Source organism: Silurus meridionalis, chromosome 27, assembly GCF_014805685.1.
Source record: "Silurus meridionalis isolate SWU-2019-XX chromosome 27, ASM1480568v1, whole genome shotgun sequence".
In the NCBI taxonomy this organism is placed as follows: Eukaryota; Metazoa; Chordata; class Actinopteri; order Siluriformes; family Siluridae; genus Silurus; species Silurus meridionalis.
The window spans coordinates 15,385,519-15,443,935 of record NC_060910.1 but is presented as its reverse complement, the minus strand read 5'-3'; the positions used below and the strand labels follow the sequence as shown (position 1 = coordinate 15,443,935).

At 39.5% G+C, this 58,417-nt stretch overlaps 4 protein-coding genes across 7 annotated transcripts; 1 reads left to right on the top strand and 3 right to left on the bottom strand.

The window, feature by feature from the left end:
• Positions 1–11,513: 11,513 nt before the first annotated feature.
• Positions 11,514–29,895, bottom strand: LOC124380580 (MLX interacting protein). Of its 2 annotated transcripts, XM_046841700.1 has the most exons (18): positions 29,453–29,895; positions 28,829–29,373; positions 25,664–25,770; positions 25,502–25,587; positions 24,384–24,473; positions 23,845–23,886; positions 22,419–22,662; positions 22,252–22,341; positions 20,767–20,867; positions 17,852–18,326; positions 17,015–17,109; positions 16,814–16,925; positions 16,600–16,715; positions 15,931–16,038; positions 14,720–14,847; positions 14,200–14,323; positions 13,180–13,309; positions 11,514–12,663 (listed from the first exon to the last, which is right to left on the bottom strand). In XM_046841700.1, the coding sequence occupies exons 2-18, from the start codon at positions 29,173–29,175 to the stop codon at positions 12,542–12,544; spliced, it is 2,517 nt and encodes an 838-aa protein (XP_046697656.1). In that variant the 5' UTR covers positions 29,176–29,373; positions 29,453–29,895; the 3' UTR covers positions 11,514–12,541. The 2 variants fall into 2 exon arrangements, with proteins under 2 accessions (XP_046697656.1, XP_046697655.1); XM_046841699.1 differs by lacking the exon at positions 29,453–29,895 and having other exon boundaries at positions 28,829–29,446.
• An 8,220-nt stretch (positions 29,896–38,115) lies between these two features.
• unga (uracil DNA glycosylase a) lies at positions 38,116–46,127 on the bottom strand. Of its 2 annotated transcripts, XM_046842448.1 has the most exons (7): positions 45,939–46,127; positions 44,753–44,935; positions 44,569–44,664; positions 43,135–43,232; positions 42,085–42,173; positions 39,096–39,274; positions 38,116–38,596 (listed from the first exon to the last, which is right to left on the bottom strand). In XM_046842448.1, the coding sequence occupies exons 1-7, from the start codon at positions 46,029–46,031 to the stop codon at positions 38,456–38,458; spliced, it is 879 nt and encodes a 292-aa protein (XP_046698404.1). In that variant the 5' UTR covers positions 46,032–46,127; the 3' UTR covers positions 38,116–38,455. The 2 variants fall into 2 exon arrangements, with proteins under 2 accessions (XP_046698404.1, XP_046698403.1); XM_046842447.1 differs by lacking the exon at positions 45,939–46,127 and having other exon boundaries at positions 44,753–45,123.
• A 620-nt stretch (positions 46,128–46,747) lies between these two features.
• On the top strand, positions 46,748–50,080 carry alkbh2 (alkB homolog 2, alpha-ketoglutarate dependent dioxygenase). Its single transcript, XM_046842002.1, has 4 exons — positions 46,748–46,838; positions 46,916–47,161; positions 48,624–48,822; positions 48,899–50,080. Exons 2-4 carry the CDS (start codon positions 46,924–46,926, stop codon positions 49,218–49,220), a joined length of 759 nt encoding a protein of 252 aa, XP_046697958.1. The 5' UTR covers positions 46,748–46,838; positions 46,916–46,923; the 3' UTR covers positions 49,221–50,080.
• Positions 49,911–57,521, bottom strand: bcl7a (BAF chromatin remodeling complex subunit BCL7A). 2 transcript variants are annotated; one of them, XM_046842003.1, is made up of 6 exons: positions 57,097–57,521; positions 55,192–55,273; positions 53,277–53,373; positions 52,070–52,243; positions 51,467–51,564; positions 49,911–51,383 (listed from the first exon to the last, which is right to left on the bottom strand). In XM_046842003.1, exons 1-6 carry the CDS (start codon positions 57,300–57,302, stop codon positions 51,318–51,320), a joined length of 723 nt encoding a protein of 240 aa, XP_046697959.1. In that variant the 5' UTR covers positions 57,303–57,521; the 3' UTR covers positions 49,911–51,317. The 2 variants fall into 2 exon arrangements, with proteins under 2 accessions (XP_046697959.1, XP_046697960.1); XM_046842004.1 differs by having other exon boundaries at positions 57,086–57,315.
• Between the last annotated feature and the right edge of the window lie 896 nt (positions 57,522–58,417).

Below are 58,417 nucleotides of genomic sequence, written 5' to 3'. Positions count from 1 at the left end.
AACGCATAGACATCACCAGACGCTGCGTTTCATCCCTGGTGATGCTCTGCCAGGCCTCGACTGCAACTGTCTTTAGTTCCTGCTTGTTCTTGGGGCATTTTCCCTTCAGGTTTGTTTTCAGCAAGTGAAAAGCATGCGCAATCGGATTCAGGTCAGGTGATTGACTTGTACATTGCATAACATTCCACTTTTTCCTTTAAAAAACTCTGGTTGCTTTTGCAATATGCTTTGGGTCATTGTCCATCTGCACTGTGAAGCGCCTAATGAGTTCTGAAGCATTTGGCTGAATATGAGCAGATAATATTGCCCGAAACACTTCAGAATTCATTCTGCTGCTTTTGTCAGAGAGGTGAGAGGCTCACCAATGGTTTACATCTTGTGGTGAACCCTCTGTATTCACGCTGGTAAAGTCTTCTCTTGATTGTTGACTTTGACACACAAACACCTACCTCCTGGAGAGTGTTCTTTATCTGGCCAACTGTGTGAAGGGTGTATTCTTCACCAGGGAAAGAATTCTTCGGTCATCCACCACAGTTGTTTTCCGTGGTCTCCCGGGTCTTTTGGTGTTGCTGAGCTCACCGGTGCGTTCCTTCTTTTTAAGAATGGTCCAAACAGTTGTTTTGGCTACGCCTAATGTTTTTGCTATCTCTCTGATGGGTTTGTTTTGTTTTTTTTTAGCCTAGTGATGGCTTGCTTGACTGTTAGTGACAGCTCTTTGGATCTCATCTTGGAGAGTTGACAGCAACAGATTCCATATGCAAATAGTACACTTGAAATGAACTCTGGACCTTTTATCTGCTCATTGTAATTGGTTTAATGAGGGAATAACACACACCTGGCCATGGAACAGCTGAGAAGCCAATTGGCGCATTGCTTTTGGTCTCTTAACAAGTGAGAGGCACATATGCAAACTGTTGTAATTCCTACACCATTCACCTGATTTGGATGTAAATGCCAAATTAAAGCTGACAGTCTGCAGTTAAAGCACAACTTGTTCGTTTCATTTCAAATCCATTGTGGTGGTGTATAAAAACCAAAAATGTTAGAATTGTGTCGATGTCCCAATTTTTATGACTGTATACAGCTCTATATACAGCTATTAATATATATATATATATATATATATATATATATATATATATATATATATATATATATATATATATATATATATATGTTGAGAGAGAGAGAGGTGTAAAGAATACCTGAAAATCATACTTGAGTAAACGTATAGACACCTTCCTGCAAAACTTTACTGCAAGATCAACACAACAGCTTTTCAACATGCCAGAATGAAACAAAGATCGAACAAGTTGGTCAAAACAAAAGACAAAGTAGTAAAGCAATCTTTCAAAAAGGTTAGTTTACTTTAGTCATATTTCACAGTATCACAAAATAGAAGAACCATTAGCATTCAATGGACCAATAAAATGGCGATGGTGAACTCTGCATTCTGCAAAATGAATATCGGTCATAGTAGTAACAGTCATTGTCAATTTAAATATAGTGGAGTAAAAAGGACATCTATTTAATCATAAATGTAGTTGAGTAGAGTAAATAATAACCTTTGATACTTACTACTGGTAACAGGAACCATAATGAAGAGATAATCAGTGTTATTCACTTCACCTGTCACTGGTCATAATGTTTTGCCTTGATTGGTGTATATATAATATACAATTAGCCTCATTTACAAAAGACATTACAAAGACAATGATGTTACAACACCTTGCACTGCTTTCAGCTATTCACATCTTATGAAGATTACAATTCTCTGTTGGGAAATCCATTCTGCTGTGCCAAGTTTTAGCAATGCAGCACAGCAATTTCCCTCGAAGTGCCATCAACCTTTAAGCAGACTAATAATGCAGTCCCAGTTTTTATTAATTACAGAATCAAACTGCTTTCTTTTCACAGAATTCTGATTTAGTGCCTTGAGAGCAATGTGGTTGTTTGCTCTGAGAACATTTGCTAAATTGGCCTTTGCTGCAAACCATACATTGATATTGGCCTGATTATCCACCAGGTTATGAACTACAATATTCCTACTTGTCAGTATAATTATCAAAACATCTGACCTGTTCAAGCTTAATGGTGGGTTGTTTATATCTGTAACTGGGCACCCAGTGCATGTTGGTCTCTTTAAACCTTAGAACAAATCAGCACATAGCTCCAAGAAAATGTCGTTTGGAAAATAGCCAGGCATACAGAAAATGGCATTGTGCTAAAGGGCATGCATGATTCATTGTCAATCATGTAGTTATCAGTTGTTACGGAGCTGCGTAATCTGATATTAAGTTTAACACTTAAGATGGTTCGCATCCAGCTAGAAGTAAACCTTCTGATAACATCTCTAGATCATGTCTTTCATTGAATCCAGTCTTTCATTTAAAGCTTTTGTAGATAATTCTACCAGGATAACATTCTTTTAGAAATATTGCTAAGATAAAAAGAAAATTGGTGTTACCTGATGCAGAAGAACTACTTCCTGCTTTTGTTTTTTTTTAGGTTAGACTAGTTTAATGCTTTATTGTCTTGATGTACTAATAAGTGCATAAACAAGCTTCAGTTTAAGTCCAGAATGTAATAGTAAGAATTCCTGCTAGAACCAGAAGATCTAATGACATCACTTCTGTATTATCCATGCTACACTTGTTTCTAATAAAACATTGTATTGATTATTAAATACTACTACTCCCCTGGTGGTCTAGTGGTTAAGATGCAGTGCTCTCACTGCTGCGACCCGGGTTCGATCCCTGGTCAGGGAACCATCCCCAGCCACTCTCAGCGCCGGTCCCAAGCCCGGATATATTGGGGAGGGTTGCGTTAGGAAGGGCATCCAGCGTAAAAACATGTGCCAAATCAAAACGTGCTTAGGATCCGCTGTGGCGACCCCTAACGGGAGAAGCTGAAAGAAAGTTTATTAAATAATACTACTATTGATATACATTATTGAATGGTCTTGTGTTGTAGCTGAGCAAGCGTTTGGCCCATTATAGCCGCCCACACCTACTACTACATATAGGTGCAGGCTATTTTTTGGTACCGCAAACAGTGAAGGCTACAACAGGGCTTTCTCTTAACAGTTTTTCTTTCCCCACAGTTATAAAACAACCTTTCAGTCAGTGTTCTGGATACTTAGTGTTCAAGTCCAGGTTAAAACCATTTGTCAGACAAGCCTTCTTTGAGTATGCTTTCCTTAGGTAAAGGAACAGATCTGGAAGGTCCAAGGTTATAGAGTGCTTAGGCATCAGGGATGTTGGGATGTTGTCGTCCCACACTCTCATGCATTCACTTAGGAGTTTGTGAGCTCAAAACCCAATATCGAGTAAAACCAAGCTGCCACTGCCTGAGCAAGTCCCTTAACCCAACTGCTCAGCTGTATAAATGGTTAATTGTCACTCTGGATAATGCCTGGAGTCATTTGCGGCACTCTGTGCACAAGATACATAACCCTTAATCATCTCGCTTTTTTGAGGTACACAGACTCTTGTTTCCTTCTGTTTCTTTTTGACCTGCTTGATCCATCCTGAAGCATGGGAGTTCTCATCATCTGGAAAGCACTCACTGTGGTTTAATATGAACAGCTGAAAGACACAGATTACTGTAGATGATTTCACTCAGGAGCTATTACTAATATGAACAGTTTTGCACTCAAATGCAACCTTAACAATCATGGGACTACAATGAATGAATTCCATTTTCAGACTGGTTCCGATCAAGGTTTCCTCCTCATGTCATCTTTTTCCTTCACCACAGCTGCTTAAAGTCTTGCTCAGTGTTGGCCTGTTCACTTGACATTCCAAAAACTCTTGATCATCTCCAGTGTTTCTATCTTTTGTATATTTTTTTTAATTCTTGTTTAAAACACCATGAATCACCAAGCCTCCTGTCTGTTTCTAACTGAAACACTGTTAAAGGATCACAAATTTTTTACTGCCAAACTAAAGAATTAAGCATTTCCTGAAACTGCTGCCATTGCTGCCTCATGACATATTACACAATTATCTTTCTATATAATTCAAGGGCTTTATTTCCCTAAATAATTGAAAATCTTGTTTTAAATAGTAATGAACGTTACAAATCACGTGAATTATCAAAACATATTCATCATTAAGGTCATAGAAAGTTAAATTAATTAAGTGTGTGAATGATTAATCCAGGTCTCAGCAACCTAAAAAAAATATATAAGCTCAATAAATAAATCCATAAATACTATTAAATTGAATCTAATGACACCTAGAAACAAAAACGTGTTCTGTGAGTTGTATTAAAAAGTGGTTTTAGGAAAAGAAAAAGAAAAAAATTCAAAGCTCAATAAACAGCAAAATTGCTATTGTAAAAGTTTAATTAATGAGGCTAATTTCTGAATGCTTGGGTTATGGATGGAAAACATTTGTGCAAGACTGTGAAAACTTGCCATTTAGGGGTAGCTCAATGTTAAAAATGTTGAACTTTTGATTATATGTTTGCAAGTTCGAATCCCACTACTACCATATATATGAGATGATATCAAAAACTTTCCAGCTCTGTTTACAAGTAAGTACTTTATTAATTCTTCATTTACACACTATTCAAAACAGTGCCAACGCAAAACACCGCTAACAGCATTCCTGTCACTTCTGGAATGTGTCCTGGGAGTTTCAAAGGACCTTCTTCGATTCGCGCTGGATCTCCACAACGGTGTCAAAACAGCTACCTTTACGCTGGATCTTCATCATCTGGAAGAGGACAAGTCCCGACAAAGCAGGAGCCAAATCTGGTGAGTATGGTGGGTGCGGAAGTGAGATTGTTCCCGGGAGAGACTTGTGTGTGAGGAGAGCTCCGAGTGTGCACACATGGCCAGAATAGCACCAGTTGCACAGCTCCGGATGTACACAGGACGACGTCTTTTGGCACCCTGACTTGTAAAGGTCGGTGCTCCCTGTGACTTTGTGTGCACCCCATCACAAGCTCAGGAATGGAACCAGGATGAATTCCTTTCTTCCAAGTATCCCAATATAGATCTTTTTTTTTTTTAAAGACCATTGAAGTACATTTCACTGTTTTTTTTCTTTCCCAAGCAGGCAAAATGAAAGAACAAATGGTGATAATGGAGAGTCACAACAGTGCATTTGTTTCATATTTGCACATTTCTTAATGATTTGCTTTTCAGACTATTAGACTCTATTGGGATTTAGATATATGTGACTAACATTATTACTGAGTTCTCATAGTTATTAGTTACAATTATGTAATTGTAGTAGGTTTTATCAGTTTTTAAAGTTTAAAAGAGGTTATTTGCAGCCATTTGACTTGTACCATCCATGTAATGCTGAGCCAGCTTTCCCTGAGTACACATTGGAGGAGTATCTGAACTGCGATATGTTGTGAAATATTACTTCAACATTTTTTTTCCCCAACATCATGGAAGCAAATGAGTGTAAATCCTAAGCATTCGTTTCACACCGGTGAAATGGTCATGGTGAAATTCGTCCAGAAAAAACAGCCATTAAAAGTAAGTACATTGTAAGTTCATTTTTATTTAATGCGAAAAAGAAGACTGGTCTTCTTGAAATCACTTGCCTTTTTGGTAAAACCTACCTACAGCTATATTTAGCACTTTAGCTATAATCCCTCACTCATTTGTGCATATAAAAACGATAAATGTAATTTCCCCCTAAAAAATTGGTGTTTGCTGGCAGATAATGATTAGCACTGTATTGCATAACATTAACACTTTTGCTTGAGACATCAATCTCGGTGTGAAGCATTAATACAAATGGGGAAAGTTTTACTTTGGATGACAAGATCTGTGCCATGAATCAGCAAGTAAAAAGGTCTATTCTTATTCTTGCTATGACCAATGCACCATCTGAAATTGTACTGCAAAATCCTCTGAGAAATTGTCCAAAATGGATAAAAGTACTGGGACAACTGACATTTCCAGCCATGTGTGGTTGCTCCCATACAAAGTTGGAAGCATACAATTGTATAGGACGTCTTTGGACACAAAGCCAGCTTCTTGAAGATATGCTTTACGTCAGTTGGAGTGAAAGATCTCCTGCTATAGATCTCTGACCTCAATCCTATTGAACACCTTTGGGATGAATTGGAACGTTGGTTAAACCCCAGAATATTAGGCGAATATATTACATGAAAGTAAAAGCACTGAGAACCATCGCCTCTCTGAATGCCATTTATTTGAGCAGAGATGCTCAAACTAGGACCCGTGATGCCAAAGTATGAAAATAATTTTTTTTTTAAATGCCATTGATACAGATTTTTATTTCCAATTTCCAACATTTACTTAAATGCAGCATTTACTTTTGCCCATCAAATAAATGATTTTTCATTTAAGTTTGAAGGAATTTGACCTAGAATCCTTCCTATTATAACCACAAATGGGGACAAAATGTGGAATGTGATGCTCAAAATACACATGCAGTTCCTAGGTTTAGGTGTCCACAAACTTTTTATACATATAGGGGAAGTCCACATATTTTTTAATTCTGAGAAATAAATAAGAATGTAATATTGTAACATGTATGGATTCGACAAAGACAGTACAGCAGAAAAGTTGAAATCTAGAGGTTTCCCTCTCGGGGTTCCGGTTTTTCATCGACTTTCCAAACTGGCACTCAGAGATCACTGGGCCACAATATTAAGAGGAAATCTGAACCCTTATCGCCTATTTTTCACATATTTTTCATTTCAAAATTCCACACTTTTCCAGACTCAAGTACGCAGATTCCCCTAAAGATTTTTAAGACCATATTTAACATCTGAATTTATGATTTTAAATTCCAACTATAACACGGTCTGGGGAGGGGGTGCTGTACTGTCTTTGTAACTGCTGCCTCACAATGTAACAACCAATCACAGCTGTGCAAATCAGTCTAGCGGCGATCTTTTGGCATCGCTGAGGGTCTGCTGTTAACTCTACGAACAAACACTGTTAAGCCATGTCCATACTAGGAAGCTTTCGCCTTTTTTTAATCTCTCTCTGTTTCGGCCCCTTGTTTCACACCGAGGAGGCGTTTTCAGTCAATGAAAGGCGTAGCCTATTAAAACACTCTCGAAAATATTTTTTGACCTGCGTAATTTTTAAAGCTTTCATAAAGCGTTTATTTACTTTCCGTCATCGAATTTTTAGTCATGGCCGCAATGTTTCAAAGAGCCGGAAAGTAAATAAACAGCCAGGGGAAAACTAGGCAGGTCAAAGCGCCTTGGTGTTGCTCAATGTTTTTCAAGAGTTTCAGTGTGGATGAGCAACTTTTAGGTAACGATTGAAAATGAAATCGTGGATGCGATTTTCAAATCGATCCCGATTAGTGCGGCCATAGCCTATGGTCTTAAAATAGTTTTTTACAAATTATTTATTTTATATTTTAGAAAACCGAATATAAATATTTTTTAATACATAGTAGTAGTAGTAGTATTGATTTAGTGCTAATATTAGCAGTGATTTCGTGGTGGTACAAGTAGTATTAGTATTGATTTTATTTTAATGGTAATATTGGTATGGGTTTAGTAGGTTCCCTGGTGGTCTAGTGGTTAGGATGAGGTGCTCTCACCGCTGCGGCCCGGGTTCAATCCCCGGTCAGGGAACCAACCCCAGCCACTCTTAGTGCCCGTCCAAAGCCCGGATAAATGAGGAGGGTTGCGTTAGGAAGGGCATCCAGCGTAAAAACATGTGCCAAATTAAACATGCGGATGATCTGCTGTGGCGACCCCTGATGGGAGAAGCCGAAAGAAAGTTTTACTAATCAAGACTTGGAAATCGCTCAAATAAATTCCATCCTTTTTGCGTAGGAACACTGTAAGCTTGACCGGGACATCAGGGGTCTCAAAGATGAACAGACTGACAGGATGAAGTGGACTAATAAAATTGAATTGATCCAATTCTTGCAATATTATAGAACATAAAAGACAACTAAAGATCATGATGACGTGTTTTTGTCTCAACAGTGATTTGACCAATTTCATTTACCCCGTTCCCACTTCGCTTTAGTTTCCTGTTGCCTGGAGTGGAACCTGATTGTGGTCTCCTACTGTCCCAATACTTTTGTCAAAATAGTGTGGAAGAATTTCTGCGACTTAATATGGCTGTCGAATTGGATTGGGTATTTTTCCGGACATTTCCTTTCATAAGTACAACTGTTTATACGATCTACTGATTTAGTGCACATGCACCTCGTGTTATTTTCAGCAGTTTTTCAGAGAAATGATGACATTCTTTTGAACGGAGTATCGTCTGAACATTATTTAAACAATTTATTCAAACCCTTTTTTTGGCTCTAATGATTGCTTGACTGTTTAGAGGACTTAAGATCTCCGCCAGATTCTCGTAACACTACCCTTGTGAGTTTCCAATGAAGCATTTTCCGTAGTAGCCCATCACAATTATGACCTTTATTATTGTTTTGTTGCTTTTTTTTTTTAGGACGCCCCACTTTCTTTTGCAACGTGGCTCATAGGTGCGAAATCTTAAACGCAAAATCCCCGATCACACTGTAGATATCATCAAACGATGAGCAACCCAAACAGCTTATATACACGGGGCGATCCTGCCGATCGCAACTGAGCGAATTCAATCGCAGCTTAACGCAATGGCAGACAGAAAGAACCTCCGAGCTACAGGTAAGCCGAGCGTACTCAAGGTTTGATAGAGTTTTGTTTTTGTACTCGTCTTGGCTGTTTGACAGACAGAAAGAAGAAGCAGATTGTGCGAGATAGTTAGCATGTCTGAACTCCTATTTTATGACACGGCTTTAAAGTAAAGCGGATTGGCGCATAATAAATCTGTAGCTTTGGATTGATCACAGTTTGAACTGTAATTATTAGAAACAGTTTGCTACAATGGTTTGGTGCTACAGAGGCCCCAACAGCATGAACTCAAAGATAGGATTGGAATAAATGGACATTTGGTGTTCCTCTCAAGGTTTCTTTATCGTACCATATTAGGTTTTTGTTCTCTCATGGCTCACTGATTAGGAAAGAATGCATAGAGTAATTTATGAATTTATAATGATTGATTTATTTCAGTAATTTTTGACAATTTTCACATCAATGTGCTAGACAAATAAAATTGTACTTAAATAATGGCACAAATCTGGCAAGACTATAGTTCAGTAGCAAATTTGTTTTTAGACCGATATACAGATGGTTCCAGAGTTATAATAGTTCGATTTTTTGATCTTATGATGACGTAAGTTAATGAGTAAATTCTGCAGAACAGGCACAGAAAGCAGCGTACGACGTAGAGGCTGGGATGAGCGTATCACTCGCCCTGTGAGATGCCCCATTCTCGCTAGCGGTCAATGAAGTAAAGTTGTCTCAGTGTGTAGGTTTTATCCTGTTTTAAACAGTTTCAAACAACAATTTTAGCGATAAAAGAACGCCCAAGTATGTCTCCTGCTGCTAGTAAAAAAAAAAAGAAGAGGAAAGCCATCAGTTTGTAGCAGAAAATGAACATTATAAATTAGCATGAAGCAGGAAAGGCCGTCACAGTCACAGCACCGTCTTCGACTTACGATATTTTTGACTTAAGATGGGGTCCCCGTAACGCATCTTCATCGTAAGTAGAGTGTGTATAATGTTGAGCCATTTTTTGGAATAAAAAGTAGTTCCATATTTGCAAAAATGACAAACATTTGTACAGTTTTAACCATATGAAGTGATACATTGCCTTCTAAAAGAAGATAACTGATTCAATCAAGTTTACACCTAGAAGGATAAACGGAGTAATATATTAATTTAATATATATTCGTAATCGTTTTAAGATTTCTAGCGCTTTTAATATTGATCACGTCCCAAATCAGCTTTTCAAAAATAAATCATTCTTTTTTTTCCCCCCTTTCACAGCTTTATTCACACTACTTCTCATAACTGAAGCCATGTACACCGAACCTATGAAGGCAGCAAAACGTGATATGAAAACCATGGTTAAGAATGTGCTCAAAGACCTGGTGAGGAACAATTTTATATATTATATATTCATATGGGTAGATGAATGCTGAGGCGGTAGGAAAAGAGGAAGGTGGTTTATGGATGTTTACAAAATTCAATTCGAATTCCTATAAATAATTTTTCCCCCCCAAAACATTAACGAATGTTTTTTTCAACAGAGTAACTCTTCAACTTGTAAATCTACAGCGCTCTACAGCATCAGGTGTCTCGCCCAACTGAAGAACGACACCTCCGAATGCGACCTCGTCTCCATCTACAACACGTACTTAACCGAGGCGACCGCCCTGGACATTCAGCCGCTAGTGACAGAGCAACTTCAATCCATCAACCAGTACCTCCAGGACTTTCACAGCGACCTCTGCAAGCCCGAGTCTGACACGAAGATCTGCGAGGCGGCCTTTAAGGAAAGCGACGGCGATTACGAGAACTTCTGTAAAGTCATGTGGCTTTTGGAGCATTTCCGCCAGTGGCTGTCCAGATAGGACTGCTAGTTAACAGCTAATGAAGAATTTATCATAGTTATTTATATTATTTATTTATTTTTACACTGGATTTAAATTGGCAATTTAAGTAGGGTAATGTCTTTTAAAAACAAAAGTAAAAAGGTGTATATTTTGTATTCATTTGTATTAAACGTACAGTCTAATCCTAGACCTCTCGAATTCTTTGAATTTCAATTGACTGCATTTATCAAAAAAAAATTTTTTTTGATATTATTGATATACAGATGGTCCCCGAGTTACAATGGTTCGGCTTTACGTTTTTTTTCCCGCTGATCTTACAACGAAGTTGTTGTACTTCACTATTATTTTAATAATTATACATTGATAGAGCTGCCTAGTACATATTTTGGGAATATTATATATCCATACACACACTCTAAGAACAAAAGTGGACACCTGACCATAAGATTCGTATGTGCTGTTTGAACATCCCATTCCACATTAAGTCCCTGTTTGCTCTTCCTCATTAGATGTTAGTGGTCAAGCTTATTTCTATTGCGCTTTTCACAACAGACATTGTCTCAAAGCTGCTTTACAGAATTTAACAGTTAAGGTGAACGATGTGTATTTATCTCTGATGAGCAGCCATGGCGACTGTGGCAAGAAAAAACTACTTTAGATGTTATGAGGAAGAAACCTTGAGAGGAACCAGACTCAAAAGGGGAACCCATCCTCATTTAGGTGATATCATGTGAGTAAAGTCAGGTACTGATGTAGGTGAGGTGAGGAGGCCTTGGGAAATGTAGTCAGCGTTCATTCATTCATTCATTCAAAAGGTGTTCAAAGCTCTATAGCAGACCACACAAGATCTTTCACACGCTTCCGCTTCCAATGGAAAGAACATCTTCGTGGTGCTTTGGCATCGTCATGCTGGAACAGGGTTGGGTGTCCAAGTTCAAGCGAAGGAAAAACTTCCTTCCTATACAATTTTGTGAGTTTGGGGATACTTTTCTCAGTAAAAATCAGTTTTCAGTGCATACGGTGTATGAAGGAGTGCGTTGATCTAAGCTGAATTTACAGGCGTCTCAACCTTCAAAATCACTGACAAACATCGCATGGGTGTTTTTTTCTTTTAATTCTTTTCAAACTAACTCCAAAAAGTATATTGGGAAGAACCTGTGAAGCACATACTAGATAAATTCCAGGCTCGCACACATCTCAAACACATCCACCCCCTCCTTAATATTCATGGATACACCTGAGAAGCAAAATGCATGACACAGGGCTGTACCACAAACTGTGTTCGTTATCAGAAATCTGGTGAATTCCAGCACACTCAGCACAATTCAGCATTCGAGCTGCAAACAAACTATTAAAACGTAGGTAATATAATACAATCCAGCAAATGTTTCTTTACTGAACTGGCAAATCGAAGGTATTTTACATAACCTGGGTTCTAAAATACAGAATAAGACCCAGAAGTTATCGCGAAATCTCATAGCTGGAAGACCGAATGTCTAGAGACGAGAAAAAACAACAAAACAAAAACAACAACACACCTCTTAATAGTGTGTACAAAGTCACTTAAAAGCTTGAAATGAAAAATCCTGTACATGTGTAGTGCAAGAAACACTTGAATACCAGCAAGAAGGAGACGGAGAGTTTAGATTGAAAGATGTCTAGATGGCTGCTGTCTGAGCCCTCAGACGCTTAACCGTCACACACTGCTTGTATTAAATCAAATGTAAAAATGTCTTGATAAAAATAAATAAAATAAAGAGGAAAAAAAAAAAGAAAAAAAAAAAATGATAACATCAGTTTTTCGTTTTTAAACAGAAACGCCAAACAAGTGTGCTGAAGATTCTGGGTTTCTCTTTTTTTTTCCCCCTTTTGAACATAATGACAAGTTTAATTCTGTAAAATAAAATGTCTATAAATGTCCATAGCAGCCCTTTTAACACTGTTACAAACCAAAACTCAGTAAGGCAAGAAAGAACAGTCCTTTAGCGCTTTTTTTTTTTTTTTTTAAATATCACTTCAAGCACAAGGCACATGACGCCATCGTGGCCTCCTTTTCAGCATTATGAGTACTACAGAAATCTCCAGATATGATAAAAAGGCAGAGATTTGAAAGCCAGACGAAGGGCTAGGACTTGGCCGAGGGGTGTGTGGAGTTGATGACGGCCTGCCTAGCTTCTTGTGGGAGGAGAGCTGGGTCGGTTAAGATGGACGTGGTGGTGCTTAGGTGTCTCAGTGTCCCTAAAACCACTGTTTAGTCAGAAAAGGGGAAAGAAAGACAGAAGAGAGATCAAGATTGTAGCAAACACGAGTACCGGCAATTGACAATTACTAATTTATTCCCCATGTTACATTGCTTTCTTATCATTTGCATCGTTATCACATACTCAGTAGAGTGATGACTGAACGGTTTACTGGCCCACGTACAATTTCCGCTGTGTCCTGTGCAACTTGTTGCTCATCATCTTATCAAAATACCATCACTACGATTTCTAAAACAAGATTTTTTATTCGTAATTAAAAGTTCTTCTAGACATACTGTTCATAATAATGATGTGATAAGGGTTTTTTTTTATTGCTGGAATTATATATATAAAAAAGAAAATTCATAGCGGTAGTTTTTCCGGGTTGCTGCTAAAAAATTCTAAAGGTGAATCACTGACTCGGCTTGTTTTGACACAGCGGTCCTGCGGGCTGCACGGAGTGTGCTATATTATATTATATTAATTGCAATTTTTCTTTTTTTATTAAATCATCATAACTCACTGGGTCTGAGCACAGGAAGTGCACAATCTCGGTCCAGCCATTGCATGGTGGTCTCACACAGCTTGCTCTGGTTGGTGGTGGACACGCTCCCGTTGAAGGACTCGAACAGAGGTTTAATGATGATGCTAAACTGAAGGAGTGCTGTTAAAGGAAATACTTAAATAAATAAACATGACCTTAAAAACACACACAAATACGGTGGTTAGCGACTGACCTTAAATGAGCAATAAAAAAAAAAATATCGCTTAACTTGCATTTTACGTGGTACAATCCAAGAAAGATTCTTCAGTAACAGAAAGCCGATTGGCTGTCGCATATTGGTCTCATTTGTATTTGAAATACAGCGAATTACAGTTGGACCAGCGAAAGAAAGAACGACACCACCGCGAAAAACTAGCAAACAAATCTAAAGTGCTAAAGGGCACATTTCAGCATTAGAGGGAGTGTTACAGGGACATCGGAAAGACCTGTTTAAAAAATGTTAAGACACAACAAATTTGGAACTTTTTAAGGCCTTAGATTTGAGACTTTTTAAGAATCCGCAGAAACTCTGTTTCCTGGAATACTCTGCGTTTCAGTTGATTCCACAAGATGGCGCATTTCAAACGGACCTTTGCATTAGCCGAATCGTAGTATTCTTCATGCTTGCCTACATTAATAACAACCAGGCTAAAGAAGGCTATTTTTTCACCAAATTCGCCTGATTCTTCTGTAGATTCAGAGTTAAAGACGTAGGAGGGAGAAAAAAAAAAAAGAAAAACTCGGTCATGTGATTAGGGGTGTACGATCACTCTAATTGAGTGATTAAATGTAAGAATTTCGCTTTATAAAAAGGCAAAAAAAAAAAAACATGCCCATAAAATATATAGAACATGAGGAATATCGAAAGGTTTGCGAGTCACCAGTCCACAGGAGTCCTTAATGTACCAGCACAGAAATATCAAAAATAAAAATACGATATGAAAAATCACGCAAAAACCTACGCCATGACCATAAACCGATTCAAACCAAAAAGGATACAATCCAAAACTTCCAGTTCTGCAGAGTTCTGATCTTTACATACTCGTCGAACTTCTCCTTCATGTGGTCGGATCGTTGGCGTGTAAAAGGGACTCCCGTGGCGGGAAGCTGCTCCTGGCATGAGCTGTCAAAAATTGAAGAAAGATGTGAATAATCTGGCAAAAAATTATGTATTTAATTATGAATATATTGATATATCATTTATATATATATGTACATTAAACAATACAAAATAATTCCCTTCTGTTTTTATTTATTTTTTGACATATAATTAATTTTATAAATATAACAACATTTTTTGCAGCTTAAAAATTAAACAATAAAACATTTTTTATGTTAAATTAAATTCTCTCATTTTCCCCCTTTTCTCTTATATATATAGTTTGGGCATGAATGAGAAGAAGTGGACTTTCAGCCAGGCGTCTCGAACAAAGCCTTCATACACGTGCGTTGTAACTCTGGTCAACTTGTTTATTTCGATGAGAAATGATCATAGCGATATACATCTCGAAACACGTACTTTATCGACACGTTGAGCTCCTCGATTTCCTCCCGCAGTCTCCTCGTCTCGTCCTGCAGTTGGTGGCGCTCCTGCTGCAGCTTTCCGATGTACTCCACCGTCTTCTGAAGGGTCGTAGCGTTACTGATCTGATTCACCGGAAATACAGAGGGGGACGAGTCAGCTGGATGTTCCGATACCTTTCTATCAAAGCTGGTATCTTTTTTTAACAGTCCTAACCCCTGCAACAATCCACAAGACCTGCTGTTTTGGAGGCCACTCAATTCTTACGCTTGCCCATTTTTTCCTGCCTCTAACACGTCAACTTCAAGACCTGACTGTTCCCTTGTGCGATATTTAATAGCCATTTTTTACGTGAACATCCCATTCCACATTTGTTCTTGATTTACTCTTCTGGGAAGATGTACCACAAAATTTTGTAGAGATCTGTGCTCGAAGGGTGTTTGTAAAATCAGATACTGATGTAGGTGAGGTGTGGAGGCCTTGGGGTCACATCAGCGTTCCAATAGCAGAAGATCTTCCACTCTGGGTTTGGGTCTCCAAATTCGGATGAAGGGAGATTTTCCACATCCAAAGACATCCTATACAATTATGTGCCTCCAATTCTGAGGTAAAAATTTGGGGAAGAACCACATACGACTGGAAAAGCCACCCGTACAAATGCTTTTGTTCATATAGTGTATGTCAAATTGTGGTCTGCATCCTGGTGGACATCTAAGGTATGACTACTTGTGAAGGATTTCAAAGTCAAAGTATTTCTGCAAAATGCAGTAAGGGCGACAAAAACTTAATAGTTTAGCCACTGAATGGCGCAGATGATGTGCCATATGCAACAATGACTTATGTATCTGTAAGCAGAGACATAAGAATGATCTGCCTTTCACAATATTCACCAGTCCAAGTGCTATTACATTTCAAATTTGACCTCATTTAGGACAGTGCTGTTAACCAGACTAATTCTTTACCACATGTGAATATCACAAGGGCGATATTTACCTGAGGATTGTTTTTTTTTTTTTTTAAACGGTATAAAGTAGTTTGACTGAAATGAAAAAACTGAGCAGTATCAGAATATCGGTACTAGTCAATCATAAAAAATAAAATGAATAAATAAATAAATAAAATCATGATATCGATATGAAAACATTATCGTGTCTATGCATTTAAAAAAAATAACTTCATGCAATAAAAGAGAAATGTAATGTTTTTACATTAGACTGCGATTTGAGAGAAGGAACGAGGCTGCACAGGGTCTTGAAGCCGATGTTGATGTTGGATCGGCGTTTCTGCTCGGCCGATTTGTGTTTCACGCGGCGAGTCTGATTTGAGAGGGAGAAAAAAAACAGAACAGACAAAACAGGAAATCAGCGAAAAAACAAGGGAAACGATTTCATCGTGGATTTTAACCTGGATTGGAAGGCTACAGAATACAGGCATCAGTGATTAGACCAAGGCGATTGGTCCTCTACTAAACTCTGAACTCTGAACTCTAGCGATTCCTCCAAAGTGAGCTAAACATTTTGTAGTAGATGAACCAAAGTACAGATTTATAAATTCGAACCATAACATTGTTACATTACAATCTTCTGATGTATGTCGGTGTCAGAATCTCTGATCTTTTCCATATGTTTTGTGAACGTAGCCTTTATTTTGGAAAAAAAATATATATATTTTTTCAATTCTTCTTAGAAAACCCAAGAGTATGGAAACACATTTTTTAATACTCGGTGCTCTTTTTTCCATACTAATCCAGACCTGGAAATCACTGGAAATCTAAATCCATACTTTTCCAAAATCTGTAGGAAACCTAAAAACTACAGATAAAATTACTTTGGACAATATTTAGACATTTACTCAAAATATAGAGTCTGAAAAGGTACCTGATTGGACTCGTTCTTGGCCAGAACTGAGGTACAGCTGCTGAGTGGAGACTGTGGGCTTGGCACCTGCTCTGCCCCTAAAGGTGAACTTTGACCTGGAATTCGGCTGTCTAATGCTGGAAAATAGCGTGAGCAACAAATGTGATCAAAATAAAGCATAGAACTGGGATAGGTTCTGCACCTTTTGGCCTCCCAAAAATATCAGAACTCTTACCTGTGCATGTTGCTGGAACTGAGTTCTTATTGCAAGACAAGTTTGTTTCCTCCTTGGGCACAATGTGCTGAGAAGAATTCTGGCTCGGGGGAAGAATGTGGAAGCCGGACCCCTGTGAACACAACGTTCCGTGTTTAAAAAGTACCACAAAACCTACAACCTTTTAATCACGAAATGATAATAATGAAAGAATCGTCTCACGCGTGGAATATTGGCCGAGGTGATGACCATGCCAGCGGTAGAGGCCACGTCGCTTTTAAGAGGGGACGGCGTGACGAGAACGGTGCCGGCAGGCCCTGGCGAGAAATCTCAAATGTTACAAATATGGAAGTCTCCACCAAATAGGTTGGATTTAGCCGATAACCAATTTATTCGTTTTTGAAATAGATACCGCATAAAAATAATCCCACCTTCTGCATGTTTCTGGTGTATTGCAGACCTGGCAGCCTACTTATCAAATGCCTGACAACTTACACATAAGTGTCTATCACAGACAGACCCACAGATATTTCAGGGTTTTTTTTCCCCCCAGTATTTTCTCTACTCTAGAACACGCTCTCAAGCCAAATACAAAGAAAGGTACTGATCACAAGGAAACAATGTTGGTTAAGTCGTGATCACGAGAAAACAAGAAAAAAAAAATATAATGTGTGGCCTCTTAGGACGTCTGTATAAATTAATAAATAATGGACACTTCAGATAAGCAGCACATGGTGTCAGTGATTTGTCTCTAGTGGCCGCTATGCTACTGCATAAAGCAACCAGGAAAAACTATGGGTATGGATATTTAATAGCCGATAGTTCCAGCAATCAACTGGAACTGATCTCTTTATGAGAGAGTTCTGCATGATTTGAGCATTGACTCCTGTTTATTGGTTATCAGGTGCATTGGGAAAGAAAATTGAGCACATAACTTCAATATAAGACCAAGATAAAGTGGGAAATATTTATACACACATATACATACACACACACACACACACACACACACCTACACACACTGTATATTGAGGACATAATGTGGAGAAGAAAACTCACCTGTGAGTATGAGATGAGGTGATGGAACTGGAGTAGCAGGGACTATGGGAACGTGGCGGCTCTTTTTAACAGAGCCAGCAGGCGGGAGGGGTCGTGGCAAGGCGAAGCTTTGTGGCTGGGGGGGCAAAGAGACACAGGAGAGGGCCTGATCTTGACGAGGAGGCCTGGGTGATATGACGAAGGTTGACCTGTGGGTGGCAGTGGTGTTGGGTGTCACTGCGGAAGGACCAGTATGCATGCCCGGGCATGGAGACGAGCTTCTAGGGACAGCGGCAACAGCCTGGCATTGCAGCGAGTGAGAGGGTGGTGGGGGCAGCGGCGCCGGGGGCGGCATGATGGGGGTCGAGTTGGTCGAGGGTGGCATTTGTTCTGTAAAAAGTGGCATGTAGCCCTGTTCGTATGCATGACTGGGAGGACTCTGGGCCAGTGAGATGGATAGATCTGTAGGCAAGTTCATTGTAGGTAACAATGAAGTCTGCGAAAAAAAAGATTGAGAGATAACACCGTAAACACGGCTTTTCTCCATGTATTATACATTGGCGTCTTTCACACTGGCCGTGTCAAATCAACCTGCAGTGTCAGAGTATTATATTAATGTGACATGTAATACAACCCCAAATTCAAAAAACAAAACTAAAAATTTAAATGTATAAAGCAATGTATAAAGCAATGATTTGCAAATCTCATAAACCCTTAAACCCTTTTTTTCACAATAGAACATAGAAAACATTTCAAATGTTTAAACAGAGGACCATTTTTGGAGACAAAATAAGGTCATATTGAATTTAATGGCCACAATGCATCTCATAAAAGTTGGGATAGGCCAACAAAGTCTGGAAAAATAAAGAGTTATTAAAATAAAACCATTTTGCAACTAATGAGGTTAACTGACCGCAGGTCAGTAGGATGATTGAGTATAAATATCTCAAAGAGGCAAAGTCTTTCAGGAGTAAAGATGGGCAGAGCTTCGGCAATCTGTGAAGGACTGTCTACAAATTGTGGAACAATTTCAGAATAATGTTCTACAATATAAATTTGCAAAACAGTTAAATATCTAATTACATAATATACCATCAAAAGTTTGCACATTTGGAAAGGCTCCATCAATGCTAAACGATATTGACAGGTTTAGACCAATGCCTTCATCCAGAAGACGCCTTTTTCAGGGATATTTTTGCATATTTGAGAAGAGTCCAGGTGCTAAACTGGCCTGCCTGCAATTTGAAAACATTTGGCATGTCATGAAACAAAAAATACAACAAAGAACACCCAGAACTGTTGAGCAGCTAGAAATCTGGACCAGACACATATGGGACAACATTTCTCTCCCAAAACTTCAGCAACTTGTCTCGTCAGTTCCCAGATGTATATGTATGGAAGACATGATGCTACACAGTGGTAAACATGGCCCTGTAGCCATCAAATTCAAATGGATCCCCCCCCTTAATGGTATATATTTTCAGTTTAAACATTTTTGTTCTATTGAATAGAATATGGATTTATAAGATTTGCAAATCATTGCACTTTGTTTTTATTTACACTTTACACTGTTCTTACTGTTTTGAAATTGGGGTTGTATAAGATACAATCAATGAGTGCACACTTGTACGAGTTGTTTTCACATTTAAGGGAATCATGGCATGGGTCCAGTGGTACATTTCCTGTTCTTGCACACATATTTACCAATTTTTATTTCAAACTGTGCTTTTTTCTTTTGACTAAACTGCCAGCATGATAGACCCTGAGGTGTGTCAAATTTCTCTGAACAATGCATGCATTTATAATGTAAATCAATAAGGATTTTTGTGCTGTTATAGATGGATACTGCACTATAAATGGGTCACATTCATCCTAAATAATAATAATAATAACTGAAAATGGTTAGACTGCTACTTACACTATATGGACGAAAGTATTGACATTTCCAGCTATATGTGCAAACTTTTCCCACAAAGCTGTAGGCACACAATTGTATAGGACTTCTTTGGATGTGGAATTAGAACTAGGAGCCCCAAACCTTCTCACAAAGCCAGCTCTGAGGAGATTAAAGGAATTGGAATAGAACATCTCCTGCTATAGAGCTCTGACCTCAACCCTATTTAACACCTGGGTTGAATTTTTCAGACTGACTGCACCCCAGGCCTCCTCACGTCACCCTACATCAGTACCTGACCCGAATTTGATAACTAGAGGTTGACGAGAGCGGCCTCTAGGGGTGAATCACTGACACCACGTGCTGTTTGTTTTGTCTTTTTATTAATTTCAGATCTAAATGTTTTTATTTATTTGGAGTGTTACTTTGTGTTTTAGCTTGAATGCCTGTCTTTAATTTTCATCAACATTTATTCTTTTAAATTATATATTCATATTTATTTTATTTAGCACATTTTAATAATTCAGTAGTTTTTTTTACTTTTCTTGAACTATTTTGTTTGTTTGTTTGGTTCATTACCGGTTATCGGCAAGTACGATCCAACCAAGCTATCGCCATCTGTAAAATCCGCTGTTCGTCGACCTTTATTAATAACCAACCCCTTGTGGCTGAATGATCACAAATCTCTACAAGTACACTCCAAAATCTAGAACATCTTCCCAGAAGAGTGAAGATTATTCGAACAGGAAAAGGGGACTAAATGTGAAATTGGATGTACAATAAGCACTTGATCGTCTGTAAACTTCTGTCCATATAGTGTATTTTTAGCTGTCAGACCACGCCCGTGTAATTATATAAAATGCCCTAATAGTTCTACACCTGCATAGTTTCAGTCGCATGCATCGTTTAAAGTGGGAATGCCGTGAGCTTTTCTGTGTCAATGTATCCCAAGAGCCTGACACGCCACCTCGAATTGTACACATTAGCACTGAAGCTAGTTTTGTGTAAGTGTGTGGATCTTGGAGCAGCGCTGGGCTGGTACCTGGGTTTGGGTGCTGCTACTGCTGCTGGATAAGGGAGTGGTGGTTGGGGCAGTGGGTGAGGTTGTGGGGTAGAAGGGCTGACGCAGGGTGTGAAACAGATCTGGTTAAAAAGGAGAAAACAAGCAAGGAATCTGTGAGATAGCTGAGGAGCGAATGCACCTATAATTATAAACTGCACCGGCCGGACTCCTGTGCGATTTTAATTAAGGCGTCTGTCGTCGCCCGGGAGGTGAGCTATGAAGTTATTTCAACTTGGCGGTTAAGTTAAGAGGGCAGGAAAGGCGAGTCCTATATTTGGAAACGAACCTGAAGTTCATGGAGTAAAATCAGGAACTGAATATGGCCCAAATGGAGAATTTCACCAAAAGGGAATAAAGGGTGAACGAAAGCGGTAACGTCGCACTTTAAGCTCCCTGGAAATCTTGCTGAAGTTCAGGTCAAATCGATCGTCACCTATAGACCTGAGCCTTGTGCTACCAAACACCAACATCCAGAACTAGATCAATCTGACATCGATCATGGAATCAGATCACTCCATTTGAGCACACCGACACACTGATCATATATCACAGGGGTCCCCAAACTACGGCCCGCCCCCACATTTGTGAGTATTTTTTAAATATATGATTTACTCAAATCATATCTGTATTTAGTTATAAAATAAAAAAAATAAAAATAAAAAAAAAGGTTGGCTTTCAAAGTCAAATTGACCTTATTAATTGACATATAATTAAGTTATTTTCACCCACCAACCATATGCATAAGTAAGTAAATGTTTGTTTTCAATAGCAATGAATATCCCAAAAAAATTATAAAAAGTGTCATTATGATGGGCGATATACGGTAGCTCCTGAAACGTAGCGCTCATTTGTCTGAACGGTGCAGAAGAGTCAAATGAAAGACTTTTTCAAACATTTTTAAGACTAATAACAATGAAATTTAAGACCTTAAGAAACTAACAAACAAAAACCCATTCTTAAGTGCTTCTTAATGAGCTTTAGAGGCAGCGTTACAGTATTATGAGGCATAAATACATTTAAAAATCATAAAATCTCCGCAATAATACTGGTAGTCACACTGGCCCATGTCATTTTCAGTTACAGGCCTTCCATTAAAGAAAAATGTTTGGGGACCCCTGGTATATCATATACCGTTGTGAGTCAAGTGTGGGGGGAAAATAAAAGAAATATGTGCACGCACACAAAAAAAAAAGGCAACAGATCACACTTAAATGGCAAATGATAAAACACAAGGATTGCTGGATTTGGCTTAAAAAAAATGCTGACTAAGGCAAAAAAGACAATCTTCCCAAATTCTCACACACGTCTTAGAATTTGTTTTTTCCTGTCCCTAGTATAGGAAAATCCCTATACTTCCACAGAACTCACTGTTACCAGTTCTTTAGATTTTGGGACAGACAATGCAATCATCCACCAACCCACACATCTGAGCGAGCGACCGCGTTAAATGTGATACGATTTAACCTTGAAGAGGCTCGAACGTGTCCATGAAGTCCAAGTTGGGCTGCAGCGGGATGAGACCAGGCTGGATCATGTCTGCGTTGCCTGCGTGTGCTGCGAAAAGATAACGGGAACCAATTACAACCCGTGCAAAGGATCATGTGGGCTTCGATTTCGGACGGCGCTCTTACCGATCTCTCTGGGATTGGGCCAAGCGACCGGCTGGTGAGAGGAAAGCGTCGAGAAGAGCGTGTCGGAGAACTCGGACATGAGCATGTCCATGTCGAAGATGGGGTCCATCTCCATCGGTGCGGGAGAGTCTCGGCTCCTGCGGGAGCCGCGAGTGCCCCCGAACGCCTCTTCATCCTGGCAGAAGGGCAGACGGAGGATGTCGGGGTGCACTTCGCCGAAGAGCGAAAACTGCTCCTCTGCCCCCTTTTTCGAAAAAGGTGAAAATGCAACAGCGCAGGCCGGGTTAGTGGACGAACGAGGTTAGTGCAGGCGCAAATACATTATTCTGGACATGAAGAGTTTCTGAAATATAGACATATGCCGGGCGCAAAAGTCTGAGATCACATGGAAAATCTGGGAATAATTTTTTTTTCTTTTTACTTTATTTGGAAACCTGGAAGGAAATGAAGGTAGACATGGAGGATAGGTATTTATAGGTATTTCAAGTATTTGTTCTGATCAGAACAAACACTGATAGATTTCCATCAGAAATGAATCACATGGTTTCACACAAAATCGGGACGTGGCAAAATACGAAGGGGAAAGAAAAAAAAAACCTCAGAAACTCTTCACTCCGGTTGATGCAATATATCATTTAAAATCGTTTGTAATGAAGAAGTCTTGTATCCAATTAGAAATTTCTCAACCTCTGCATTCTGAAATAAAATCCTCAAAATGCGGGGATTTAATTCAAAAGCAGGCGTGTTTATAACCGAAGCAAAACTGTCATGCTTACGTCTTTAATTCCAAAGAAGGCAATTACGCTTTCTTTTTTTTTTTGCATTTTGAAGAACCGGATTAACATTTTTTAATGCAACTTGCTTTTCTTCCAGGAATTTTCAGCCTGTAAAAATAACGATAGTCAGACGCTACTTTGCTGAGTGTGTTGATGTGCTTGTACCTTAAGGAAGACAATGCACAGCTGAGATTCGTCTTTTCCGATAAGTTTCAAGTAAGAAGACATTTTGACTGTTACCAAGCGAATGAAATCAGTATCAACAAAATTGCGATGCAGTGTCTAAAACCTCTTAATATTCGTTTCTGGTTTATTGAACTGTTGTATTAAATCGATATCGCGTTTGTGATCGTGCTGATTTTTTGAAGGACAAAAACGCCACTTCTCGTGCGATATCGAATAAAATATATGAAATCATATAAATGTACACATTAGTGCACACCCTAGTAGATGCTATTAGTCCCACAGCAATGTCATGTACATTACACCATCACACCAGGCAAGACATTACTGTGTGTACAAAAGTAAAAAAAGGACACACGTCACGTAGAATATTAACGTGGGGCTATTAGTGTACTCGGCGTTAAGAGCGAACCGGGCATCTTAATAATGCAACAGTTTCATCGGAAATGCAAAAAATCAATAGTTACCTTGAGTAGGCTGGAAAGATCGTCATCTTTGTGCTGATTTAACTGGAAAAAATAACATTTTCATTATTTCGGATTCCCGGAATTGACAAAGACAATATACCATATTGTCTGGCAATGCAAAATATCATATATAAGATATAATTATATAATATATTTATACACTATATGGACATGTTTGTGGGCACGTGACCACGTGCTTCTTTTTGAACATCCAATTCCATATTTAGTTCCCCATTTCCTGTCCATTCAGCTAAAAGGGTGTTGTAAAAATGTAGGGGAAAGTGAGGAGGCCTGGGGTGCAGTCAGCGTTCCAAATCATCCCAATAGAGTCGAGGTCTATAGCAGGCCACTCAAGATGATCTTCCATAGAAAGCATAGTACAAGTAAAAGGGAAAGTTTTAGCTACTGCTTTTAAAAGACTTCAATATAACTTTGTGGTTCCTCGGGAAGACGTGTCTCAACACGTTTGTCCATATAGTGTAAAATGGAGCTCGTTTAGGGTTGAACAAGTCCTCGGCCGGGTTAAACAGGAGACCTACCCGCTTCTTGAAGTACGTCCTCCATTTATGGTACTCGCGAAGAACAATTTCGATTCGCCTCTTCCAGTATTTTCCTTCTGTCGCTATTGCCTTGGAAGAGAGAATAATGACAGATAAATTGATCAAATTCATTTCCGATGTGTGAATTTGATTCAACGCAATGCGTTTTAAAGGAATACAAATATGACGCCGTGTAATACAATATGGTGCGCTTTTATTTCTTTGGTTCGGACAGACGGCAAAATCATCGATTTAATTAAGTGCCTTCCGACTTCTAACGCATGGTGGTCCTTTCGGAATCGGAAAAAATTAATAAAAAAAAATGATTGAATGAAATCAGGTGTTTTTTTTCCTGTTCTGTCTCCAGGAAGACGCAGCTCTACCTCTGCCATGTTAATCTGTGTTCTATGTGATTTTCGGGATGCGCCTCGGTCTCCTAAGTCTGAACAACTGAGGTTGAGGTGCATGAATAAAATTCAATCCTCTTCTTAGATTAAGCATTACAGTATACAAGTGTAGAAACCTGAAGACGAAGAGTACAAATTGTTCAGCACGAGCAGAAAGTCTCGTCTTCCTGACTACAGCATCAGCAACACTCGGAGGTTACTAAACCGTTTAGGGGAAGTGCTCATTTTTCACAATTCACAGCAGAACAAGGTGAGCTACGTGCAGAAAGCTAGACTTCGATATTCTTTATTGATCCCGTGAGGAAAATGATTGCGTTACAGCAGCAGCAGGTTACACTCTCTGCACCACTGCTGTCACGTGAGCGTCACAACACTACTGAGACCCAGGCGTGTCCTAGAATACAGATTAACATGGCAGAGGTAGAGCTGCGTCTTCCTGGAGGCCTGTTTGTGAAAGGACCATGCGTTAAAAGTCACTTAAAGTACAATTATGATTTTGCTGTGTGTCTGAACCAAAGAAAAAAAAAAACTAACTATAAGTACTGTAATGAATATCGCATCGGTAGCTGCTTTATTTGGATCTTTAAATGTTGCGTATCGTTGGCTATGCGTCGAGATACGAATCACACGTACACAATACAATATACACAACTGTGATTGCGATTGAGGGCAACATGAGTGCAGCGCACCGAACATCATCCTCTACCTCACCTCTGCAGGTCGATGGACTCCTGAATCCATGGTCCCATCCAAAGGCGTAACAAAATGGCAGACTGGGTTCTCTCTTTTCTCCACATCTGCGCAATAAGAAGCATTGATCAGACGGATGAGGATGCAAAACTAAAAAAAAAGGTGTGGGTGTGCGGTCCTTACACTGAATGTACCAAGCCCTCCAGATGGCATTGTTCAGGCGAATTTTGTCCCTCCAGAGAAGTTTTAGCCCTTTGAAGTTTTTCCATTTTGGGGACACCAATCTCCCACTGATGATGGAAAAAAAAAAAACGACAAAATGCAACACATTCGTTATATATAAATGCTTGTCATTGCAGATGAAACGTGACCCATTTTAATCCAAGCACAATTTGTCCTACTGTCCCCCTTCACGACCTTTAACCCGATTCTGAAGCACTCAGAATTTCACTACGTCTTTTTGGTACATCCCAGATAAAAGCCGGTATTTATCAGTTCTCAACACTTGTCCGTCGGCATGTGGTTTTTTTCCCGCCCTGAACTCTTCCTTCGGTCTCATTTCCTCGGCATATGTCTCCCGTCACGTGATGAACTCTCGTGTGCGGACGTTTCCTTTACAGCACTACGAGCCAATGTTCCATTGTCGTAAACTGCCTCCAGCACAATGTCATAATCAAATATTTTTCCCCACACACACACACACACACACACACACACACACACACACACACACACACACAGTTAAGAATTATTTTGAAATGAACACAGTTACGTCGCTGTACAGAAAGACTTAATAGTTGTCACATGTACATCACCAGACAGTAAAATTCTATCTTTGCATATCTCAGATTGTTAGGAAGCTGAGATCAGACCACAGGGTCAGACATTATACAGCACCTCTGGAGCACAGAAGGTTAAGGGCCTCGCTCAAGGGCCCAACTGTAGCAGCTTGAGTGTGCTGGGGCTTGAACCCCCAACCAATCAATACCCCAGAGTCTTAACCACTGCTCTACCACTTCCCCATAACTAATAATGTTTTGATGGCTTTGTGCTTGGCTGCATGCCCATCATTCTCATGATGAACAGCCCATGTGATGTCCACAAGTAATACTTCCTTCTCCTCCAAAAAAAAAAAAAAAAACCGGTCGGAGGATTGTTTTTTTTCTTCCTTTTACAGCAGTTATCATTCCATGCAATTTTCCTTTATTGCAAAAACCTGTTCGGCTGTTGGAGCACATTCCACACTTGCGATGTGATAAGCAAATTTTAGCATTTTTTTGTAACGTCGCTTGTAAGTTGTGGGATTATTTTGGGATTGCTATTTCAACCTCTGACCTTTTTCTACTCCAACAACAACCGGTTTGACATGATGCAACTCACAATGTTGTTGTTGTTGTTTAACCTCGATAGCTAGTTTTTATTGCAGTTTGAATTTTGTAATTTGCCAGGAACAAAGTAGTGGAAATGTATAAATAGGAAAAATATAAATGGGGGAAAATTGACAGCATTAAATTCCTGCATTGCATCTCAACTAGGAGACAATTAATTCATTTGAATGCTTTATTCGAGGTCCGGCTGGATAGTGATTAACATCTGCAGGGTTGAGGGTTTAAGACCTGACCTCAGGTCCGAGAGCCAGGAGTTGGCAAGTTTTTGTGTGAAATTAAACCCAGTTTTGTTTGTACAGTGCATTTAACAATGGACATTGTCCTAAACATCTATACAGAGATAAACAGGTTATAAAATATGAATTTTTGTAAGACTGCAGTCTCAAGTCCTAAGCTGTTGACAGTTTATATTCATTAAAGTTCAGATCCATCCCTAGTTCTTGAGTTGCTCAGAAACTTCATGGATCTTTAGGGTGTTTCATTTTGTTGAACCATCCCTCAGATACACAGAGTGGTCTCCAAATCTCCAAAAAATCCAGAAAGAAAGAAGGGACATGATCGATCGATACCTCAGGAGCATGTTTAGCTCTTTTTTACTAGGTGACGTCTCTCCAAAAGCTTGATCTTGAAGGCAAGTTGTTTATTTTCAGGCTTGTTTTGTTTCCCTCACAGACTATCTTGCTTTTTCTTCTTGAAATCTGGCCACATTGGCCCATACTCCTCAAAGTTCAGGGATGCTTTTCAGCTCACCACTGCTGTACAGAGTGATTACTAGTGCTGTACTATATACTAGGAGCTTGAACTAGTCTGAATATTTTCCCACACCCCTCTCAGCACCCGAATTGTGAATAAAAACTGAACAGAAATCCAAACAATACACTCCTAACACAAATATAACCAAGTATCTACCATGAATAGAACCAACATCTAATCAGATGCTGGGACACAATAAAACACTTCAGGCGTCCAGAAAATCATTCTTTCTGGAGCTTGGGGACGAGCAAATGGCGTAGAAAATGTCAATTTATTTTATTTTTGTAGGTATGGAGGAAAATAGTTGTACATCTGATCCTTGTTTATGTTTATCACTCGGTGGCTAAGCGTTAGCATGGAGCTAGCGTGCGTCACTCGAGCTGAAGAAACGCTTAGCCGAGTTAGCCGAGCTAGCTTCCCCCTGGAGTTTATAACTAATAATAATAGACGTGTAAATTGAATAAATTTGGTTATAAACGTTGAGTTTTAAGAGTTCATGAAGTAGAAGCGTGCGGTTAAAGGTGTGTACGTGTGGGGGTGAAATTTAATACGGGGTTAGGAAGAACCTGAACCCCGGGAGACTCGCACTCTCTACCGGGGCTCTCTCCGACTCTCTACCGGGGCTCTCTCCGACTCTCTACCGGGGCTCTCTCCGACTCTCTACCGGGGCTCTCTCCGACTCTCTACCGGGGCTCTCTCCGACTCTCTACCGGGGCTCTCTCCGACTCTCTACCGGGGCTCTCTCCGACTCTACCGGGGCTCTCCGACTCTCTACCGGGGCTCTCTCCGACTCTCTACCGGGGCTCTCTCCGACTCTCTACCGGGGCTCTCTCCGACTCTCTACCGGGGCTCTCTACGACTCTCTACCGGGGCTCTCCCCGACTCTCTACCGGGGCTCTCCCCGACTCTCTACCGGGGCTCTCCCCGACTCTCAACCGGGGCTCTCCTCGACTCTCAACCGGGGCTCTCCTCGACTCTCAACCGGGGCTCTCCTCGACACTCTCACACACCCCCGGGACACTCTCACACACCCCCGGGATACTCTCACACACCCCCGGGACACTCTCACACACCCCCGGGACACTCTCACACACGTTATATTATAATAGTGATGGTGCTGTATGGTGTATGGTTAATGGTGTATGGTGGTGCTGTATGGTGTATGGTTTGTGGTGTATGGTTTATGGTGGTGCTGTATGGGCCTCGCCTGTACGCCAGGGTCATGCACTCGAAGAGTTTGGTGAGAGACGCGTCGATGGAGAGATGACACGCGCTCGCCTTGCCGAAGTGGTAGGTTTGGCACGTCTGCTTGTTAACCGTGTCGAAATCGTAGCCTTTCTTCGGCGGATGCTCGACGTGCGGCGTGGAGACCATGAAGTGTCCGCTGTGGATGATCTGCGGCTCGCGGCCGTCCGACTTGCGCAGGGCGAACTCGAGGTGCGGCTCCTCGGCGTCGGAGTCATCGTCGTGCCGCTGCTGCTGTTCCCTCCGCCGCAGCTCCTCCTGGCCGCGCTTCGTGCTCGGAGCGACTCGCCTCTGTGCCCGGGTGGCCATTACACACTCCGTTTCTTCTTTCTCCACTTCTTCTTCCTTCTCTCTTTGTTCAGCAACTCTTCCCCCGATCTCTCTGTCCGACCCCGAGACAGCTCATACTATCGCCTTTCCGATTCCTCGGAAGTGATCGACGCGATCACCGGTGATCATCCTGTTCTTTAGTTCCACAAAATACACCCGATCTTCACTTTTTCAGACCTACAGGGAAAACACGCACACTCTTTATACTCACTGTATAAACACGCACACTTTATACGCACTATAAACACACACACACTTTTGCTGGGTTTGCAGGTTGCCAGATTGGGAAGGATCCCAACAATCCAAACAAACTTGTTCCTGCTTGTGTAGATTTTTTTCTTCTCGTTATTATTCGTTTCTTCTTCTCCATCCTAATGAGCTCCACTGTTCTGGGAAGGTTTTTTCACTAGATTCATACAATATATTCCTTACATTTCTTTGTTTTTTGAGTTTTCACCAGGATTAAAAATAAAAACTAACGTGTTAAAAATGACTGTGTTAATTCATTTTAACAGCACTAATTTTTATTAACGTGCGCATTTCCGTTTGACAATTCTTATTAAGGATATACATAAATGAATATAAAATAGGCGAAAATAAATCCTTCAACGCAACATGCATTTATTCACGGCGTCCTTTCTGTACTCGGATATAAAAAACAAAAAACCCTCTAATCACTAAACATTTGTTACTGATGCACCAAGTCTCAACCATGCACCGAAATCCACCATGACGCACACATCCGGCAATCAAAACCGTCCGTGTGGAAACAAAGCAAAAGTTTCTTTGGTGTCATGATGATTTATGTAATTTAAAACACCATAATTACTTTAAAACATTTACAAGCATATTTAGTTTTCATGCTTTGTGTTGAGTATAGTTTCACTAATAATAAAGATACATTTGAATAAAGCATCCATATTAGTTCATGCCTATGTTGATAAGAGTATTAAAATCTTGAACAGTATTAATATATTCAACACAGATCAAAAGTTTTAGTTAACTCAACAATCATGCGATTAACCGTAGTTAAATATTTAAATTGATTGACAGCCCTAATAAAAACACATAATTCATTGTTGGAACAATAAAGCCTTGAAAATTCAAGTGTTGTGTTAAACCGTAGAAAATCTGGGAATTTTGGGGATCGGTGTGGATGCTCCTAGATTTTTTCAGATTTTTGTGGATTAATGTGTGGAGCAACACCTTCTGACCAATCAGGTTTGAGAATTCAACGATATACCATAGAAGATCTGGGGTTTGGGGAACATGTGGATTAGGGATTGAAGATTCACAGATTTGCATCGGTACATTGGCATAAATGTTGCATCGATTTAGAAAGTGTGCATCGGATGCAAGTTGGATTTTTTTTTGCGATGCATCATTTATATATTTTCATATTTGCACGGTTTATTTGTATAAAAAACGATTCATTTATGTATAATTATTAGTAAATGTTCCATACTTTTATTATTTAGTAATAAAAAAACAATCATTTTTGACCAATATTTGGTATGTAGATCAATTTCTCCCCGTTAAACCGTTTCTCGAGCGCGTTCTCTCGGCACCACTGCTGCTACGTGAATGTGACACATTACAAGGCATGTCCTGAGAGTCACATAGTATACAGATTAACATGGCAGAGGTAGAGCTATGTCTTCCTGGAGATAGAAAAGGAAAAGTTAATGTATATTAGTTTATTGGATGGAAATTGTTAAGCTAAAGCACAAAGACATTCTGTACCAATGTGTCAAACTTAGTGGCAGCTAAAGTTTGAGGAAAAACTATTACCAGGATGAGAATTGGTAGAGTGTCCAGCGACATATAGACATCTACTCAATACCTTCTGACCAATCAGATTGGAGAACAGTGCTCTGGCACAGAAATGAGTCCTCATCCTTAGGTAAAAAAAACTTTCTTTCAGCTTCTCCCGTTAGAGGTCGCCACAGCGGATCCTCCGCTTGTTTGATTTGGCCCATGTTTTTACGCTGGATGCCCTTTCTAATGCAACACTCCCCATTTATCTGGGCTTGGGGGCGGCACTAAGAGTGGCTGGGGTTGGTTACCCGACCCGGGATCGAACCTGGGCCGCAGCAGTGAGAGCGCCGCATCCTAACCACTAGACCACCAGGGAACTAATCCTTAGCCTTAGGTAAAATGGAGAAAATGGAGTTAATAAAAGTATTAGAGGAAATAAAAGTATGTATAAGTTTGTACAGCCAGTGGCGACTGTGGCAAGCAAAAAACTCCCAGAGACGTTTCAATGACGAAACCTTGAAAGGAACCAGACTCAAAAGTGAGCCTATCCTCATCTGGGTGGCATCGAATGTCCATTCATTACAGTTAATAATTGTTAAGGTGTGCAGTGATAGGAAATTAAATGTAGCATGTGGTCTTGAGCCATTGTAGTGGACTGTTGATATGGTGAAGCAGGAAGTGGATAGGATTAGTAAGGAGGAAGTGAGAGCAGTGATTAAGAGGACGAAGAGTGGAAAGTCGGTTGGACCAGATGACATACCGGTAGAAGCATGGAGATGTTTAGGAGAGATGGCAGTGGAGTTTTTAACCAAATTGTTCAACAAGATTCAGAAAGGTGAGAGGATGCCTGAGGAATGGAGAAGGAGTGTGCTGGTACCGATCTTTAAGAATAAGGGAGATATGCAGACCTGCAGTAACTACAGGGGAATTAAGTTGATCAGTCACACCATGAAGTTATGGGAAAGAGTAGTGGAAGCCAGGCTGAGAGAAGAGGTGACCATCTGTAAGCAACAGTATGGTTTCATGCCGAGGAAGAGCACCACAGATGCATTATTTGCTTTGAAAATGTTGAGGAAAAGTATAGAGAAGGTTAGAAGAAGTTGCATTGTGTGTTTGTGGATTTAGAGAAAGCGTACGACAGAGTGCCAAGAGATGAATTGTGGTATTGTATGAATAAGTCAGGTGTGGTAGAGAAGTATGTGAGGGTGGTGCAGGACATGTATGAGTGCAGTGTGACAGCAGTGAAGTGTGCAGTAGGAAAGTCAGACTGGTTCAAGGTGGAGGCTGGACTGCATCAAGGATCAGCTTTAAGCCCTTTCCTGTTGATGTACAAGGTATTTTATATTGTGATTTGTGGTAAGAGTAGGGAGCAGGTTGAGAAGAGCCTGGAGAGGTGGAGAGGTGGATACATGTGTGTGAATGAGAGGGAGGGCAGAGGGTGCGGTTGCAGGGAGAAGAGGTGGAAAAGGTGGAGGAGTTCAGGAACCTGGGATCCACAGTGGAAAGTAATGGAGAGTGTGTTAGAGAAGTGAAGAAAAGAGTGCAGGCAGGGTGGAGTAGGTGGACAAGAGTGATAGCAGGAGTGATTTGTGATAGAAGGTCTGTCACATCTGTGAGAGTTAAAGGGAAAGTTTATAGGACTGTGGTAAGACCTGCGATGTTGTATGGTTTAGAGACAGTGGCATTGAGTAAAAGACAGAAGGTGGAGCTGGAGGTAGCAAAGCTGAAGAAGTTGAGATTTTCATTGGGAGTGATGACGATGGACACGATCAGAATCAAGTTTATTAGAGGAGCAGCGCATGTAGGACATTTTGAGGAAAATATGAGAGAGGTAGGATTGAGATGGTTTGAACATGTGCAGAGGAGGGACATGGGGTATATCGGTGAAAGAATGCTGAGGATGGAGCCGCCAGGAGGGAGGAAAAGAGGAAGGCCAAGGAGGAGGTTTATGGATGTGGTGAGGGAAGACATGCAGGTAATTGGGTTGAAAGAGGCAGATGTAGAGGACAGGGGGGTATGGAGACGGATGAGCCGCTGTGGCGACCCCTAATGGGAGAAGCCAAAAGAAGAAGGAGATTATTAAACTTGAAAACATACACAACAATGCCAGGGGGATAAAAAGACACTAGAGTCACTGTGGCTGCTTACTCCGCACCAGAAAATTGATTTGTAGAGCACCGAAAATTCAGATTTTGTTTAACGCACGTGTGAAATCCACACACATAAACACACACCTACTTGTATACACATCTGTGTTACCCAACTGGGGCCTAACTTGAAATTACCCAATTTGGCAACCCGCTACATATGCAAACCCTCTCCTGATTGGTTCAAGTTGGACCACACCAAACTTCTGTCACAGCTACACTGTATACTAAAGGATAGTGAGGACTCTGAAGTATATTTTTCTCACCTCAGTAAGTCATATGGAGCAAATAACAATTAGACAAAAGTCTCTGATCACTATATTTTAGAATAAATGTATATTCATAGATAGGCAGCAATGTTCTGTGTTAATGCTTCATACCAATGTGATTCAACTCTACACTTAACAGAAAAACTTCTAAGGCAAAAAAAAGATTTTATACCACAGCACCAAAATTCTCTGATATAATGGTGTTAATATAATGGTCTCAAGGTGTTAACTTAAACAAATTTCATGTATACAGTGCCTGGGAAAAAATATGGATATACCTCCATAAAATCCACTTCACAGGTTTTCGTCTATATTTGGGGAACATTCTAACTCATTATTTAGATATAGATCAAATACTGAACCAGCAACTTCACCATTCCATACTTCAAAACCATGAAATTCTATTTGGACTGCGATTTATTGGAACCAACATCACCATATAACAAGACAATGAGCCGGAGTGACGCTTATCTAAAAAAACAAACTGAATGTTATCTATCATGGAACGGCCCAATCACTACATCAAAACAGTCATGGATGTTAATGAAGTAAATGCAATTTGTGACAGTACCTAATTAGCATTTTCACCTATCTGAACTTTACTGAAGTATTTCCATTTGGGGAGACTTTTCAAGGTCAAATATCTGACCTTTTACTCAATTCTATTTTGGGAAATCAGTCCTTCTTTTTAATAATGAGTGTATAAAAACCTAACTGGTCAAATCAAGTCACCAATCAGTGTAAAGAGTGCCGTCTGTTTTGAACTTATTTTGATTGGCGCTTGATGGTGTCTACTTATCACCAAAATACAGTTCATACAGAGTTGATAAAGGAAGAGTCTTGTGACCAAAATTATAATGGGAACATTATAGCCATAATAAATTATAGTACTTTGGATACCGAATTACATTTAAAGGCAAATACCTTTCCACAAGTGAAAGTGTATCTCTGCTTTAACTGTATCGCAAGGCCGGGAAAAAAATCTCCAACGAGTAAAGAACAACTTTTCCAAGAGGCATGACAAAGTATTTTGTCAAACAGTGTTTAAAGCTGTTATTCATGCCAAAAAGGATTTTTCAATTAGATTCAATTGAACATTTACATAAGATAAGATATACCTTTATTCTACATGTACATTTATATATTGTCAATCTTTATACCGTGAGATGACCCAGTTGGAACATGCACATGTCTCTATATATAAACCATTAAAGACTACGTGTTTCCACACTTTTGACACATTGTGTTTGTCGAAGTAGTCTTCAGTACCACAGGCGTCTTTTCTGGGGTTTTTGCATTCTTTTGTCTAATTAACTTCACAGGAGAAATAACTTCGCACCGTTTAGATTCCTACTGTAATTTAAGTGGTAATAGGAATGAACCTCGAGAACATTCAGCATTATGTAACTATCGATTAGAAATTGTAATAACTGGAAAATTTACTGTGGTATAAGACGGTAGGCTGCGTCACATTATCCTGTCATTGATTGACATGGTCAGTGTCACGGTTGATTACTTACAAGTGAATTGTTTTAGTGCTGTGCTGTGCTGCTTGGACAAGTGACAAATGGTAATCATTTAAGTCAAGTGGCTTCAATGTCATTTCAGCCACATAAATTATAGTGCACGGCCGTATATTTCAGGATGCTACGGCTATAGAAAACATCAATATTACAGAGGAACGCAGTATAACGGAGAACGGCGTCACAGACTGGAATCTCAAACAGTGTGAATGAAGAGCATAAAGCAAGAAACCCAATGAACACAATTCAACAAGCCTCCTTTCACTGCAGCCACACCCCACATGCATTATCTCCAATGGAAGCATCGATATTTACATCATAAAATTACCCCATGCATTACGGTTTTCTTGGGGATTTGAAATTCAGGCAAAATGTACGTTTTTGTGAAAATTCTACAAAACGCAAAAGTGTCAATGGTCCATGAAAGCCAAATGTTTTTAACTGTTTTCCCCGATCTTTCCTCACGATGTCCAGCTTTTCTTGAAAAGTCCGTCTTGTAAATGTCCTTGTAAGCGTATATGCGACCAAATCAATTTCTCCTGTCAGCCGTTGCAGAATAAATTAAATTCACACCAATATATTTGAGCTTGTGCAGTTTGCGACAGCTGAGGGATGCGCTCTGACCAGCTTATCAAAAGGGGTGAAAATGGTGATGTGATTGCGACGCCTGCTAGGGGGCCTCGGAGGGGCAGAATTGTAATCTGATTGGTTAACGCAACATCTTCAGGCAATGTGGAGTTTATGCTAAAAAGAAATAGCCCACAGTGCTCAAAGTGCTGGTCTTATGGCAATCTGTGATTGGAGAGAAATTCCAACGTGAACTTTGATTAGGTGGCACAGCAGCACCCCCAAGAGAGACACTATGAAATTAAGAGAATAGACTATTGGGAATAATTCAATACATATTCATGAACAAAAAAAAATATTTATTCAAGTTCAAGCCAGCAGAGTAGACCTTGCTGTCCCTGACGGCCTGCCATTGGTACACCGTGATATGGTTAATCAATGAAGGTTAATCCACAAATGAACACAAAACAAATTAGGACTAACATACCTGTATGTGTAAAATGTTTGGTGAAGATTAATGTAGTAGTTTGGGCAATAAATGTCGCAGTAGCGGTGTTTGAATGTGTGTATTCCATTTCATTTACTTTGAATTGATGAAACTGATGGCTTGTGGGAAGAACCTGGTACACAGTCTGGCTGTATTATTATATTTTTTGTTGCTTTTGTAATAGAGGATGATCTCAGCTTCTCAGATAGATCTTCATTTACTGCTAGGGGGTCTTGCAATACAAGATAGCACAAGACCTTTCACATTTCAAACACTCGTGTGTAGTTACGTGGGTCGAAATTAGCTTTTTTCTTTTTGTTTTGTTATTTATGTATTTGTTATTAGTGCACAAAGTGACGCTTCACACTCAACACACGAAAAACACATAGTAGAAGGACTAAGGATTTTCATCAAGAACTGTCAAATATGAAACTAAAAAAAAAATAAAAAAAACCTAAAGCCTCATCAGTGCCAGAGGAATATTGAATTTTATACGAACTAGATTTCACACAGGGTTTTAGAAGAACCTTATTTGGCGTCACAAACAATTAGAAACCGAGCAAAAATTGTACATTTCAGCTTCAAAACTTTAAAGAGCAAGTCTGAGAGCATAAATCCTAAAGAAGCACATGAGCAGCAGCTACTGTCTAAGTCACATGTCAACAATTTAAATCATTCCATGATCTTACCAATGGTTTCTTCAGTACAGCATGCCTGGGAATGGCAGGATTGTGCATTTATAATACAAATAACTTGTTTTTTCTTTGATAATAATAACCTCACTAATATCGTCACTATGGAACTGTGAGCTGGAGTAATATGTGGCTTTGGGCGTCCGTGTTGGAGTCGCTAAGAGCAGGACTTGGAGATGAGCATCGGGACAGGGTTCCTGTGGGACCCGATGGAAAATGCAGAATGAGTTAGAGGCCATAATGAACACTGGAGCATTTTATGTCTTCGGTAGCATATATTCATCAGCTTTGTATTTATATAAAGCCAATTTAAGACAATATCCACTTTTTAAACTGCTATACAACTAAAAGAAATAATGGATTAGCATTGTTTTAATACACTTGGAAGTCACTTTAGGTTTAAGCGGTGGTGAGCCATCAGGGCCTAAACTTACCCGGTAATCAAAATCACTGACTTGTGTTCTAATACATTTTAATCCATGAATATGTATTAAATTATTCCCAATAGTCCATTCTCTTCATTTCTCAATGTTTATCACAGGTGGGCTGCTAGTACTGTGTTCAAGTTAGAGTTTCTACCCATTCAGAATTCAGCCGTCGCATCACACGAAGCGTTGTTTTAAACTGGAGTCACTGAGGCCATCTCGAAGGCATCCAATCACTTCTGCATTTTCATGTCTTTTTTTTTTTTTTTTTTGCATCCGTAGCAAACTGCACCAGCTCGAATATGTGCGTGTGGATTTAATAGCCGTTTTTTTGTTCCACAGCGGCTGACAGGAAATATCGAGTTAGCTGCAGATACGCTTACAGGGACATTTACCAGACTTTTCAAGCAACATCGTGAGGAAACTTTACGTTTGAGTTTTTTTTCTTGTAGAATTTGCAAAAAAAAAAAGAACGCACAATTTGCCTGAATTTTAAATTCCTAGGAGAACCGCAGTGCACGAAAAACACGCACGGAAACCGAGGAAGTTTTGAGGTTAATATCAATGCTTCTGTTAGTAACTATGTATTTGGGTTGTGGCTACAGTGAAATGAGTGAAAGGATTGGGTTTCTTGCATAATATTGACCATTTCTTCACATTTTAAGTAAATTCAGTACCAGCTTTCTTTTCTGCTTCTCCTGTGTGAAAGGAATAGTGTGACTTGTTAGGAATCCAATCTCCAGCTTATCTCCGAAACGCAGATAAGCGCGAGTGAGCCGAGCTGGACGTGACCTTGGTGCGCGATCGCGTGCGGAAAAGACAAATAGGACCCTGAGTGTTGGCATTAAAAGCCTGAAATGTCGGTGAAGCTTTTAATAAAATGTTAGGTACATCAAATGAGACCTGATTCGTGTCTTTAACACTGGGAAAATACCCTGGTTCCTGGGTCTGACAAATTCCACATGCTCCCCTGGAACATGGACAGGAACATGGAACGGTACTGGCGTGATCTCGGGAACTTTTTCATTGTCCAGATTCATCTTCAATCACGGTTGTTTAATCAAGTTTATTAAGAGAAACATCCTTTGAAAAAGAATAAAAAACGAACAAGTTTTTGAAGAAAGTGCAAGTGTATGAAGAAAAGAAAAGAAACGCTATAGAACACAAGGTTTCAGGAAAAAAAAAAACAGAATTGCAGATCAACACAACAATTAGAACATACAAAAAATACTGTTAACATGAAACCTTGTTTCATTGAAGAGGAACGAGAGGCTGTAGCGTAACAGTGTAAAATAGTGTACACCTGCGTCGGATCAGCACACAGGCCGTCGCGTCGCGGTGAAGAGCTTCCTGAACAGGCAGAACGGTGTTATGGTTCGAGGTCGCCGAACTTACAGCGCTTTCCAGTCTATTGGCTTTTTCCCAGATTTCAGGAGGAGCTCGTTAGTCTTCGAGAAGTGTTTGCACCCAAAGAAGCCGCGGTGTGCGGAAAGCGGGGACGGGTGAACTGCTTGGAGGACGTGGTGTCGTTTCTGCAGGAAAAAAAAAAATGTGAAGGTCATCAACAGTCAGACTTCGACCCTGTTTATTGTACTGGAACCTTAACATGCACCAAAAGCTCTGCCTTATGTAACATTTATGGAAAATTCGTTTAAACGAGTAAGCTACAATACTGACAAAAGTATCGGGACACCTGACTGTTCCATCTGTGCGTTATGTGGGTCTTTTCCAAATTGTTACCACAAACATGGAGGCCCATATACTGTCTAGTAGGAGACCAAAACCTGTTCCTCTACAAAGCCAGCTCCATGAACATATGCTTACCATAGGTTGGAGTGGAAGATCTCCTGCCTCAGAGCTCAGACCTCAACCCTACCGAACACCTTTGGCCTCGCAAAAAGGGTGCGCAAAAAGAAGCACATACCGATCTTATAGTCAGGTGTCCACAAACCTTTGCCTCTATAATGTATAACAGGCTTCAAATTTCAGTTCTCAATAATAATAATAAAAGAAAATTTCAACGCAACCCACCCTATCGATCGCGGCGCCTTTCTTCTGCGCGTACGCGCCCCACAGCATGAAGACCAGGCCGTCCAGGTTGGTGCTGAGCCACTGCACCACGGCGTCCGTGAACGTCTCCCATCCTTTGTCTTTGTGCGAGTTGGCCTGATGCGCTCTCACCGTCAACACGGCGTTTAGCAGCAGAACCCCTGCGGAGTCACCGAGAGACACACAGTTTTCGCTTTTCACTTTCGATAATAATAATAATCTCACGAAACCTTTTCCTGGATGTTGTTTAGGACAGAACGAGGAGGAAATATGCAAAGTGTATATAGCAGTAGGAGTAAATATGTCCAGGAAACAATCTGCGAGTGACCTTTTGCGCCATTTCATGTCCTCTCGGGTAAATAAAAACAAAGATCAGATCGATCCATCTAGCCGTCTATCCGCCCGTCTATCTATCCACCTCTGTATTTCAGTCTAACAAGACAGACCCGTGGTAACAGTCGCATCAAACCACCCACAAGTAATAAATGGAATAGAATCTGTGTGAACACACGCAGGAAAGAACCTCTGACGGGAAATTGTGTTCCTACGCCTACAAATGGTGAAAAATCCAATAAAAATGTTGCGGATGAAAAATGATGGCAGCTCAAATTTTTGTACCGCGGAGACGTAAATGCAGAAGAAATATATATTGACAATATGTCCAGACCAATTCAGATGCATTGGGGGGAAATATGGATATACTGTCCAACAATTTTGAACCTATTGTCTATATTTTCCACGCATCTGATTTCATCTCTTGAAAAATGGACATGTCCAGATGAATTCCAATGTATGGGGAGAAATTTGAACAATATGTCCATGAACTCATGCATTGTGTATATATTAGGGGTGGCACGGTACATGGAAAAACACCCGAACCGTTCGGTTCGCTTGTCTCGGTTCGGTTCGTGTGGTTCGACGCATGCGCAATGTAGCCCCGTGCTCAGTTTCGCCTCAGACAGTTTCACGCGAACATACATATAGACAGTAAAAGTTGAGTAAGGAGTGCTGCAGAAATGGCAAGTGGAGGAGATAATGAAGGCTGCACGGAGTTGGCGGATGCACCCGCGTCGTTCAAATCCGGTGTGTGGGAACATTTTGGATTTCATGTTACTTACGATGACAACGGAAAAAAAACAGAACTGCAACTGTGTGCAAGCATTGTGCAAAATGCATTCAATATGCTAATGGCAACACTTCTAATATAACAGTTTATTTGAGAAGACATCACACCATTGTGTCGATACAAACAGCACAAACAGGAGAGAGCCGGTTAGGAAACAACTTCTACTGTCCGCAGCATTTAAGCAGCCTCTCAGTGAGAAGTCGAACAGGGCAATAGCCGTAACTAAAGCATTGGGGATGTTTATAGCAAAAGATATGCAACCGTGCAGCGTGATTGAGTGTGAAGGATTTCGTCAGCTGATGAATGTACTCGCGCTGCGGTTTAATATTCCCTCTCGCCAACACTTTTTTTTTGGCAAATAAACGAAAAGCATGTCATCAACAATGTCTTCTCCCTTGCTGTATCAAAAGCTCACCTAGCTTTTACTCAGAGATGCTCCCAATAATGTGCTTAAAGTCAAGTCAAATTCAGTTAGTGCATGATTACATTACAAACATGTTAATACTGTACCCTAAATTGTGGATAATTAAGCTAATAAGATATATATCAAATGCTGAAGGAAATTTCTAAAGTGTTGAAGATTAAAAGAAAAAATAACAACAAGAACCGTACAGAACCGAAAACCGTGACCCTAAAACCGTGATACGAACCAAACCGTGGGTTTTGTGAACTGTGCCACCCCTAGTGTGTATGTATGTGTATGTATATATATATATATATATATATATATATATATATATATATATATATATATAAATTTGCAAAGATTTCAAACAAACTTCTTTCACGTTGTCTTTGTGGGATATTGTTTGTAGAATCTCGAGAAAAATAATGCATTTAATCCATTTTGGAATAAGGGTGCAACATAAAATGTGATAAAAAGTAAAGTGCTCTGAATACTTTCCAGATGCACAGAAAACATGGACTATACGATCCAATGAACTCAGATTTGACATTTTTTGGTCCTGTAATCAAGCAAAAAACTAAAGAAGGTTCTTTTTTCCCCCATTTAAAAAAAACAAGGTCACCCTCAGAATGATGATGTTCTTCTAAATATTCGGTGCATGATTGTTAGTTCGAATCCTATACCGCAAGCCGGTGTCCAAACTGAGGGACATTTATACAGAAATAAACTGAGAGTGTGTAATTAACTGGAGTGGGAAGCAACCTGAGTATCTGTACTTTCAAACAGTTTCATTTCATTTTAAATGTGCAACACCCGACATCTCACTGTTCAGGAAACAACGCAAAACAAAACAAAAGGTTCTGATGAGTGTTTGGGTGTCACACTATGAAAATCTCTATCCTCATATAAAGGTCTGATTTTAAAGTCCACTCAAAAGTGAGAAATTTGTGGCGTATGTTATTCACGTAGATGTATAAAAGGAGGAGTTTTGCTAGTAGATGTGGCTATTGGTAGAGGACTCTGATGGTAGATTTAGTCCAAATGTTAAACTAAACTAAACACATTTCTATCTGCAGTAACATGGACAAGTATTGGGATGCCTGACTTTTCCACCCATATGGTTCATTACCAAAGTGTTACCACAATGTTGGAGGCACACAAATGTATAAGACGTCGCTGGATGAGGTAAGGAGGACATTTTTCCTCCACATGATCTAGGAGACCCAAACCTGTTCCAGCATGACAATGCCAGATCCATGAAAATATTTGGCATTAAAGATCTCCTGCTATAGAGCTCTGAACTCAACTCGATTGAACACCTTTTAAGATGAATTTCTCACACTGACTGCACACCAGGCCTCCTCACCTTACCTACATCAGTACCCAACTTAAAATCTCCACAACTTTATGACCATTTTCCCAGAAGAGTCAAACCTCACCTTGCTTCGCCCATCCTGTCAGATCTCCGTGGCCTGGATGCTGGAAGCCTTTGATGTCCGACTCCAGTTCTTTATACATGTTCACCAAACTGCAACACATTACACACATCATATGAACCTCATTGCTCAAGATATATAGCGATTACGAAACACTGCAATGAGAAACTTCAGATCGGAGTTCGGATGAATTGCATCATAGACTCGATCTGATGAAGGTATCTGATACGGCCGGGTGGTTTACAGGCCTGGATCGAGTTCAAACTGAAAAAAAAAAAGGGGATTAAAACACATGATAGAAACTGATTTTTAAACTCCATCTCTAACATGAGCAAAAGATTAAGCAAGAGGAAGAGGAAGAGGAAGAGAGAGAGAGAGAGAGAGAGAGAGAACAAGGGAGAGATGTAGGGAGAGAGAGAGAGGAAGGAAGGGGAGAGAGAGCACGGCAAAGAGGAAGGAAGGGAGGAAGGGAAAGAAAGAGAGAAAGTGTACAAGCTTGTTCATGAAAAGCAGTGCAAGTTAGAGTGCGAAAAATAAAAGATCTTGGAAGCGAGAGAGATCGTTGAAAGAGAGTGATAGATGCATCCGGGTAGATCTAAAAAAACACAGCCAAGTTGAAGGAAAGCGTTTTTTTAACGAACGGACGAAGAGGTTGAGTTTGTTGCTGCAGGAACCCCAACATTATCAGGGTTGTTTGCTGTATGAACCAAAGGTATTTGTACAAATAGAGCAAAAACAAACAAACAAACAAAAAAAAAAAAACCACATGGACGTAGTCTATGGGAAAGCGAGAACCAAGAACAAATGAGGGAGAGACAGGGAGATACACACAATGTACACAGGTTATTTGTTCATTTCCCAGTGAAGAGAAGAGAAGCCTGAAGAACAAAAATAAAAATAAAAAATCTACTTAAAGCACAAATTCTGCTCTCTGCCGCTATCGGACACTGCGTTATTCATAAACCACATCGTTTTACATGAGAAAAGAATGTAGTCAGGCAGCCCTTAAACGTGACATAAATACTGAATTATGAAATCGGGCCCAAGACTTGCCTTGGTGGAGGTGGGACAGGTCTCTGCACGCTGAAACACAAGCCATGAGCCTGATTCGGACCGTGGTATGGATCCTGACCGAGAACAACCACCTTCACCTAGCAAAACCAAGCCAAAAAAAAAAAAGTGATTTTTATTTCCCCTCACTTTACTGCTGGGTTGCCAGATCTCCCACATATGGGACTAAATAAAGAAGCACATACCAATCTTAGAATCAGGTTCCTACAAACTTTTGCTCCTATAATCTTATATATATATATATATATATATATATATATATATATATATATATATATATATATATATATATATACACACGACATAATATGAAACAACAGGAACTCCACAACAGTAAAATGTGCAGAAAATGTGCAGTTTCAACATTTGTTTCGAAACTTGTGGTTCAAGACATTTGTAACACATCATGAGGTAGAAAAAAAAAATTTAAGAAAAAGGGCCTCATTTATCAGATTCCACTTCAGCACCTGGTGAGTTTCAAGTGTCAAGAGGAAATGTGGATCAGTATGGTATTTATTTATTTTTCATCATTTGTTGTGTAGCTTGTGGAGATTTGTACTCATTCCAGTTTTTCCTGCTACCACATCCAAAGACATCCTACACGATTAAAAGTAGACAGAGTTATTTTTGCTGATTAATCTGCACCGATAGTCGATTGGTTGAACAATCGGCAAAAATCCATTTTGATAGTTTTTCCCGGGTTGCATTATACAATACGAGGGCGACCTCTAGAGGTTAATCACTGACAGCACGTGCTCTTTAATTGAAGGTTCTTTTTTTTTTTGGATGTTACTTTTTTGTTACAGTTTGAATGCTTGTCTTTGATTTTTTTTCTGAATATTTATTAACAGTCATATTTATTTCGTTTAGCACATTTTCATGATTCAGTAGCATTTTTTATTTTTTTTTTACTAAAGTTCAGTACTACATTATCTATCGGTAAAATTCAACCTCGGTCAACCGCTACATACGAATCTGCGGCTCCAAATTTGAGGTAACAGTTTGGGGTAGAAACACGTGGCTTGAAAAGTGAGGTCCCCCAATACTTTGTCCAGATAGTGTTGATGTAGGAACACAAGTTATTTCAAATATGGTTAAAGGTCGAGAAAGAAAAATTCAAGCTCATCATAATAATGAAAAATAGGGGAACAGGAGAGAAAGAATATGGTGGAGAAGGAGAGACACGGTTGTGTTGGAAGAGTTGGAAATGGGATCCTGCTCAGGGAAAATCCTGCAATCACAACCCTGGACTTTTCTACTATTTTGGGATCTTACACCAAATTGGTGTGGAATCGTATCCATGTTATTAGTTTGTGTGTCAGCCGTTTACATTTTATTGACCAGACGAATACATTTGTTCGTCCCCAGATTTATCCATCAGGCCATCATCAGTGTGTCCTACATTTGAAAACTCACATCTTCAATCTTGCACATCTGTGTCCAGGTGAACACCTGCTCCAGAGGTGGATACACAGTGTGTTTCTGCCTCTCATCATCCACAAAGTTCAGTAACTAAAGTGGAAAAAATACAGTTAAAGAAGAAAGAGTTGTTAAAAAAGAGTAAGAGAAAAAAAAACAAGTCATGAAAACCCCTGATCACCGATGTGAAGTAGTTCTTGTTGAACTCGGCACCCAGAGCGCGGCTCCAGCTCTCCCCGACACCCGCAGGCCCGCGGCGGGACGACAGGCGCTCAAGAGCCGCCGCTTTGTTTCGGGCGATCCGCTCGAGCTGCTCCGGACTCAGCGGCTCGTCGTCACCTCTTTCAACTTTCAGCTTCTTCCCCTGGGACGAGATGGTTGTGTGTTTAGTGCAGTTCCACCAGCGCGTCCACAAAACAATCACACACGGCGGGTGGAGGAAACGCGGCTCCGCGCGCAACAGCGCCACCATCGTCGTCATCATCATCATCTACATCAACTTTATCTCCGGAGACCCGCAGCGCTATAACGCACGCGCGAGCGCGCGCTCCCTCACACGTGCACCGCTGAACCGGAAGTTAATTGTTTTTGTTTTTATTTTATTTTACTATATTTTATATATATATATATATATATATATATATATATATATATATATATAAATAATGTGCTGTTTTTCAGGAAATATAATTACTAAATATTGATTCGATTTGCTTTTTACTTAATTCATTTAATATCTTCATTTTGTTACAAATATTTATCTATTTTTAAAAGAATTTGTACTTTACAGCATTTTCCTCACACCTGCTTCAAACATTTGCACATTACTGTGAGCATATATGTATTTACATGTATATAACTTTCATTTTTATAAAGCATAAATGAAGAGATATAAAATATACAGACAAAAGTATAAATAATTAGGGTCCAAATACTGAATAAACCAATAAATAAATAAATAAATAACCTGATAAAAAATAATATCATAGATTTAAAAAAGGAAATGTTTATAACTTTCTTTAGGCATATTAATTTTTTTTATCTATATATATAATACTAAATGGCAGTTCATACGTTTAATTATTAATTATATGTATGGGGGAAAAATGAATTTAAAATTGTACACAATTTCTTTTCTATCAAGAACTTTTGGTTTTATTGACGTATGAGGTCGCATCTACATCCGGGTCACATCTTCCGCGGGAAATTTTCAGCGCTTTGGTTTTTTTTTTTATAATAAATTTAATGAACAGTTCGAGAAAATGCGTTTTTTATGGATCTAAAGTGTAAAAACGTGTGATGCGTCTGTTAAAGAGTAAGAACAATGTGATTGGTATTAATATCGCTATACCGGCGTGTGGACTCACGTGGGCCACGTGTTCTCTGCCTTTCAGCTCATCGAGTTCTCGCTTCTTCCCTGCAGGAGAGAAAAAAGACTTGATGCTCTTCTGTCCGATCATCTTTCACGATCAGTGTGTACCAACCGGTCCGTAAGTGTGTGTGAGTGAGAGACTCTGGTGTTGCCCAACTTTCTCAACTCGCGCCTGAAAATTGTGTCAGCCAATAAGAGAGCAGCACGAGCGCCCACCTTCCTGTACAAACACAAGAGAAAGTTTTTACTATATAATAATAATAATAATAATAATAATAATAATACTTTATTTTCCCCAAAAGTGTGAGTAGTGAAAGTGTTTCAAATAATTATTGTTTGGAAATAATTATTTAATGGTATCTATCTATCTATCTATCTATCTATCTATCTATCTATCTATCTATCTATCTATCTATTAACATGATCTATCTATCTATCTATCTATCTATCTATCTATCTATCTATCTATCTATCTATCTATCTATTAACATGATCTATCTATCTATCTATCTATCTATCTATCTATCTATCTATCTATCTATCTATCTATCTATCTATTAACATGATCTATCTATCTATCTATCTATCTATCTATCTATCTATCTATCTATCTATCTATTAACATGATCTATCTATCTATCTATCTATCTATCTATCTATCTATCTATCTATCTATCTATCTATCTATCATCATCTATTAACATGATCTATCTATCTATCTATCTATCTATCTATCTATGGTCTATTGTGAAGGGTAGAGCAGAAATATCCAATAGATGGCGATAGTCTTTGTGGTGATGGCTGGAATGAATAAAAGAGAGAAGAAGAGCAGGAACAGTCATATGCTTTATAGAGTGGGACACATATAGAGCTGCTTTGATAAAGACATCCACATGTAGGACACCTTGTGATGTTTGTATGAAGATACAACAGTATCGTTGCCATCATGATGTCTTTTGATATATGATACAGGGGCCAGGATGAGCAAAGAAGGAGCAGTGTGTGTGGAACCCAACACACCTGAGAACCAGCATCTGGAACTGCTGTGTACAGGGGAGTTGCGTGAGGCTGTAGATGAGGAGGATGAGTTCCCACCTCCCATCCCCTGGCAGAAGATTGAGGCGCTGGGGCTCGACTGTGATTACGGCTTACTTTTCTCCCAAGAAGAAGCAAACAGGCTTTTTCTGCAGCTGGAGGACGAGGTGGAGTACTTTACAGGTACACGTGGCCTTCGAAACGACGTCGAATTCGATCATGTCCCCACAACGTGCACATAGAAAATGTGTTTCACTGCTAACTAGGGTAATAAACAGATCTAAAATCAATCTCTGGTGGACAAAATAATCGGATCGGAATCAATATATTGTAGAAAATAATAGATAATTGAATAAATACAACATAGAATACAAAAGACACAAGAAACGTTGAAATAATCGCGTCAAAAGCGTGTGTACAACAAAATGCCTATTCATTTAGACTGCAATATAAATACATGTTTATTTCTGAGGTAAATATTTAGCCGAGACACAATCATAAACAAAAACATGTCCACTTTCAATCCGTAATAAAGGACGTATAAACACCATCTTCGATACCATATGATACAAATATAGACTTCACAATGAAACGATTTTGAATTTCGAAGTCTGGATATCAGTAGACTGGATATTAGACTAGCTGTTAGAATAAATATTAGATGTTTAACTGGATGTTAGATTAGATGTTATATTAGATGTTAGACTGGATATTAGATTAGATGTTAAATTTAATATTAGATTGGATGTAAGATTAGATGTTATTAGATATTAGATTAGATGTTAAATGAGATATTAGACTGGTTGTTAGATTAGATATTATATTAGATGTTAGACTGGATATTAGATTAGACGTTATATTAGATTAGATGTTAAATTAGATGTTATACTGGATTCTAGATTAGATGTTAAATTTAATATTAGATTGGATGTAAGATTAGATGTTATTAGATATTAGATTACATGTTAAATTAGATGTTAGACTGGTTGTTAGATTAGATATTATATTGGATGTTAGACTGGATATTAGATTAGATGTTAAATTAGATGCTGGACTGGATGTTAAATTAGATGTTAGACTAAATGTTAGATTAGATGTTAGACTGAATGTTAGACTGGGTTTTAGATTAGATGTTAGACTGAATGTTATATTGAATGTTAGATTGGATGTTAGACTGGGTTTTAGATTAGATGTTAGACTGAATGTTAGATTAGATGTTAGACTGAATGTTATATTGGATGTTAGATCAGATGTTAGATTGGATGTTAGGGCACTGATCATTGTAGGATTTTGATGACTGTGTGATTAAATGTATAGAAAAAATCGTATGAAACATTAATAATACCTTTTGATTTTGCCTCTGTTTTCTCTAACCAACGCATCATAATTCACATTTTGTTCTACAATTGCAAACCAAACACAAATGAACACACTGAACACTGACCACACGCCGCATGATATTGAAAAAATAATCAATGCAGTTTCTTAAATTCAGAAATCAATAATCAAATACAATGAAAGTTTTGCATGTATTCATTAATTAAAGCTTAAACGACAAATTCTATAAAAATCACAATCATTTCTTCTGTCGTGTGCTTTTGCCCTCACCATGTTGATGTACGTGACATCACTCATGGTCTTCGAGGTGAACAAGCGAAGGTGCAGGTGTTTGGGAAGATGCACAGCGTCCCCCGGAAGCAGGCGACATATGGAGATAAAGGACTGGTGTACTCTTTTTCTGGAGTGCATCTCGCAGCCAGGGTCTGGACCCCGACCCTGGAATACATCCGTAACGCCGTCACCGGTGCCACAGGACACACTTTCAACTTCGTCCTGATAAACAGGTGATTCTTTTCTGAAAATGTTCAAAAACGATATGACGTAGAGCACACATAGGACCGATATTCTGTCTCTCCTCAGGTACAAAGACGGTCAGGATCACATCGGGGAACACAGGGACGACGAGCGCGAGCTGGACCCTTCCTGCCCCATCGCCTCGGTGTCTCTGGGAGCTGCACGGGATTTCGTGTTCAGGCATAAAGATGCTCGCAAGGAGCCAAAGAAATGTCAGATAGAACCCGTGAAACTGGAATTGGCCCACGGGAGTCTTCTTCTCATGAACCCTCCGACTAACACGTACTGGTACCACAGCCTCCCAGTGCGGAGGAAGGTGAAGACCACGCGCATTAACCTCACCTTCAGACGCATTGTTAGGGGTTGCCAGAAAAGGAAAAAGGACTGACTGTCGAGGTGAATATATTAGCGATCGATGAGGTCACATAAGCTAGAAGGTTTATGAAAATTGGGGCAAATGCAGCAACACAAACATTGTGTAGCTGTGATTATCACTCATATATTCATACTGCATTAGGACTGGGATCCCACATGACCCACAAAAAAGAGAAGAATGTGAAGTGGAGAGGGTTGTTTTTTTTCACTGGTAGTGTGTTGGACCTTCAACTACAGTCCAGTTATTCTTATTCTGGTCAGTTTTAGTAACACAAAATATTTTGGTTAATGGAAAATAACGAAGCAAAACGGTGCGGATCAAAAGTATTGGGACACCTGGCTTCTCCAGCCAAACACTATTGATCTCCATTGGGAGGTTTTCACACTGATTGCCTGCCTTTACTAACACCCTTGTGGTTGAATGAATCTCCACAAGCCCACTCCAAAATCTAGTGGAACATCTTCCCAAAAGAGTGGAGGTTATTAGAAGAGGAAATGGGGACTATATGTGGAATGGGATGTTCAAAAAACAAATCTTATGGTCAGGTGTCCACAAACCTTTATCTATAAAGTGTACAATAAATGAACATGTACAAGTATGCTAGGGATAATGGTATCTATCTATCGGCCTATCTATGATGGATGGATGGATGGATATGGTTAATCCCCACATACTCTACTAGGAACACAAAAAAATCTAATATTTCAATCAACGATCCTTTAATGGAACCACACGGCAGTTTGATGGTCTAGTGAACAAAAGACCAGCTTCGAGTTTATTTAAAGGAAATGTAATTTTTTTTTTATTTCTTTTTTTTATATATAAAAACCAAAAAACTACATGTGGAATAAATAAAATGAAACACAACCATACTTCTGTACAAGACATTTCTAAAGCAGAGTGAAAAATAATGGTCCCAATGAGTACATTTTTCCGCTAAAAGGTTCAAAGATTGAACTACGAGAAGGCAATATTTTGGCGAAATATTGTGGCAAAAAAAAAAAAAAGAAAAACAAGAAAAAAAATCAAGTGTAATAACAAAAATGTTATCGTATAAATATATACATATTTTGCAAGCAGACACATCCGAGTGATTCGTGTTATTTTTTTTTGTTTAGGTTTTTTTTTTTTTTGTCTAAAAGTCAGACTTAGTGTTTATACGCCAGCACTGCTGGACTGAGTGTGAGGTATTTGCGCAGCTGTTTATCTGTAACCTGCCTGTTAACATCTAATGAAAATCGCTTTCTTTCCCCCCTCCCCCGAACCCCACAAACCCCCCCCCGGACAACCGCACAAAGCTGGGTCTCGATGGCGGGGCGCTTGCCGGAGAAAGACAAATACTTGATGAATCCGCGGTCAGGATCGACGTCCTCATTGCTTCGTGTGGGTTTGTGGCGCCGTTGAAATGGTGACCTGCATTTCAAAAGCTGTTGTGTTCTGCACCATCACAGTTTTTCGACTGCACTTCGAATAGAAAATGAAACGTTAAACCGGGAGAACGTGGGGGGAAAAAATACTTCCGAGACGGGGAAAAAAATAAACTAAACAAGCTTATTTCTGCGTCACAAGGCACACAACCAAGCAGGACGTATGCTACGAGCTACAGTCTTCACAGCAGACTTTAATCTGGGACTAGTACCACTCACTCACCACCTTAACTGCTCATTTTTCTAGCTATTCAAGGGGGGGGAAAAAAACAACTTTTCAAACTACAGCAGCAGAACCGATCGAATTTCAGCGCAACTAACAGTGTGTTGACCCTCCTGAGCGAAACAAACAAAAAAATCGTGTGTGGGGGGATTGCTCGAGCGTACGCTTTCGAGACGTCGAGTGGCAGTGGAGAAGAAGGAGCAGAACTGAAAAGCGGTGATGTTATGATCAGACTCGGATTGGTGCGACGGGAAAAAAAAACCCTGCATCCAAACCCGGAGTCTCACGATTCCCTTCCTCTGAACTGAAAAGCAACTGTGAGGGATAAAGTTTGTGTGTATTTGAGTGAATTCAAACTGATTACAGATCAGGGAGGAAAAAAAAAAAAAAAGAAGCAACTCGAAAGCATACAGGGAGACGAAAGGGAGATCACTAGAGTGTAACAGTTGGCAAAGACGGTTAGTTGTCTTCTGAGGAGGAGTCCATCTTGCCTTTCTTGCTCGGAGGAGCACCGTCGTCCATATCCTGCGAAGGAAACGAATGTAGAAACAAATAGGGGAAAGAAACACTATTTTTGGTTCGGTACAATGACACAAACTGTGCGTTACCTGAGCAGTTTTGGAGGTGTCTGTGAAGTGTTTTTGCTCTCCCTGTGACTTGCCGTCTCTTTTAGCGGTTGTGGACTCTGACGAGGAATGGTTTGGTCCTGTGACGATTAAAATGCGCATTATTAACAAATAAATGTGCGTTCTTTCAGAATCATTGCTTAATCCTGGGAAAAGCGCCACTCTTCTGGGAAGTTGTTCCACTAGATTGTTGAGATTTCTTCGTTCCACAAGGGTGTTAGTAAAGTCAGAAGTACTGATGTAAGGTGAGGTGAGGAGGCCTGGGGTGCAGTCAGCTTGAAAAATTCACCTCAATAGGGGTTTGAGCTCTGTAGCAGACCGCTCAAGATCTTCCTACCCATGTTAAGCATGCATATCTCCATAGAGTTATCTTTGTGCACAGGGGAATTGTCATAGTGAAACAGGTTTGGGTCTAATAGCAAATGAAAGGAGCATTTTAATGCTACCGTATCCTATAGCAACTGTGTGCCTCCAAGATGGCTGGAAAAGCCAATACTTTTGTCCATATAATGTGTGTTAAAGCAGGAAAAAATGACTGTGTAAAAAAAATGTTTGTTGGAATCGGAATTCCCGGATCGGACCGACCTGTCTTGCTGTCCTGACCAGACGAAGGCTGTTTGCTGGGAAACTGCTCGCTTTTGGCGTCGCCGCTGTCGGTCTGAGGCGTGGCCATGGGTTCAGGGGTGGGGCTCGTGTTGTTACTGGTCTCTTGCTTTAAAGGGGACGAGTCAGCGATGGAGCTCTGGTTACTGTTATCATCTAGGAAATAGGGAGGGGGGAAAAAGGAAGAAAGAAAATAGTCAAGGCCTTTCCTTATATCAACTCTCAAATAGTGTTTTGTTTTCCCCCCAAAAACAATGGAATCAGTGGGCATTTCCGTTTGACCCTTTTATTTTTACAAATATTAATAAAATCAAACCTACGAAGCGACACGCATTAATTCAGTTCTTTCTCCACCGCGTTTCAACCATTAAACGCTCGTTTTACGGATGCGGCAAGTCCCAAATCAAGCACCAAAATCCGCACATCCAGCAATCTAAACGGTCCGTGTGGAAACTAAGGTTCTGTTTCTGTTGTTTGACACAAGTTCTGTTTGGTGCCCTGACGATTTGCGCCATTTCAAACGCCACAATTACTTTTGAACTTTTACAAGAGCTTTTTTTCTGCCCTGTTTGAGCAACTGGCTAAAAGAAAGTGAAGTAATGGGCGCCTGGTATTTCTATGTTGTTTTTTTCCCCTATGTGTTTAATAGACACGAAGTTCTTTAAAAAAACGTGTACCGTTTTTGAATCATTCAATTTAATTTAATAATAAAAGCATTTACAACAGACCAGAACGTGCGATTAATCACGTTAACTGATGACAATTATGCGATTAATCGTGCTTTTTATATATCTATAAATATTTGCCCAAAATATTTGCGCCACTTAAGTGGAAAATAAAATCCCTTCATCGTCTTGCAGTGGAGATTCGTTCCAAAATTCTAGTTTTTTAGATGATTTTTATCATTTATCCATATTGAACACATCCATTTAGGAGTTCAAGAACGTATGAGTGCATTGACATAAACCAGTTATTTACCTTGCAGCCTGTCAGAACTGCTGGTATGAAAAATGAACACATTCTGAGCCAATCAGAATTAAGAATTTATGAAAAAATTCCCCCCCAAATTTGGTCCCTATGCGAGGGTCCAAAACCTAAAATAAATGACAACAGGCACCAAAGCTCAATGGGCTTTCAGTCGGTTTATGGAAGCAGTCAGCTGTGAGATGAGTCAGTTGTGTATGATTACCGTGCATGTCCATCATTCCGGGAGAAGAGCTGTTTTCTGGGGTGGTCACTTCCGAACCGTACTTATCGTCCTTGCCCTTCTTTTTGTTTTTGTTCTTCTGCGAAAGGAAACCAGTAGAAGTTCAGTGTGTGCATTTTCTATTGTTTTTTTCTGTACTTTCAATGTTCAGTATGTATGATTTTCTTTTAGTGACGCTCATTTATGATCGAGATCTTCACGCGAGTATGGAATAATATTCGGTAATAAGCGAGCGCTTGAGCTTCGGCTGAGGAATACGTTTTTGCAGACGAGTGTTTGACTTAATTTATAAATTCCTTCTGGCTAGCTTTCTTCACTTTCCATACTTTAATTAAAGCCCATGATATAAAACGACTTGTTCTCACAAAATGTTCTCACTGGGGCTCCTAGGCCCTGACCGGGTGAACTGGCAATGAGGATGGGTCTCTTAATGAGACTATGAAGCTCTTTTCAATTTGGATCAAAGGAAATTAAATATTCAAAATAGAACACAGAAAATATCTAGTGGTTAAGTTGAGAAAATGTACCATTTTGAACGAGTGTCTTGGAGAAGCAGATTTGTCTACATTTGACTACGTCTACAAATTGTGGAACAATTTCAGAAATGTTCTTCAACATTAAACTGCAAAGACTGTGAATATCTCATCATCGACATAATATGGGAAATCTGGAGAAAAGAACAAGGGTGGAAATCGGTCCAGGATGGGCGTGTTCGTCTGGCCCTCAGGCGGCACTGCATTCAAAACGGGCATGATTCTCGCATGGAAATCACTACATGGGCTCAGAAATACCTCCAGAAATCATTGTCTGAGAACACAGTTCACCGTGTCATCCACAAATGCAGGTTTAAATAATTAAAAGAAGAAGCCATATTTGAATATGGTCCAGAAACCCAGTCGTCTTTTCTGGGCTGAAGCTCATGTAAAATGGAATGAGGCGAAACTGTTCTGTCCTCTGGATTAAAGAGGAGAGGGACTATCCAACTTATTATCAGCATTCAGTTAAAAACCTGCATCTTCAATGGCATGGAAGCATTAGTGCCTATGGAATGGGTAGCTTTCACATCTGGAGAGGCACAAAAGGTATAAACATGTTTTAGAGCAACATAGACTCCCATCAGGACAACGCCTTTTTAGGGACGGCCTTGTATCTTTTTCCAGCAAGACAATGCCAAACTTACTGTATCTATTACAACAGAGCATCTATGTAGGAGAGTCTGGGAGCTAAACTGGCCTGCCAGCATTCCAGTTCTTTCTCCAACGGAAAACATTTGGCACATCATGAAACAAAAAATATGACATAGAAGACCCAGGAGTGTTGAGCACCCAGAATCCTGTATCAGACATAGACTTAACAGATCCCAGACCTACATGTGCTGTTTTTGAATGACGAGTGGTATGCTACACAGTGCTAAATGTAGCGAAATTAATTAAAGAAAATTATAAAAACAAATAACAAAAATGACCTTATTTTTTCCTCAAAACTGTATATTTTTAAACAGTTGATGTTTTCTATTTTCGATTGTAAACAAAATTAGTTTATTAGATTTGCAGATCATTGTTTTCTGTTTTTATTTAAATTTGACCTAGCGTCCCAACTTTCTTGCAATTAGGTGTCTTTTTGGGAATTTACAGAATGTTCATAAACACCGTATTTCTTGTGTAAAAACGTTAGAATTATTTACACACGTGCCCATTCAGTTTCAGTTTATAAATGAGGCCAATTGTACATTAAACCACAACAAATATGCAACAATTCTGTGTAATATAATCTTTGAAATATGTCTTTAAGACTAAAGTTCGCTAAAGGTTGTCCAATGTTAAGAAAAAAACGAGGTTAGCAAGTTGAAGAAAAACACACACACACACACACACACACACACACACTTTCAACTTACATCATCTGGTTTCGGTTCCATCACAGGCACCCATTTGTAGATTCTCAAAGACGTGTCTCCAACCGTCACCCATTTTTTCTCCCTAAGCAGAAGATTTCAGATCGTCATTTTTCACCACATTTTAGAGGATGTATTTCTAACAGCAACATTGAACTGATTTCTTTTTTTTTTGGGCAAAACACCCCTTAGATTTCACCCTTCCAAAAAACATTCTTAAACACAACATACCGTTTACGCATCATTAGACTCCTGGAATCAGAACATATCGCAGATTCTTCTCCTAAATTGCTTTTTCATTGCTGTTGTAACAGAAATTTCCCCAATGTGGGACGAATGATGGTGGATCTCATCTTAAACCAGTACAACATGTGTAAAGTGTCCGTATACTAATGTTGTATACTTCTGCAGTCTATGTGTAGTATACATGTAGCATATTGTCACGCAAGTACACCATATGTAGCTCTCAGCCATATGTACTTTACTTGAAAATTGTTTCAGCCCCTATGCACAACGTCAACTCTATTAAGATATGCTTTACATTGATTAGATTTGTGTAGAAGATCTTGAGTGGCCTGCTACAGAGCTCTAACCTCAACCCTATTGAACACCTTTGGGATGAATTTTTCTGCACCCGAGGCCTCCTCACCTCACATACATCAGTACATGGTTTTTCACACCATTGTGGCTGAATGAAACTGGTGGAACATCTTCCCAGAAGAGTGGAGGTTATTATAACAGCAAATGGAGACTAGATGTGTTTTCGATTTCCGATTGTCCAAAGACGAGACATCTCTCACAAGGACCGCCCCAGAAAAGGAAAAGCAAGAGCTACCTCTGCTGCAGAGGATATATTTGTTAGAATTACCAGACATTGAAGATTAACATAAATTCCTCTCGGTGTTGAAGTGGCACACGTTTCGACACCTTCGTGATCGGACCGTGCCGAACAAACCTAGATATTTTGCACGAGGTGGAGTGAAGGAAAAGCAGCCAACTAGTACTAGACACCCCCAGCCACCCTCGATGGGAAAATGTCGACGGGAAATTGGAAACCATAGGAACCATATTCTGGGTTGTTGAACACGTTTTTTTTTTTTTTTTTTGTGTACTACACAATTCTATACTAGTTTGGGTATCTTCGGTTTTGATGGATGATGTTCGAAATAATAAAAAGAGAAAAAACACTGATGGTGAAGGCGTGACCATGTCTTTTGACGGGCACTGTGTAGGAAAGTGCGCATATACACGCATAGATACATAAATATGTGTGTTTGTAGATCTGATGTCAGATATGAAACAGTTTTAGATGCGGCTATGTGTGTGCGCGAGCGCGCGCCCGCGTGCGTGCGTGCGAGCGTGTGCGCGTGTTTGTTTCAGGCCCCCACCGCCTGTGTCTCATTTTTTGCCTCCAGTTGAACTCCGAGCGCTGAATTTAAAAAGCCGGACCAAAAAAAACATATATACACACACACACACACACACACACACACTAGAGCATTCTGTCTCCGGGCCCCGTGTCTCAGCGCCTCCCCGGTTCCCGAGCGCAGGCATTACAGGCTCAAAGAGACGGAGAGAGAGAGAGAGAGAGAGAGAGAGGAGGGAGGGAAGGAAAAAAACGGCTTCATGTGACTGCGACGAAATGGCTTCTGAGGTTCAACCACGTTTAAACGTGTAAAAAAAGGAAGGACGGAAAAGACGTGAGGACGGAAGACGTCCCCGCGCGCGCGCCGTAGAAAAAAAGGTGCTCTATAAAACTCACCTGAGCGGCGCATCAAAAAAAACCCGTTTTCGTTTGGTTTCATTGTTTCATCGTCTCTCCTCCCCCTCTCTCTCTCTCTCTCTCTCTCTCACACACAGGCTTCCCCCCCTCTTTTACATTCTCTTTTGCTCTTACCATTTTCGTACTTTTTCAATTGCAGCCATGACCCGCTTGATGTCATCTTTCGCCCTGCTCCGGGTCTCGGCGCGCACCGACCTGCCCGACATGACCGCTCTCGGTAACACGGATCTGGGGGGATTTTTCTTTCCGCTCCGCTCCGCCGGCTGCTGGAGACACAATGCGAAACGCGCAGGAGCGAGGCGGACAGAGGGGGGGAAGGGCTTGTGCGCATGCGCGAAGCACAGCAAAAGCACAGTGCCCTTCAAAGCGTTCGAGCCTGAACACACGCCTGATATTAAAATAATAATAAAAAACCTTACAGTTTAATTTTCACATCTCTGTGATCCTTAACACTGAACAATGATATCATATGAACAATTCAATAACAACACTGAAAATAATTAAGTAAATAAATAATAAAATTATACAATAAATGTTTGATTCGAAGCAGCAAAGAACAAAATTGAAAAACTGATAGTAAAAATAAAGTGATAATGAATAAAATAAAATGAAAAAGACCATCAAAACTCATAATAATAATAATAATAATAATAATAATAATAATAATAATAATAATAACAATAATAATAATTACTATTAGTATTATTGTTATTATTATTATTATTATGTGTGTGTGTGTGTGTGTATTATAATTATTATTATACTATTGCGTTCCTGAAAACGGAAAACACAAAATGATCATCAGTGTATGCAGAAAATATAAATAGCATATTTATAATGAAATAACACAAATAGTAATAATAATAATAATAATAATAATAATAATATATGCAAAAATGCACTGAATGTATATGAATAGAATATTAACAATTAAATAACACAAACTCCCAGTCTTTAATCCACTCAGTGTTTGTTTATTGAGATATTCCCTATAAAACTGATCAAATGAGTTGGATTATAAGCAACAAAGAACAAAAATCACCTTCAGAAAAAAAATATTTTATAAAAAAAAAAAAGAAAAAGATGAATACATCAAAAAGTACTAACTGAAAAACATTCAATGGTCATCAATGCATGTATTAATATTAATTATTATTATTAATAATAATAATAATAATAATAATAATAATAATAATGATCAATTTATGATCATTTAGTTTTTTCCCCCAAAATATTATACTTCTTTAAATCTTTATATATTGTTATAGAATGTTATTGATACTCGCCAAATTCATTGATGATCTTTTTAGTAAGTATTTTGTGCATTTTTTTCAGGATTGAACCTGTTATTTCTCAGTGATTTTTGTTCTTGTTAAATCTTCTCCAGCTCTTTTATGAGGGGATTATTACTGGGAAAATCCACTGAAAGTTCATTGTGATATTTCC

Coding starts and splice junctions, on each gene's coding strand:
- unga (XM_046842447.1), bottom strand. CDS start 45,061: ATGATGATGATGACGACGATGGTGGCGCTGTTGCGCGCGGAGCCGCGT. Junction 43,233..44,568: donor AGATGTGCAAGATTGAAGAT/GTGAGTTTTCAA, acceptor TGGTTTTGCTAG/GTGAAGGTGGTTGTTCTCGG. Junction 39,275..42,084: donor GACAGGATGGGCGAAGCAAG/GTGAGGTTTGAC, acceptor GTGACTCCGCAG/GGGTTCTGCTGCTAAACGCC.
- bcl7a (XM_046842003.1), bottom strand. CDS start 57,302: ATGCGCACAAGCCCTTCCCCCCCTCTGTCCGCCTCGCTCCTGCGCGTT. Junction 55,274..57,096: donor TCATGGCTGCAATTGAAAAA/GTACGAAAATGG, acceptor TCTTCTGCTTAG/GGAGAAAAAATGGGTGACGG. Junction 52,244..53,276: donor CGGAATGATGGACATGCACG/GTAATCATACAC, acceptor CCTATTTCCTAG/ATGATAACAGTAACCAGAGC.
- LOC124380580 (XM_046841700.1), bottom strand. CDS start 29,175: ATGGCCACCCGGGCACAGAGGCGAGTCGCTCCGAGCACGAAGCGCGGC. Junction 25,588..25,663: donor GAGGGCTTGGTACATTCAGT/GTAAGGACCGCA, acceptor CTTATTGCGCAG/ATGTGGAGAAAAGAGAGAAC. Junction 14,324..14,719: donor GAGCTCAACGTGTCGATAAA/GTACGTGTTTCG, acceptor AATTTTTGACAG/CTCATGCCAGGAGCAGCTTC.
- alkbh2 (XM_046842002.1), top strand. CDS start 46,924: ATGAGCAAAGAAGGAGCAGTGTGTGTGGAACCCAACACACCTGAGAAC. Junction 47,162..48,623: donor CGAGGTGGAGTACTTTACAG/GTACACGTGGCC, acceptor ATGGTCTTCGAG/GTGAACAAGCGAAGGTGCAG. Junction 48,823..48,898: donor AACTTCGTCCTGATAAACAG/GTGATTCTTTTC, acceptor GTCTCTCCTCAG/GTACAAAGACGGTCAGGATC.